General features: G+C 39.7%; 7 protein-coding genes across 12 annotated transcripts in view; 4 read left to right on the top strand and 3 right to left on the bottom strand.

Moving 5' to 3' along the window:
• RB195_003592 (uncharacterized protein) overlaps positions 1 to 16,115 on the bottom strand; it is a gene marked incomplete at both ends in the record, with an annotated part of 21,881 nt that extends 5,766 nt beyond the window's left edge. The window contains 20 exons of one of the 3 annotated variants that reach the window (XM_064201307.1): positions 3,408 to 3,531; positions 4,482 to 4,563; positions 4,638 to 4,696; positions 4,911 to 5,017; positions 6,027 to 6,087; positions 6,148 to 6,390; positions 6,571 to 6,636; positions 6,692 to 6,859; positions 6,939 to 7,043; positions 7,219 to 7,329; positions 7,934 to 8,026; positions 8,489 to 8,590; positions 9,152 to 9,307; positions 9,377 to 9,407; positions 9,553 to 9,602; positions 11,059 to 11,304; positions 12,486 to 12,600; positions 14,393 to 14,491; positions 15,879 to 16,038; positions 16,103 to 16,115. In XM_064201307.1, the coding sequence (XP_064057187.1) occupies positions 3,408 to 3,531; positions 4,482 to 4,563; positions 4,638 to 4,696; positions 4,911 to 5,017; positions 6,027 to 6,087; positions 6,148 to 6,390; positions 6,571 to 6,636; positions 6,692 to 6,859; positions 6,939 to 7,043; positions 7,219 to 7,329; positions 7,934 to 8,026; positions 8,489 to 8,590; positions 9,152 to 9,307; positions 9,377 to 9,407; positions 9,553 to 9,602; positions 11,059 to 11,304; positions 12,486 to 12,600; positions 14,393 to 14,491; positions 15,879 to 16,038; positions 16,103 to 16,115 (2,191 nt within the window). Of the gene's footprint in view, positions 1 to 3,407; positions 3,532 to 4,448; positions 4,564 to 4,637; positions 4,697 to 4,910; positions 5,018 to 6,026; positions 6,088 to 6,147; positions 6,391 to 6,570; positions 6,637 to 6,691; positions 6,860 to 6,938; positions 7,044 to 7,218; positions 7,330 to 7,933; positions 8,027 to 8,488; positions 8,591 to 9,151; positions 9,308 to 9,376; positions 9,408 to 9,552; positions 9,603 to 11,058; positions 11,305 to 12,485; positions 12,601 to 14,392; positions 14,492 to 15,878; positions 16,039 to 16,102 lie in introns of those variants that run through there. The other 2 variants (XM_064201308.1, XM_064201306.1) reach the window with 2 other exon arrangements.
• Positions 1,256 to 2,940, top strand: RB195_003593 (uncharacterized protein; the record flags this gene model as incomplete). The annotated part of the gene is made up of 5 exons (XM_064201309.1): positions 1,256 to 1,300; positions 2,146 to 2,481; positions 2,537 to 2,626; positions 2,702 to 2,762; positions 2,813 to 2,940. The coding sequence occupies 5 exons, from the start codon at positions 1,256 to 1,258 to the stop codon at positions 2,938 to 2,940; spliced, it is 660 nt and encodes a 219-aa protein (XP_064057190.1).
• A 1,298-nt stretch (positions 16,116 to 17,413) lies between the features above and the next one.
• On the bottom strand, positions 17,414 to 18,610 carry RB195_003591 (uncharacterized protein; the record flags this gene model as incomplete). Its single annotated transcript, XM_013437033.2, has 5 exons — positions 17,414 to 17,548; positions 17,657 to 17,728; positions 17,826 to 17,890; positions 18,141 to 18,284; positions 18,601 to 18,610. 5 exons carry the CDS (start codon positions 18,608 to 18,610, stop codon positions 17,414 to 17,416), a joined length of 426 nt encoding a protein of 141 aa, XP_013292487.2.
• Positions 18,611 to 18,791: 181 nt separating this feature from the next.
• Positions 18,792 to 22,310, top strand: RB195_003590 (uncharacterized protein; the record flags this gene model as incomplete). 2 transcript variants are annotated; one of them, XM_064201305.1, is made up of 6 exons in its annotated part: positions 18,792 to 18,797; positions 19,660 to 19,734; positions 21,260 to 21,401; positions 21,555 to 21,619; positions 22,032 to 22,103; positions 22,176 to 22,310. In XM_064201305.1, the coding sequence occupies 6 exons, from the start codon at positions 18,792 to 18,794 to the stop codon at positions 22,308 to 22,310; spliced, it is 495 nt and encodes a 164-aa protein (XP_064057186.1). The 2 variants fall into 2 exon arrangements, with proteins under 2 accessions (XP_064057186.1, XP_013292488.2); XM_013437034.2 differs by lacking the exons at positions 18,792 to 18,797; positions 19,660 to 19,734.
• A 4,796-nt stretch (positions 22,311 to 27,106) lies between these two features.
• Positions 27,107 to 58,566, bottom strand: RB195_003589 (uncharacterized protein; the record flags this gene model as incomplete). Its single annotated transcript, XM_064201304.1, has 85 exons — positions 27,107 to 27,247; positions 27,327 to 27,476; positions 28,711 to 28,821; positions 28,968 to 29,102; positions 29,166 to 29,270; positions 30,465 to 30,592; positions 30,787 to 30,875; positions 31,375 to 31,520; positions 31,574 to 31,696; positions 31,753 to 31,875; positions 32,066 to 32,215; positions 32,297 to 32,437; positions 32,498 to 32,648; positions 32,729 to 32,922; positions 33,333 to 33,434; positions 33,498 to 33,647; positions 33,755 to 33,931; positions 33,988 to 34,098; positions 34,178 to 34,310; positions 34,888 to 35,048; positions 35,131 to 35,244; positions 35,473 to 35,658; positions 35,842 to 35,907; positions 36,560 to 36,663; positions 36,731 to 36,818; positions 36,889 to 36,978; positions 37,314 to 37,409; positions 37,502 to 37,612; positions 38,770 to 38,904; positions 39,206 to 39,307; positions 39,358 to 39,504; positions 39,568 to 39,675; positions 39,736 to 39,917; positions 40,132 to 40,344; positions 40,398 to 40,599; positions 40,703 to 40,783; positions 41,002 to 41,128; positions 41,932 to 42,027; positions 42,255 to 42,460; positions 42,518 to 42,658; positions 42,729 to 42,881; positions 43,463 to 43,610; positions 43,662 to 43,768; positions 43,829 to 43,959; positions 44,070 to 44,121; positions 44,265 to 44,399; positions 44,531 to 44,681; positions 44,741 to 44,925; positions 45,080 to 45,229; positions 45,396 to 45,465; positions 45,530 to 45,651; positions 45,730 to 45,846; positions 45,913 to 46,082; positions 46,604 to 46,766; positions 47,144 to 47,329; positions 47,440 to 47,516; positions 47,638 to 47,719; positions 47,885 to 48,023; positions 48,086 to 48,196; positions 48,252 to 48,415; positions 48,474 to 48,550; positions 49,460 to 49,559; positions 49,626 to 49,701; positions 49,757 to 49,920; positions 51,206 to 51,323; positions 51,397 to 51,485; positions 51,569 to 51,642; positions 51,700 to 51,871; positions 52,772 to 52,891; positions 52,947 to 53,093; positions 53,153 to 53,352; positions 53,525 to 53,621; positions 53,673 to 53,771; positions 53,834 to 53,923; positions 53,983 to 54,132; positions 55,366 to 55,530; positions 55,588 to 55,742; positions 55,819 to 55,900; positions 55,955 to 56,073; positions 56,132 to 56,268; positions 56,718 to 56,867; positions 56,925 to 57,025; positions 57,092 to 57,179; positions 58,295 to 58,407; positions 58,483 to 58,566. 85 exons carry the CDS (start codon positions 58,564 to 58,566, stop codon positions 27,107 to 27,109), a joined length of 10,896 nt encoding a protein of 3,631 aa, XP_064057185.1.
• Positions 58,567 to 60,568: 2,002 nt separating this feature from the next.
• On the top strand, positions 60,569 to 65,976 carry RB195_003588 (uncharacterized protein; the record flags this gene model as incomplete). Of its 3 annotated transcripts, none has more annotated exons than XM_064201302.1 (16): positions 60,569 to 60,654; positions 60,732 to 60,845; positions 61,182 to 61,365; positions 61,866 to 62,006; positions 62,063 to 62,170; positions 62,224 to 62,402; positions 62,461 to 62,550; positions 62,789 to 62,864; positions 62,927 to 63,060; positions 63,136 to 63,219; positions 63,880 to 63,975; positions 64,296 to 64,386; positions 64,589 to 64,704; positions 64,771 to 64,924; positions 65,661 to 65,844; positions 65,969 to 65,976. In XM_064201302.1, 16 exons carry the CDS (start codon positions 60,569 to 60,571, stop codon positions 65,974 to 65,976), a joined length of 1,845 nt encoding a protein of 614 aa, XP_064057182.1. The 3 variants fall into 3 exon arrangements, with proteins under 3 accessions (XP_064057182.1, XP_064057183.1, XP_064057184.1); XM_064201303.1 differs by having other exon boundaries at positions 63,118 to 63,219; XM_064201301.1 differs by lacking the exon at positions 65,969 to 65,976 and having other exon boundaries at positions 63,118 to 63,219; positions 65,661 to 65,858.
• Positions 65,977 to 66,901: 925 nt separating this feature from the next.
• RB195_003587 (uncharacterized protein) lies at positions 66,902 to 68,142 on the top strand (the record flags this gene model as incomplete). Its single annotated transcript, XM_064201300.1, has 4 exons — positions 66,902 to 66,982; positions 67,056 to 67,094; positions 67,544 to 67,624; positions 67,930 to 68,142. 4 exons carry the CDS (start codon positions 66,902 to 66,904, stop codon positions 68,140 to 68,142), a joined length of 414 nt encoding a protein of 137 aa, XP_064057181.1.
• Positions 68,143 to 69,667: the final 1,525 nt, after the last annotated feature.

Genomic DNA, 69,667 nt, shown 5'->3' with positions numbered 1-69,667 from the left:
CCATGAGGCAGTCAGCATGGAAAGCGACTAATGCAACCTTCAACAGCAAGTCTTCAGATAATCAAATATGTTTTCGTGACGGTCCCTCCCATCGTTACCCTACCTACGGAAAAATGCGAACTCGTCCTTTTTCGACCGCTGCTATGCGCTGGTAGAACTCTACGGGCAGCCTGAGAAAAAGTGCACAAAATCTAACAAAAAAACAAAAAACGCCACAGATTCCAAAGGTGGAAGGACCGCACAGAACCCCAAATGAATTTGGTGTTTCTGCCCGTTTTCTGATCTGTCGTCACTTCAAATTCCGGAGAAGGGTTTCCTTCTGTTGGATGAGTTCTTCTAGAGAGAGAGAACTACTGGGAAAAGCTCCTCCACAGTCGCACATGCGATGGATTGACAGCTGTGCTTCTCTCGGAGCGAGGCGTTCACTCACATCGAGTGTCGCGCAACTTTTAATACCATTGAGAGCTGCTCCCACTATTAGTTGAGTATATTTTAAAAAAATAAAGTGTACGGCGTTGATCAATCCCTGAGGAGGTGCTCCTCCGCGGTCGACATCAATCCAGAAATTTTTGAGGTTTTATGAGCGCGTGTGCAAACTTGCAATGGCAATTTCAAGAATAACTGATGAAAACAGAATTTTTAAAATAGGATACAAATTTTTTTATGAGAGTCCCTCTCATGTTTCTTATTCGAACGACTGCGCTATACATGCCCTAAATAAGTACTTTTCCTTTCCTTTTCCTTCTTACTTTTTTCTTAAATAAGATACAAATGTCTAGGCAGTCTTGTGCTTCCTTCTATACACAAATATTCACTTGTGCCCTACCACTCGTTAAAAGAAGAATGAACTGCAGTATGAAACACGTCAATCTTGAACTGTAAACAGTGAAAGAGAAGGTGACCTTATACTATAATGTTTATCAAAAGCAGAGGAAAATCTCTCCTGGCGTCAAAATCCAGTGTGTCTAACCGTCCTAAAATATGAAATGAACTCTTTCATACACTCTACATTGTTGACCAACGAAGTGATTTTTGCCCCAGGATTTTCAACCATGCAGAAACTTTGTTTTCATTCTCATCAATTTTATGCAAAAACCTATCGTAAATCCCGGAAATACAATTGTTTGAAGAATTAACGCAAAACACCACGAGAAACCATTAGCAAACAGAATTTTACTCGGCGATGTTCATAAATTTTTCATCACTATATAAGTCACACGAAATATTATTATAGTATCCAGTTGTCAAACCAAAAATGTTGGCAGCAGTGTTCCTCTCCGTGATTCTTCTCAAATGTCAGGTAAGCATTTAGGAATTAAAAAAAACAAAACGAAAAAAATAAAGGCAAAATAAAAACAAATCACTGCGAATGAAGCATTCCTGGACTTGAGAAGAAGGCAACAATTTCTCAAATGAACCACTTTTAGAATGGATCCTTCGAAATGAACGCAAAAAATCCTTTCCCAGCGGAAAGAAATGTGGACGAGCTCATGCCAGCTTCCATTCTTATCATCATAAGGAAAAAATCACGACAAATAACTTCATTCACGTATACGCATCGATACATTTGTGGATGCAAACCTTTATGCTTTCACTGTGCACAAGCTTTCCGTTTCTTTGGATAACATTTTGTTACAATCTAACAATCAAATCACAAATAGCAAAAAAACCATCGGAAACTAAAAAAATCAACTGTTTGCCGCAATATTCCAAATTATTACGGTAGATGCTGCGTTACGCCACATTTGAAATATCTTAAGAAAACATGTTATTCTAAGGAAATATGAAGGAACTACATCCGAACTGTTGTTCCACAGGGCAACTGTAGGAAGCGCCGGTGAAATTGAACACGCAAACAAAAAAAAAAACACAAGCAAGCGCTTTTCTTACAATAACGGTACAAGCTGCATTACAAGAGGCGCAATTCACGTCTACGGTAGATTGCCAGCAAGATGGTGTTAACTGGTCATTAAAAGAAAGGGAAGAGCCAACGCAAACTTTCTAATGGTCTCAAGCGATCGCGTACCTTCCATAATTTGGGGACAGGAAGATATATATTTAACATCTAGTGTCCCGTAATCTTTTCCAACTCGTTTCTTTTAATAAGTGCGGTTGCCTTAAAAGCTTAGTAAATTATTCTTTCAGCTGCCATCCAACAATGCCTTGCCACCTAGTAATGTTGGCCCCGTTGGTCCTGTTGACCCTGTGGATCCACCCGCCACCAGGGTGCCACCGATTACGATAGGACCACCGGCCACTGTGCGACCAATCACACTTCAACCCCCATGCCTGTGTCCAGTATGTCCACGATGGCCACCCTATCCATGGGACGTCCCATATCCATGGCCTTATCCATGGTGCCCATGGCCGTGTCGGCGCTATTACGTCTACGATGTGTCTGAACTGCTTGACGCCGCCATCTATCGCCTCGATGCCCTCTCCAAACTTCCGCAGTACCGAAATCTCGTACCGATATTTAAGGTGATTTTTTAAAAAGCACTTCTTGCGACAATGTCCAGTAAAACATGATCCTAAGGCCTTAATCGATATGGCAAGTGATCCATCCTTACTTCAAGAAGACGGCGACTATTCTGAGGTGGATGAGATTCCGGATGCAAGGAAATTAGTAAGTCCAGAGTAGTTTCACCTTTACAGTCCAGTTATTTTGTTTTGGCACAAATAAATTCTACTAACATTGCAGTTGTACGCTGCGAAAAACATCGGGAGTTCTCGAAAAGCAACACCATCACCTGATACTTTGAGTAAGTCCTGAATACACATAGTGATCCCAGAAATACTGCACACTTTCCAGAACAAGCAATGGAAGAGGAGAGTTCTTCCACCACTTCACCGGCTCCTGCTGCAGCTCCAAAATGGTATAAGATAGTTAGGTTTCTCAGGATTCTCAAAAGAATACTCGAGATTTTGCTTGGATTGTAATAATACAACATGGGATAAAAACTGCACAGACTTGCTACTCCATTCAGAGAAGAAATCGCATTAATTCGATTCGCATTTGCTCAAAAAATGCTTCACACGCTTTAAAACTCGTCCACAAACATTATAATTTACGTGAGCAGCAAAAATCGTTAGTACTACTACTTCAAATTTAATTACTTTAATGGTATCTAGTTCAAATTAACATTCCTATAAGTAAATAAATAAATAAATAAAAATTAATACTCCTAATAATTAATCCTGAGAACAACATAACACTCAGACCTCAGGAATACATTCTTCTCGATTTTCATCGGTGAAAATTGTCTAATAAGATTGTTATGCTCGTCTACGCGCTATAAAACACAAGCAAGGTGTTTTCCTCTACATCGATTTTTTGTTTTGTAGGATTAAAATTAGTGTTCTCAAAAACCCCACCTATGATAAACAAATGGGGAGAATCTACCTACCTTTCTCTAGCGGCTTCTCCAATTTTTCTGCTTTTCTCAAGAGACTACTCGGCAGTTTGTCCTCCTCATGTATGCTATCCAAATCGAACAATGCAAACAGACAAGCGATGGTTAGTGCAATCTTCTGTAAACTAAGTAAGACAAGTGTAGAAATGGCAGCATAAATATTAATCAACGGAAACAAAAAGAAATGAAATTATGAAATATTTTTGAAAAAATCACGACTATAAAAGATAAGAATCGTGAGAAGTTACACAAACATATGCGACAGTAATTGAATTTTCACAAAAACATATAAGGTCCATTAGGAGCAAAGCAAAAGGTAAATCTATAAGGAAAAGACCACTATGATTATGCAATTCAATCGATGCACCTACGAAAAAGCGAAAACGATATGACTTCTAAAAAAAACATAAAGAAGAAGGGTCCAGGAACTTTTCGCATACTGTAAAGGGAGCTCTGTGCACGATTTCGCGCGTCGCATGTTCCAACGCGTTTTATAGTTGGGTCGAAACAGCATGAAGCACGGTGCAGTTGTGTAAGCGGTTGCGCCAGAAGCGGTGCGGTGGAGCGTAGCGGTCAAGATCGAGTGAGGACCCCTGCTACCACCGTTCACTGCTGCAGTTCACGAAGATCCCACCTCGATTTCAGCCGCTATCTCCAGTGCGCCGCTTCGAGCGCGACCGCTTACGCAACTGTTCGCGCTTCATACCGTTTTGACCCGGCTATACGCCTTTCGCCGTTACTCTGCGTTATCGCTGTCGAGAGTTCTTCACCCACTTCCCATTCCAGGGAACTGCACATGCCCCACTCTTGCTCTACCAACTTTTTTTCTTGAAGAACTATTAAAATGGACATGGTGACTACGGTAACGAACTCGCATGTTACATCAAACAACAACAACATCAACAACGATTAATTTTATTTTCAAAACATTTATTGTCGCCCTATTACAGATTATTCAGCCGAATGATACCAATAGAGCAAACAGAATAAGGTTTCTAAAAGAAAATAGCAGGTCAGTCTAATAATCTTCATGGCTTATTCGTGGATCACGTATAGCGCCTCATTCACCGCTTTTTCGCAATGACGATAAACTTGGAATCTGTATTCGTGTCTACCGGCAGGAAGAGTTATGGATAGGCGAAATACCTTCCTATAAGAAAAGTTTTATAGTATGCTTGGCAAGAAGTTCTCCATGTCAAATTTCCGAAAATCTGCAAAACTTACCCTTCGCGATGCATAGGTAACGACATTTTCCAACCAAAGAAAGATCCAGTGAGTAGAACCTAAATAAATAAATAAGATACTGATAAATTAGTGTTGGTTGGGTTTGCCGAAAAGGTTCTACGCCGCCACCACACATTTCTACTTTAATATAAGCCTGAACCGAATGCTAACGTTCGCTTTTCGTTCTACTGACTAACCCATTGGGGTTTGTAAAGAATTCCACCTTGAGTATTCAAACCCTATTAATTAACCAGGAAATTTTTTGTTATTCACCTTGCTTGCACTTGAATCGGGATAAGTGAACAGCACGTGATGAAAACGGCGAAGTTCCACTGATTGTCTTACACTGTACAAACTAATCGATTTGGCTGTTTTATCGTCTGAAATAAGTTTCATACATGGTAACTGAAGGCCGCAGGTGACTATGGACCCCCATAGTATTAGAATTACGAATAGGGGTTTTATAAAAGCTCATAGATGGAGTAACACTATTGTTGCAGAAATTGGTGAACAAATTTACAAAAAAAAGAGCGAAAACAACTATTAAAAACATTTTTTAATATTACTTTGCTTCATTTCTTTGAATGATATAAAATCAATTTCTATGTTTAAATGTTTAAATTCAAGTTCAATTAAGTTCATGTTAAGTTCAGTTTTCAAAAGAAGTGCTTTCAATTGTTATTCAATGAACACGCACTTACAGTGCTCAACGGGTATTGCGTCAAAGGCACCTTTATTTACTGAAACCAAGTATTAAAATGATGAAACAAACAATGGGATGCATTGAATGTAAGACATAAGATCGAATCTAAATTATACGCACTTTGATCCCAAAACCCCTACTTCGTTATTGATTTTCATGGTGAAACAGTGCTGGTGTGGGCTTTTATGGTCTGCTGTATACAACGGAACAATGTAGCAGTGGTCTAGAAATCATAGTCACGGAGAGTCTCTCAGTTCAGTAACTGATCCAGAGATGAGAACAGAGCTTGGTTTTCATGGTTATCGTCTCTTCTCCGGATAAGATACTGTGAACTGACAGACTTCCCTGGTTAGGGGCAAAACATCTTGCAACATTTCTCAATGACGCTAGTTAATGACGTTCCACATGAACAGCATGTTTTAGCGCACTAAGCTTGAAAAAAGCTTGAAAAACGTGAAAAAATAGAGGCTTCTTTACAACGTTTTAGCACACTACCTTCAAACAACACGTCTACTTGTGATGTCATCAACTGGAAAATGTAAGTAGACATCGCTATCTATACTTCCTTGGATGACCGTTATGAAGTACGATTGGCGCAAGATGGGAGACAGAAGAAATGTAAAATTTCAAGCAGGAAAAAAATGTTTCCTTTCCTTTCAACAAAGTACTAAGAGCGTACGACCTACCACGCTCGAACAATGCTACATCGTCACCCTGCGCCAGAAATGATTCGTGACGTCCATAATCCTAAAAATACCGCTTCTAAAGTCATTGGCTCTTGGGCTGTAAGACGAAATCTTCACCAACCATGGAGTTTGACAACTGAAGCGAGCGCGGTTCTTCCCAGTCGCAGTCCATCAACCCCTCTTTGGTGAGGCCAAGTTCATGGGGAATAAATGTTTCGCTTTCAAGACTTTCGTCTCCTACGTTATTGCCAGCGATTTTGTCCAGACGGGTGCCACCGTCTCCTTCTTCGTGATATTTTGGCGATGAAATTGGTCCAGACTTTGACTTCGGCGATGCTACAGCGTTATGGCCTGGGGACATAGGCTAAAACTGGAGAAAATATGGAACTTATATCAAAATTTTTCATATTGACTCTTTCTTCCGTCAGATTCATCACATTTTAGAAACTGTACTGGAATGATATTATAAAGCTGTGATTTTTTTTTTGATTAATCAGAAAGAATAGCCAGGAAAATGTAGAAAGCCAAGCACGGCACCGCGAACCTGGCTCACCTGTTGCACAGCGGTGGATAATTCTGAAATAACTTGCTCTTCTTCAACACCATGCGCCTAAACTTAAATATTGTTATACGTAGAACAATTCATACATAGTGATTTCCTTCACCTTTATTCTCGATCCCATTGTTTTCAGAATCTCGAGTTGACTATTTTCCTGTCCTTGGACATTGATTCGCTTATATATCTCTTCAGCTTTAGAATACAAAGATTCTAAATCGTCATCACGCGAAAACATTAATAATGGATTGCGAGGTGGAAGCAGTGTAGGAGAGTACTGTAGATAATGATCAAAATTAGCTCTTCTCTGAACAAATAACCAAATAAATAAAAAGAAAAGGGGATATTTTCCCAACCTCTACATTTTCCCACTCGTCCAGTAGTCTATCTGGATCTGCAACATCATCTATGGAAAACTCAGTGCGGAGGCCATCCAGTTGAGCTTCATATTCCAGATAGGCCTTTAACACATCGAACAATTACTCAAACCTATCAGTGTTTCAGCTATTAATTTTTCTGGTGAGATTCATAAAATTATCTTTCAAAGGATAAAATATGCTGGGTAGAGTTTTCTAATTAAGAAAAACGTGAATATTGAAGGAAATTAAAGTTTGCCGATATTTTACAACGACGTACCAGAGCTTTCTCGTGCTCATACGAATCGAATTCATCTCCAGACAAATCATCAGCGTATTCCAGCTTATGGTCTTCATCGTATATATAATCACGAGTTCTTCTTTTGTAACCCTGTCAAGACCATCTGCTATCGACGTGATTTAAAGAGAAGATATTCAAAAAGCATTAGAAGGATAAAGGATAAACGATAGTGTCTGGTGTTAATCGATCTGCTTGGAATGCGCCCCCACGTTCGCTTCAATGCAGGATCGTTTGAAGATTACGAACGTGTGTCTAGCCTATACAGTGACTTGCGGGGGCTAGCCGATGTATCAAGTTAGTGTTTTTATCCTCCCAGACAAGTCTGGCACCAGAAGCGTAAAAGTTCGACATTCCTTCAGTCTTGGCATACTGACTGAAAGTATTCGACTGAGAATGTCAAGTAATAACCAAGATTGTTAACTTCGTGAGAGCCTCAGCCTTAGTGACGAAGGCGACAACGCCGAAACGTTAGCGGTAATAAATGCTGTTAACAATCTCGACTATTGCTTGACATTGTCATTCGAATACTTGCAAGTCTTATAGTTTATAGACAAGGAAGGATGAAAGTAACTAAGGCAGTTTCGAACTTTCGACCGACTCTGGAGTAACAGCGTAGCCTCTTATCGAGTTAAATACACTGACTCAATAAAAAAAAATTGAAGTGTTAATAGAGTGCGAACTAATGTGAACATACCTTCCCAGGAGAGTAATGATAGTACCCTTCAACGCTTGATCTCGTGTCATTGTTGCTTTGGTTGTAATCAGCGAGAAAATCCTCATCGGTAGTCTACAAAATAAACACACAAACACGAAATCACCTTTCATTCTTTCAAATATGTCTAACGATTTCTGACCATTTAAGTAATGAAATCAGATATATGCAGGGATCTATGTTGTTCCGCATTACTGCGACGCACAAAACAGTAATTGAATCTCGCAGACAGTTCTGGTGTGGAGCGAAAAAGGGGAAGTTACAGTGTTAGACATCGCCGTTCCCGGTCCTACCACTATCTCTGACATCTTTGCAAAATTTCAAAAACAGGTTGATTTTGCTCCAATTTATCGAAATGTTCAAAACTTGGCGCATGTTACACTGAATATCATAAACAATGTAATATGACAACGTTCCAAAATAAATGGAAAATGTAACAATATTAGGGATTACAAAGACAGGAGAAATATGAAAGAAATAAGAAAGTTGTCACGTCAGATACAGTATTTCATCCACAGATATCGAAGCACATAATACCTGCGTTTGTTTATCTTCGTTTATCACGAGCCCTCTTCCCGTTATGATAGGGGGATAGGTGGAAAAGTCGCGGTCAAGGTGAAATGTTTGCTCGCTACACGTCTAAAAAACCAAAGGAAAACTGACTTCAACTGCAAAAGTATAAAAATAAGAAGAGAGAATAGCGCAAGAACTAGTTTGTGTACAGTCGGCTCGAAATGACTTGACTTCAAACGTAGATCTGGTAAGCGTTTGATCTCGATAGGATCGTTACTTAGTTTCGGTTGAGGAGAGGTGAGCAAGATCCAAACCGCTTACGCAATCGCGCCTCAGGTCAGATCGTCTTGACTGACTGGAAGAATAAACTAGCGCTCTAACTCGAAAGGAAAAAATTGCTGAAACTAGAGTAGTAGGGTCAAAACAACATGAAGCACGGTCCAGTTGCGTAAGCGACTGGGTTCGAAGAGGTTCGGTGGAGATACCGGTGTGAATCGAGGTAGGACCACCTCGAACTACAAGGAATGGTGTTAACAGAAACCTTAACTAAATTCTAACCGCTACGCTTTGCCACAATGCTCCTGGACCGTGCTTCATGTTGTTTTGATCCTACTATTCTTTTACGGTAGATTCGAAGTAGGGAAATCAAAGGAAAACAGTTAAAAATGTAGTCGGATCTGTACTCACGTCCGCTCTTTTTGATCTCAGGTCAAGAAGTTCGATCCCATTTACGTTGGCGACCGTAATCGGTGACCGCCCAGCAACTTTGCGACTAGACAACGCCTTTGATGTAACGTTGGATTTTGAGGAAACATTCTCCGATGAGCCCGGTGCAGATGAGTTCTAAAATGGAACAACTATGGAAATATGCATCGATGGAAGGAGCGAACGCACGGTACTTTAGAAACTTACCTTTGCCCCCTTTTCTTTGGTGCTTTCCTTTCTGAAAAGAAGATGATAGCATCTATTAGGTACTACAATTCCTAATTAGTAACTGTGACGTATTTCACATACCTACGTCACAGTATGAACAACAGCGTTCGTTGTAAAAATATAAAATGAAAAAACTTTGGAGTATCATTACTTACTTAGTGGGATATATTTCAGCGCTGACTTCACTTTCGGACACCATGCTTTGCTGCAACAATATTCAATGAACGACTATTAAATGAACACTACTTACGAAATGGACTAATAAGAGGGGCGAGACGGTCGTTAAGAAGCCATAGCCGATGAAGTGCAGTGGAACTGTATAGTAGGGTCAGAACGGCATGAAGCATGTCGCAATTGCGTACGCGGCTTCTCTCGAGGCGATGCGGTGGAGCGTAGCAGAACCTTTGTTGGCACCACCCATCGCTGCAGTTTGCGAGGGTCCCAACTCGGTCCCAGCTGCTGCCTCCACTGCGCCGTTTCTACGCGTACGCAGATGCACCGTTCATTTTGTCGTTTTCTCACATATTACGTATATGTCGTTTTGACCCGACATATACGTAATATGTGAGACAAACAAGCGACGATATCTCTCACCCCTAACTCCACCAAAATTCCGGAGCTCTCTCTTGGTCTTGATTTCAATTTGCTAGACAACTTCACCGAGCTTCAATTCGTTTTGACTTCACTATAGATTGTGCCTTTGTAAAAATGATATCTCTTCGAAAGAGAAAATAGGTCTTGTTACGAAGCTAGAAGCGACACATGCATGATGAGACCATCCTTAGCTTAAAGGCATCACCCCACGAATCTGAGGTGATACGGATTTCAGGTGGAGTATTGGTGTACGGGTTCGTAGATTATAGGGAGAAGGGTGATTCCGTCCATTTCTTCCTAATTGCCGTAAAAAACTACCCGGAAGATACGGCCTCGAGCGTCCCGGCGCGCTACTTTCTACGACGAGTTTGGTTGGAGCGCGCCAGCCGTGAGCACACGCCGCATTTTCCGGGACGTTTTTACGTCAATTAGCAAGAAATGGACGGAATCACCCACCTCTCCATAATCTACGATCCCGTGTACGAATACTCCACCAGAAATTCGTACCTGCTTAGACTCGCGGGGTGATGCCTTTAATAGGACGAAAACGGATATGAAATATAGTTGGGTCAAAACGACATGAAGCACGGGCCGTTGCGCAAGCGGCCGCTCTCGGAAGCGGTGCGGTGGAGACAGCGGTTCGAATCGAGGTGGGGCCGTGGCGAACTGCAGAGGTGTGTGGCGGTAGCGTGGATCCTTACACGATCCCAACCGCTATGCTCCATCGCTCCGCTTTCAGCGCAGCCGCTTGCGCAAATGTCCGTGTTTCATGTCGTTTTGACCCGACTATACAGTTGAGAATAAGCCGATTCGCGGGAGAATGGCACAAACACTCGCCAATTGGAGCTAAGCAAGGGTCCCACTACCCTGCAGCTCCGAATGCAGCAGCGTACGCAATTGCGCAACAATCAGCAACAATTCATTCGTTTTGATCCGACTGTATGATATCCATAACGCATAGGAACATCTGCTTCACTCTTTTCATCTGTTTTTATCGCCACACAGTCTACTTCGGTATTCGTAAAAAAAACAGCAGAAAAAATAGTGACTTTAAAACATTGCAGCACCTGTTTAGGTTCTTTAGGTGGAGGGATAGGCGGAGGTGTGATTGTCTCCTTCGATAAACTTGTTCTGAAGCTCTTCGTGAGAATATCCTTCATCGGTATCCCGGTAGAACTCGTAGAACTTTGTGTACTATCTACTCGTGATGCTGTGGCAGAAGGAAGATTTGGAACAATACTTTCTCTTGACATTGACGATCCGCTACTCTTCTTACGTTTCCTTGTTCTTAGAGGTATGATTGGTTGAATACTCTGAAAACAACGAAAATACAAATACATCAACCACAACAGAACAATAATGCGTGTGAAAGTGTCAACATCTGGTGCAAACTGTAGTTGAAAAGGAGGTCGGCACTCATCTACGCTCTTACTTCTGGAAGTAAATAACTAAATTAGTCGGGACCCTAAAATGGTTGCATAAGTTGGCTGCTCCCGGTCGCCTTCCCAATTATGTTTCATTCAATATCTGCATAAACCCGGACGACTGTGAAATCTGTGCTGTAGTTTACCCATTTTCCCCGTATGAGTTATAATCTACCGAGAAGCGGTCAAGAGGCATCCGTATATCCGGAAGGTATAGGCATCCGATGTGTCACCGCATACCCAGAAGGTTAAAGGCAGCATACCACGAATCTGAAGTGGTGCGGATTTCAGGTGGGGTATCCGCATACGGGGTCGTAGTATATGGAGACGGGGTAGTTCCGCTCATCTCTCCCTGGATCACTGTAAACAGCCGCCTCCAGAGTGCTGTTTTGTACGACGCCATCTATTGTAACGCTCCACTCCTTGCGCCGCCTTCGCCCTGTGATTCAATTCGGACTGCCCCGATAGGCAGTAAGCGACGCTACGCGTGCAAGGGTGGCGCGCTGCGATAGAAGGCATCGTACAAAACAGCATTCATGGGTCAGCTGCTTGCAGTGATTCAGGGAGAGATGAGCGGAACCACCCCGGTCTCCATAATCTACGACCCCGTATACGGATACTCCACCTGAAATTCGTACCACCCCAGATTCGTGATATGCCGTATTTAATAACGAGGAGGCAAGTGAGGTTGGTCAGACGATCTGCCCGGGCAGCTCTTGTTGCGCACACGTCCAGTCTTTCTTGAAAAAAGGAATAGAAAAAAAAAAAAAAAAAAAAAAAAAAATAAAAAAAAAAAAAAAAAAAAAAAAAAAAAAAAAAAAAAAAAAAAAAAAAAACAAGCCGCATAGTAACGCTCTGCTCCAAGTCGAACTTGCAACGCGACTCCGTGCGCTGCTACAAATAAGCCGCCTGCACATGCTCTGCAACTAATCCGGGACCAGATCCATAGGCTTGCTGTCTTTCATCAATGACAATATAGTAACGATAATCAAAGGAAAAATATGGATAAATTAAATAACCGATGGAAATGCGGATCGAGTCCGCAGTCTACATTTTTATTTGCTACTCACAGCTAAAGAAGGAGATACATCAGCGGCTCCTAACACGGAAAATCCACCAAAGATTTGCAGAAAGAAGTCAATAAAATAGAATACACAAAATGTTATTATCAATGTTGCCATAATCCTGAAAAAAATACGGTAGTAAGATGAGAGATGCTCAAGAATATCTCACCTAAAATTTACAAAGAGAGTTCATACGGATCAGAAGCGATGCTTAATTTGCAACAGTTTTGCAGCGGCGTTCCCAGGAAATAAAGGAAAGAAATAATAAGGAAACCAAAGTGTTATGAGAAAAGTCATAGGGAACTTTGGTTATTTTCCTACGCACGCTCACTTCCACACATCGGATTAAAAAATCTGCTGATAATATTGCAGTAGTGTCCACAGATGCGATATTTGGAGCCGTCTTGAGCTGCACGCCATGAGCTAGACCCTCTTCACTTGAGGAGGGTTCGGCTCCTCCACATCACAGCTAAGGTAGTGTCTGACTATTAATTCACTGAAGCGCAAAAGTAATGGAAACCGTTAGGAATCCGGAAAGATCCTGGTAGATATTGCTTAAGATGGTTCTTTAGTTGGGAAATTCTACTTTCTTCGATGATATTTGTGCAAATGCACGCTGCGACGTAATTGTCATCGTAAGTGACAATGAAGTGAGTACAATCAGGTGGGCGCGATGCGCCTCGCTTGATTCAACACATTCAGCACCGACTACGCAAGCGTCTGCATAAAACATAAAATAGAAATAGCTAAAAAAATTGCTTCCTTGATACATTTTCTCAAATCAGCTGATATCCAGTCCACTTGTGTTTTTTTTAACTACTGGTACCACAACTCGTCCGATCCGAGCAGCTGCTGAGCCTATCTTATTGGGTCATAAAGTATTATTCCGCATATCTGCTTAATCATTGACTTCCCTAATTTCCATCACCTTTACCAGCCTAGTAAAAAAATTCCAGGATTTCTGAAGAACTTCTTATCCCATAGAAACTTCTCCATAGGGGGAATGAGGATAAGGATGCACTGACATCATTTCTTCCAGTCCCATGTGGTCTAGTGGTTAGGATTCGTGGTTTTCACCCACGCGGCCCGGGTTCGATTCCCGGCATGGGAATATTTTTCTAGATGTACTAAAGGTGGCACACAGCGTCTTCACATTACATAAACTTCTCCCATCGAGGTTATTATTGCTCTGAATAAGCCACTTAATGTGTAATGAGTTTGAACGTTTTTTTTTTCGGCCCAAAATCACATGAAACACGGCGTGACTGCATGAACGGGTGTGCTGAAGTAACTCGGTTTGCCTAGTAATTTTCTAGAATTTTCCAGGAGCCTCCGTCCGAACGATATCGGCTGCACTTTTTTGTTTGTTTTCGTTCTTTTTGCATTTCTTTCCAGTTTTTTTTAATTTGGCTTCACTTTTTTGTATTTTTTTTTTGAAGTTTCCAGAATTTGCTTTCATTATACAGACTTATATTGTGTTAGGCTTGTTTGTCAAAACTAAGTTCCGCCCAGGTCCATGGTACCAGTATGGTACAGATACAATATAGATCTTTATAACAAAAGCAAATACGGCAAACATTACAAAAGTACAAAAAAGAAGCAAAAAAGATGAAAAAATAGAAAGAAAATAAAAAAAGAACGAAAACAAGCTAAAAATTGCAGCCGATATCGAGCGGTCAGCAGCAGCCGGCAAATTTCGGCAAGTTGCCAAGCAAACTGCTCGCAAGCCGCCCGCGAGCGGTCGGAACCTGTGTGTTGTTCCAGCGTCATGAGCACTCATGAACAAGATTCTCATGGGTTACGGCGCACTATTCCCGTACTGTTGACTTCTATATACTTGCACATTACGGATACTTCTCATCTGAACCGGAACTTTTCCGGACCTATGGTGAATCTGCGTGTAATGCACTTACGTGGCTGAATCGAACATAACCGTATCCGTAACAGTATAGAGATCACTCGGTGCAGTAGGATCATGTCCTAGATCGCCGATGATTTTCTCCAGCTGTGTTCTGAAAGCTTCAAAAACCATGAAAAAGGTAAAAATATCTTTAAAATGCTCAATTAGCCAGTTCATTATCACAGGATTATTCCTTTCATATTCCGTATCTCAACCACAGCGCTTCTGCCTATCGTTGCGAACAGCTATGACTAGGGCTCGCGAGCTGCAGGAGAAAAGCGCAGGTGCAGGGTCTGTGCTAACTGCAAAACTGTCAACAACCGTCTGTGCTTCATATCCTTTCGACCCTTCTATAGTTGGGTCAAAACGACATGAAGCAAACACAGTTTCGAAAGCGGCTGCAATCGAAGCGGCGCGGTGGAACGTTGCAGTTGGAATCGTGTAAGAATCCTGGCCACCACCACAGATATCTGCATTTCGCCATGATCCCACCTCGATTCCAGCCGCTGTCTCCGACGCAACGCTTCGAGTGCAGCCGCTTGCGCAACTGCACCGTGCTCCATGTTGTTTTGACCCTACTATGTATACATTACACCGCTCCGACATGACAGCTAGAGTAGGCTCAAAGCGACTTGAAGCACGGTGCAGTTGCGTAAGTGGTTAAGCTCAAAGCGGTGCGGTGGAGCGTAGCGACTACGGTCGAGGGAGAAACACCAGCTTGCTAGCACCAGTGGTTTTCGCTGTGGTTTGCGACGGTCGTTCCCAATTGCTTTCTTCACTGCGCCGCTTCCAGCGCAGCCGCTTTCGCAGCAGCACCGTGCTCCATGTCGTTTTGACCCTACTATACTTTCACTTATCATTAGTCTACTGAAGGTTTTAACTTGTAGAGCTTTGAGTAGCCCATTGTAAGCTACAACCGGTGGTACGGATTTCAGGTGGAATTTTCTTATACGGGATAGTAGATTATGGAGAGGGGAGTGATTCCGTCCATTTCGTCCTAATTGCCGTAAAAAACGGTCCGGAAGATGCGGCGTGTGCACACGGCTGGCGCGCTCCAACCGAACTCGTTGTAAGAAAATAGTGCACCAAAACGCTCGGAGCCGTATCTTTCGGGCCGTTTTTACGGCAATTAGGAAGAAACGCACGGGGGGATGATGCCTTCAATAATATACTGGAGGAGTTAATATGTGCATCGACGGGAACGTTTCTCGACTGCAGAGCTTGAGAGGATATGTTCCCTATGTTCCCTATGAAAAAAGGTCCCTATGTTTCCATACATCTGCAAAGACAAGCGGATGAAAAAACATGTAAGGATCCAAAAAGATCATTATCGTAGGTTATTCCCAATCTAGTTGGTCGGATCATCTGTGCTATCACCACATACCCGTAGCTTACGTAATGGATCTCACTAGCAAGTAAGTTTCTGTACAATTTCGTTCTTCCTTTCACTTATGGACGGGTGAAAACGACTACACTTTCCTCAGAATTCAAACACTTACTGCTCTTTTCGTGCAGCTTCTTCACACACAAGCGACCATCTCAGAAATGACTTTATGGATGACTGAACTATTACACCATATTCATAAGCACGTTCCATAAAATCCCCATCACCCGTTGCATTTCCAGATCCCGTAGATGCGGTGAGAGTTTCTTGTGCGCCTGAAAACCGTTCTTACATTGCCAAGAACTGAATATGATGGGGTGTTAACAAAAGAGCGTTGACCGTTGGTACTCATTGCTTGGAGTGGTATCGAATGAACCTTACCGTATGAAGTAAGTGTTGGTGTTTGTTGCTCATCCAGCTATCATTCACCTATCAACGTCATTTATCTGCCTTTAATCTAGTTTCCAGTTAGATTGTAACGGATTTGGAAAAAAAAGGAACCTGGGAATTAAAGGCATCACACCAAGAATCTGAGGTGATACGAATTTCAGGTGGACTATTCGTATACGGGATCGTAGATGATGGAGAGGTGGGTGATTCCGTCCATTTCTTCCTAATTACCGTAAAAAAACGGTCCGGAAGATGCGGCGTGTGCACGCAGCTGGCGCGCCCCAATCGAACTCGTTGTAGAAAGTAGCGCGCCGGAATGCTCGAAGCCGTATCTTCCGGGCAATTAGGAAGAAATGGACGGAATCACCCCCTCTCCTTAATTTACGATCCCGTATACGAATACTCCACCTGAAATCCGTACCGCTGTAGATCGGTGGGGTAATGCCTTTAAGTAGTCGCTGCTCTCAATGTTCAGCTCGGCCAACGCGACGCATCCGCGTTAAAGTAGGAGACTGATTTTTTTTTCGACGTAACTCCCGGCTGATATCGCTGTTTCCCCACGGAAGAATCGCGTTAACGTGATTGAGGGCGGTATGACCTCAGGCGTATATTCCTGGGCTATGTTTTCAGAATAAACTAATGGTGGTTCTAATAGACTGTCACCTACTACCCACCTTCCTTACTACCGCCTTCCAATAAAACACTTATTCGCGAGTAGTGGACGACCGCAAATGCCACGATTCAGGAAAAAACTGTGTATTCGTCATCAAACTATTTTGCGTCAGCTTTTGTACCACTTGGAAGAATGCGTGTTAATTATTGTGCAAGAAATCTTCAGCGTGATTTCGTATCTCGTCCGCTTCAAGATGGGAAGAAATAAGTAATAAGAACAAGATGTTGGGAAGAAATGTTTATATTCCTCAGTCAATAGCTATTTTATAACAAAAATTCGAGGAAAATCTTAGGATTTTCCTCTTCAAATCTTCCGAAACTTCGCATTCACACTGTGGATGTGTCCGTGCTTCGCAGCAACCTCAGCGCCGGTTTCGTAGGAGGTTGATGGCAAATCAACAAGACAGGATCACCGAAGCCTTTGGATGCCGATGAAACTTCATATTGTCTACTGTATTTATGTTTATTGCATATATATATTATATTGTAAGTTCATGTTTATTGTATATTATTGATTGCACATCTCCGGTGTAGATAAAAAAGATAGTTGATCTCAAATATTTATTCTGGTTAATATGATAATGCTGTTCAGATAAAATCACGTTCCTCCTTGGGGAAAATGGTTTCCAGGTTGAGCACGCCGATGTTAAACATACGTTTTGGTGATGCTCCAGCTGATATGTAAGAGCTGGGAATGCGGAATTTCACTTTTCGTTGACCGGGCTGCATAATAAAAAAAAATGACTATGTGAAAATGAAGAAAAAGATCAAAAAAAGATCAAAAAAAGATCAAAAAATCAAGAAGATCAAAAAAAAAGAAAGAAAAAAAACCTTCAAGCCGTCGTCACAATCGTGATACACTTTAAATACTGGATCAATGTCAGTTGTTTCACGTTCCGAACCCTGCAAGGTGAGTAGATGTAATTATTTAATTACTAGGTTAAAATTTTCGCTCTCAGTATCAATTTTCGACCTTTTTTATTTTTTAATTTTTTCTTACCTTTAGCTTGAAATTCCCCTGGGCATCAGTAACTCCTTGGTCAAGAAGATCATCGGGGTCAGGACCTTTAATAACTAACTATATTAATACCGTTTACTTTTTTTTCTAAGATTTATTTTTTTACTTCTTTATATTTAATTTATGTTTGAAAAATATTGATTAAAGTTAATTAATATCAATTTATTATAAAAGATTTATATTTGACTTTGACTTTTACTTTTATTTAATTTATAATTAAAGATGTTTACTACTTGGTTTGTTTTTGAAATTTTTTTCATTGTTTACTTCAGATAAATTTATTTATATTGAACATACCATCGTCTTCATCCCACAATTTGACTTTCACGCCCGATGCGGGTTTATCTCCACACATGAGTCGACCGGTGACACCAACTGCCTGCTGACGTACTGCTAAGCAACAGACAAGGGTGGCAAACAGGAAAATAATATATTTCATCTCTGGAAGAAGTAGTATTTAAATTAAAAAAAAGGTTATTGATCAACTGAAATAATTTTTACGGATGTAATATACGCTAGTGAGCGGAGCTACACTAGTTTAGTTCTAGACCAACAAATAATTAATTTAAATTTGACCCTATCCAGAAAAAACTAACTATTTGCCACCAAAACCTCCAAATGACAATTATTGGGACTAAACGAAACGCAGCGATGCTACCACTGCCGTCGTTGAACGATGGCGACCGCATTTTGATAGGCATTGATCGGGGGCGTGGCGGTCCCACTGCTCTATTTCCCTTCACCCAAAATAACTAGCCTGTTGACATAGTCGAGTCTAAGCGACAGGAAGTTTGGTGCAGTAAGAGTCTGCGCTCGACGCGGTGGAGATAGTCGTTGGGACCGAGGTGGGACCATCGTGAACTGCGACGACGAATGGTGCTATCCACTCGATCCTAACCGCTACGTGCTCCTCCGCAACGTTTCGAGCGTAGACGCTTACGCAGCTTCATGTCGGTTTGTCCCGACTATAACAGACCAACTCTTCGCAGCAGAGGGAAACTACGAGGCAGCTGAACGGTCTGCATCGAACTATGCAGGCCATGGTGGAATGGAATGAAAGGACGTTGTTTTGTCGGCGCTGGAACACAAACCAGAACTTCGATTATAAAGACATCGTTGTTTGCCCGGAAATAAATATTACGGCTATCTTTTGCAGTAAAAATAGAAATAAGATAGACAGTCATGGGGTAAGTAAGGCAATAATGTTCCTTTTTAGGGCTGAACTGATAAAATGTGTCATTTACTGAGATGATTCATATTATTTGAAAAAAAAATCATGGCTCAGTGATAATCGGCGGGCATAAACTTCGTTCAAAAAAATATTGGACGGAAACATAAGGTGACGTTCAGTTTACAAATGAAGTTTTATTACTTTAATTGTGTTTTTAACAAGTACTTTGAATGAATTAAAAGAGCTAGTTCTTAATAAATGTTTAGTAAATAAAAAATTTTCGTTTACTAAACATAAATAAAAAACAACACCAAAACAAATAACAATATATTAACACATGAAAAAAATGTGCACAAAACAAACAGCATGCCTTTAGCATACATATATAAAATATTTAATGAATGTTCAATTTATAAAGTCAAAGAAATCCTGAATAAAGTAGTAAATCTTGTTTCAAACGAACTAACGCAATTGCTATCCTGGTAAAATAAGGATAGCGTTCGAGGAAATTTATTATATTGTGATCTTTTCAGTAATAAATAGAGTTCGGGAAGCAATTCGGAAGAATCAAGACGAAAACGCGAAATACAGCCTACATACCCAGGAATCAAATTCCTCAAAAACATCAAAAAATTCAAATTAAAGGCATCACCCCAAGAATCTGAGGTGATACGAATTTCTGGTGGACTATTCGTATACGGGATCGTAGATGATGGAGAGGTGGGTGATTCCGTCCATTTCTTCCTAATTACCGTAAAAAAAACGGCCCTGAAGATACCGCTTCGAGCGTTCCGGCGCGCTATTTTCTACAACGAGTTCGATTGGAGCGCGCCAGCCTTGCGTACGCGTCGCATCTTCCGGGTCGTTTTCGGTCGTTAGCACTGGGAAAATTAAGTGAACCGGATTTAACAACACGTGAAAAATTGTTTTATCGGATAACCTTATCCTCATTAATCCACCGTATACCGTTCAGCTTCGTTCATTTTTGTGCTCCTTAAAGCTTCGACCAAACGGAGTGTGTTTCGCATTTTCTCTGCAATTCTGAATCCGTTCCAATCACCGAAAAGAATCCACCATTGACTTCATTTAATTTTCAAATATTTTTTCCTGCTATCCAATAAAAAAAGCTTTACAAGAGCACTTTTCTTGCTAAAATACATTGCAAAGTCACAAATATTTCTTTTTCCTTCATCTGAAATCGTACTCGCTTAAATGTTGATGGAGCTGTCAGCTGAGTAAACCTATGATTCACCACAAAAAAACGCAATTAATCATATTTTCCTTTTTTTACTCATTTAATAAACACGCTGATGTCACATATACAATTTCCGCGACTTCACTATTTCACCCTCTCAAAATTGCAGCCAAAAAACTACCGGAAATCATTTTTGTTGCGTGAAGATAAGATAAAGGTGACAACTATTTACCATACCAAGGAAATTGTTATCATATCGGAGTTTTTCACAAAAAGAAGCAAAAAAACTAACATGACACATGTAATTTTACTGTCTATCTGTTATTTTTCATCAAAAAAAATGTAAATAGGAAATAATTTTTTCTAGATGGATGTCAAACTGTATATAACCACGGTTGTGAGCTGTGTTGTTTCAGTGTCGGCAAAGAAGCCGCATTTTCCAGTTGTTGCTCCATTCATCCTCTCTTAAATCGTAGTTATTTTTCATAGGAAGAAAAAATTAAGAGATTTTAAAAAAATAAAATAGTAGTATTGTAGCTAAGCAAACTAAGTAAAGGATATGGACACCAGATTTAAATAATGTAATATAAAATCACTAAATTTTATCTTCTCCTCAATTTTCAAGACACGTTTGAAAACTTAATTTTCCTAGTAGAATGTTACATAAATTAAAGTCAGAGTAATTTTGTGATTTCATCTCACATTGCCAAGGTTTGGTATTATAAAATGTGCCAAACTAATGTAATTCCATGAACCCACCTTAAATTACAATATTTAAGTAAAATTATATTTTGCTCTACAACATCGGCAGCGTGTAACGACAGCATCGCTGCCTATCCTATCTTCAACTTAACCCACAGCCCCAGTAGTTGTCATTTCCAGGTTATGGTTGCGAATGATTTATTTTTTTCTGGATTGGTTTAAATTTATTGATAATTAAACAATTGTTGTTCGAGAATTAAAATTGTGCAGCTCCACTCATTAACGTATATTACACCCGTAATAATTACTTCAATAACCCTTTTGATTTAAATACTACTTCTTTTAAAGATGCAATATATTGTCTTGCTGTTTGCCACGCTCGTCTGTTGCTTAGCAGTACGTCAACAAGCAGTTGGTGTCACTGGTCGACTCATGTGTGGAGATAAACCCGCCTCGGGTGTTAAAGTCAAATTATGGGAGGAGGATGCTGGTAGGCTCGTTAGAAACGCATTCTTGGTCGGCGCCAAATGTGTTCAACCGGGTGAACGCAATGCATGCCATTCACTCCCGGTTGAATGTGTTTGGAGGCGACTAAACATTGGAACTAATCAGAAACTTCAAAAACAAAGAATTCTCGTTGTAGGCCCAGATCCCGATGACCTTCTCGATCAAGGATTTACCGATGCTAAGGGGAATTTCAACCTCAAGGTACGGAAACTTGGCTCTATAAGTCAGGCTGAGACCAGCACCAATATTTGAAAATTATTATTAATTATTATTAAATATTTGAGATAGTTGAATGAGACCATTTTCCAGAAAGTAATCAAATTTTCAGGAAGTAAATTGATTGCCTAAAATTCTACAAAGCAGCTCTATGATAGTATTTGCTTGCATTTGCTGATTATTTCAGATTATAGGTTAATTTAAAGGACATGAAGGGTTTCGATTATTCCTATACCAAAATATGTAGCTGCCCAGGGGATGGAGTGTGGGGGAAGAGGGGAAGAGGGAAAGAGAGAGAGAGAATTCAGGGATAATGATAATCTACCGATTTCATGAACTATGATATGATCCTACGATCCAGTATTGTTCGGATGCCCGATAGTTTTTTTTCTCACAGGGTTCGGATCGCGAAGCAACTAACATTGATCCTGTATTCAAAGTATACCATGATTGTGATGATGGCGTAAAGGTAATTTTCTCGAAAAAAAATTTCCAAGCTTTTTTTCAGCATCGCATCACCTTTTAATGGTTTGCCTTACAGCCTGGTCAACGAAAACTGAAATTCCGCATCCCTTCCTCCTACATATCAGCTGGAGCATCACCAAAACGTATGTTTAACATCGGTGTGCTCAACCTGGAAACCATTTTCCCTGATGAAGAACGTGATTTGATCTGAACAGCGAATTCTTCTAAACTTTCAAAATGTTTATTGTGTCGCAGGTTTCAATAAAACGGTTTTCGACACCAACTGTTTCCGAGTTTTGCTTTGAAAAACTTCAAAAAAAAACCAACAAGTGTCCAAAAATAACAATATCAAAAGCAAAAGGTTTGCAGGGCATGAAATATTGACGCTTGCACTAATTAGGTGCAAACTTTTAATAATGATGAAGAAAGTTCAGCACAACTACGTTCAACAATTACAAGTTTCTGCCAAAATGCAAAGTTGCGGTTTAGTTCGTTAGACACTAAAAGATAAAAGATTAAAGACATCACTCCACGGATCCGAGATGGTACGGATTTCAGGTAGAGTATTCGTATACGGGGTAGTAGATTATGGAGAAAGGGGTGATTCTATCCATTTCTACCTAACTGCCGTAAAAAACGGCTCGGAGGGTACGGCTTCGGGCGTTCTGGTGCACTTTTTTCTACAAGGAGTTCGACTGGAGCGCGCCAGCCTTGTGCGGCGCCGCATCTTCCGAGCCGTTTTTTATGGCAATTAGAAAGAAATGGACGGAATCACCCCCCTCTCCATAATCTACTATACCGAATACTCCACCTAAAATCCGTACCACCTCATATTCGTGGGGTGATGCCTTTAAAGTGTCTGAAGTTCCTCAATCTGCCTAGGATGCTCCACGGCGTTAACCTTAATTCAGAGTCGCTTGAGGTTTACGAACACGTAACTAGCTTATACGCTGATTTGCGGGGCCAGCGATAAATTGGTACAAGATTTGTCTGAGAAGATAGAAGCTGATCACATCAGCTTTTATCTTCTCAGACAAATCTGGTACCAATTTATCGAACCCGGAGGAATGAAAAGTTTGGATGGCATTAGTGTGGATTCGAACCTCCAAACGACCATCGTGCAGCAACAGCGAAAACTCTTACCAACTGCCTCTGATAGCCACTAATAATCCGAAAATAATAACTAATGAACTCAAGTAAGTTACTTCGAAAAAAAAAAACTGGGTTGGTGTGAACACTTGTCAGAGACCAGCTAAACAAATAAACAAACAAGCACTACCTGTCAACAACTGATTCAAATGAATGTGAAGACTGTAAAAGTAGAGCACGAAATTTAGCTTGCAAAGGTTTCCGTAACTCAATCGATCGAAACCTGACCCAACCCGAACCTGCATCCCGCTCTTTCGAGGGGATTCCAAAAATTATTTAATACTCATAAAGCGATCCCTTGCACGGAAATCTTTAGTAAAAGGCGAAAGATTTTCTCGGTTAAATGCAAAGGATCCAAAGCTACGCAGGACCTCTGAGACAAATGGTGTATGGAGGAAACTTCGTATTTCACACGAATGAACTTTTGCAATGCTCTCTCGTTGAAGAGAGAGCAGACATAGCTGTATACATTGTTTGAAGCGGTTTTGTCTGAGTTTTATTTTGTTAAATTTATTTTTAGCAACGCGGTAAATTTTCTTTGGAACTTTATGCAAAGATCTAAGCCAATCTAAAGCACTTTCTCAAAATTCTGACGCGCAGATAGTAGTACCCTCCACTTCTGGACCTTGCATTTCTTCTTTAGCCATCTTAACTATTCATTAATAAAACATTTCTATCACAGTGAAATGTATCTCAACAGAACAAAGATGTAGATTTTTTTTAGGCGTGAAAAAAATCCTCTGCTAAATAATACATATATACTAGGAACAGAAAACAACCGCTACTGTACAACTGATCAGATTTGTTCAGAGATACCACCCTGGTGTACGCTAATCCCTTTCCTCTTTCGTAACGTGAGTACAAACAACCAAGCTACAACAAAATTTAAAAAAAGTAAATATATTAAAGGCATCACTCCACGAATCTGAGGTGGTACGGATTTCAGGTGAAGTATTTGTATACGGGATGGGAGACTATGGAGAGGGGGATGATTCCGTCCATTTCTTCTTAATTGCCGTAAAAAGCGGCCCGGAAGATACGGCTTCAGGCATTCTGGCGCACTTTTTTCTACAAGGAGTTCGACTGGAGCGCGCCAGCCTTGTGCGCCGCTGCATATTCCGGGCCGTTTTTTTACGGCAACTAGGAAGAAATGGACGGAATCACCCCCCTCTCCATAATCTCCCATCCCGTATACGAATACTCCACCTGAAATCTGCACCACCTCAGATTCGTGGGTTAATGCCTGTAAGTATCATGGTGTAGAATCTGTACTCATGGACCCACCTCCATTCTGACAGATGAGGGAACAATCGATGATGACTCATGTGGACAGTTGTATCTGCAATGAAACTTGTAACACTTCATATTTTAGGAAAATAAAATTGTAATTGTATAGAGTAGAGTGCAGACGTTAATATAAGTGTATCGTCGACTGTTTACTACTCTCTCATCAAAATATGGCCTCGATTCCTTTAAAAAAACTATATAATTCATATCCTCGTTGTTTGTGTAGTAATTATAGTCAGATCAAAACGACATGAATCCTGGTGTAGTTCCGTGGGATAAAGTATAACTGCGGACGGGGCACTCAACACTGCTCTAATCGAACTCTACTTTAGAGCGCAGAAGACGTCTTTAGAACATAAGGAGGCGTTCTTAACTGTCAAGTGCGGATTGCGGGGAATCCACTTCTTAAGCGATCTTCAAAAGCAACTACATGATATGACCTAGCTATTCACTTCAACTCCGTCTGGAGAGTTTGGTGAAGTTAAAGTATTCGTAGTTCCAGCTCTATCTTCCTTTTTTTCTCTTATTAGCCTTAGCTAACATGTGATGGACCCTATTAGTTGTTAGAAGACTTGATCTAATGCTTAGGTTTTAGAGCGCCGACTGACTCTGGTATTCATTTCCAGTAATGACTTTTCGATTGACTAGCCATCGCCTTTTAAAGTGGGGAAACCGTTTGTCAGTTAACGAAGAACCATCTTAAATACAGTTCGATTAGTGCAGTACTGAGTGAAACTAAGGATGATCCCATCTTGATGGTAACTGCAAGTTCTCCCGCGTCGATTAGAGGCAAAATGCGTCAACAGGAAAACAAAGTGAAATACATTCTTTTCACCAGCATTTTGAAAACTTCCTATCTGATTATGATTCGATCAAAATAAATCTTTCCAAGGATGATGTGGTGGATTCTGCTCCCTTTGAAATTCGTTTCACCGTTTTTTTTTTCTTACTGACAGATCCGTCAATCACATGTCTGCCGGTGGGACCTACACTGGCGCTTCACTGCTGCCACTTTGTAGGTCGCGACATCCTTCATCACCAAAAACGAATATGACGAATTCTAGTCTTCTGCTAAGAATTTCCTGAACACTTCTATAACACTCACTTAGAAGTTCCCACGATTTATCTGAGTTTCAACGGTGTGAAAAGACCCATTATCATCCAATGAAGAACTCCATTATGGGTAACATGCACAGGACGGCGGCAAGAGTTGTATCGACTAGCAAGGGAAAAACATGGTCAACACCTGACTCCCAGTGTGGCTCTATCCAATCGATACTCGGCTGGAGAGCACAACTTCCCTCTCGAAGCCCCAAGGTGGACGGTCCAAGAAAGATTCCATTCTGTCTACCTCACATATCTGCTCATGTGAGTAGAGAGGTAAAGAGAGGTCTACGCAAAGCAGGTCTACAGAGGACGCGAGGGTTGGGGAGATACCATTAGCGAACCTCAAGTGCCAACTGGTACGTAATCGTGCGTATGACCGACTCTGTACAACTGCCACGCCTATACGGAAGACAGGGTGATTACACGGCATCAGGAATGGTGTATTATATCACCTGCAGGTTGTGTGTTGACGATTGTATAGGGGAAATGAGACGTACGCTGTGTATTCGGGTCAAGGAGCATCTAGATGAATCCGCAAGATCTAAACTCCTTATCCCACTCGGCGCACACCGCAGAACATGTCATCAAAACTGCGAAATAGAAATGGAAGTCACGATACTATCGAATTCGAGTGCAAGATCATAACGCTCAGAACACTAGAGGTATTTTGAATAACCGCTAAAACTCCAAAAATGAACCGAAAGGATGAGAGCATTGCGATCACAAACGGACCAGTCCGTATCAAGATCTGTGCGGGTTTTGATGTACGGGGCAAGCCGTCAGGTCCTTTAAAAAAAAACTTCGGATTCACATTGTGTGGTACGTGGTGGTCTGTTACGACTCCAACACTGTAAATTCTTCAGTCTACTTCCAGAAATTCCTCGTATGAGCCAGCTTAATTGTGCAGCTCGCTCACTACTTAATGTATAGTGCAACAAATAAAAAAGTTTGCCCAAAACAAACCGTGAAGAGATGCTTTTAGACATTATCAATTAGAAATACATTGTAATGATCACAGACGTTCATTTTAAACGAACACATATACAGACTAAAAGAATCAAGGACAATCATGCCTGACAACAGAATGACCAGCATCATCTATGACTATGCTCGTATATATTTAGTTTAACAAAAACTAGTGTGTAACCGTAGTTGAATTTATATTTCCGTCTCACAGCTAGCCGAGACACCCTGACACAAAGCTCATTTTATAAAGATTTACAATTATAAATCTCTTAAGCAGTTAATTATTTCACAATCAAACAATAAATATTAGTCAATGTATTAGGCCGTATTTTCCCACCTAGTATGTAAACAACAGAATAAACAGCACTCCAAATTCTCTCCTATAGTGAAAATAGCACAATAAAGTTAAATCACAATAATATTCTTTAGAAATAATCTTTGGACAATATGAGAGATTGGAAAGACGTCACGTGGACAGGGAACCTCTTTAAACAACCGTTACTTGTTTCCGCGTTCTTGTGGTTTCGTTCGATCAACAAGACGTAGTAACTCGTACAGGGCTAAGGCTAGTCCTTGATCAAGAGGATCAAGTAAAGCTCTCTGCAACGCTTTTGGAATCGTAGTACGATGGTCGAAAATCTAAAACAATTCATAGATCACCATAAATCTATTTAAACCCACCAATCGTAATCAATAATAATCATGTATATGTTGTTACCTGCAATTTTCTCAATATCTCATCAATTACGGGAGGATTCCAACGGAAACGATCGATAAATCTGATCTTCGGGTCGACTGCCCATTTCTCACACATGTAACGTCGTTTATCGGTTTTCTGCGGTGGCTTCTCCACAGGCAGAGGTGAATCCTTAATAAGCCCTATTTGAATTTACCTTCTCTTTGATTTTAGCCGCTCAAGTTTAAGCTTATCCTATCTATTTCTTGTTTACAATTCAATGCCTTCTGGGACAGAATGATATGGTGGGCCCTTGATGGCTGTTCTCACTTCTGACTTCTTTTCCCTCATACCATTCTATGACGTCCTTTCTGACTTTTTTACTTTTATGCTTCTTTCTTCTCTTTCTTCTGGTTTATGTTGTTCTTCATACATTTACCGCTTATTTTACGTAAGGGTTTTCCTCACGTAACTATTAAATAAACAGCACTGGCGCGAGGAGTTTTATTTATTTATTATTTTTTTTTGTAATGTCAAAGGAGAAGTACACTACGAGTTCTCCTAGCCACTTTTTGCAACAATACAAGCTTTGTTGTGATCGTCAGCGAGTAAAAAAAGCCATTTCCACAGGTTAGCATTGAGATATCAGCGCTTTGCAAAAGCTCCAATATCCTCAAAGGCATCACCCCACGAATCTGAGGTGGTATGGATTTCAAGTGGAATATTCGTATATGGAATAGTAAATCATGGAGAGGAGTACGATTCCGTCCATTTCTTCCTAATTGCCGTAAAAAACAGCCCGAAAGATGCGGCGCGTGCACAAGGCTGGCATGCTCCAATCGAACTCCTCGTAAAAAAATAGTGCGCTGCAACGCTCGAAGTCGTACCTTCCGGGCCGTTTTCTACGGCGATTAGGAAGAAATGAACGGAATCACCCTTCCCTCAATGATCTACGATCCCGTATACGAATACTCCAGCGGATATCCGTACCACTCCAGATTCTTGGAGTGATATTTTTAAGACAGGTGCTTCATATTTCTCGTGTTTTCTAAGTGATACATGGAGGTGAACTAATAAAATTCTACTAATAATATAGTGTAGGATGTCGCTAAAACTACAGTCGGGCCAAAACGACCAGAATCACGAGTATAGTTGTGGTGCATTTGCGTACGCGCTCAGAACGACAAGGTGGAGGCAGCAGTTGGAACCGAGGTGGGACCGTCGCAATTTGCAGCGATAAGTGGAGCCAGCAAAGATTTCACCACGCTCCTAGCCGCTACGCTCCACCGAAGCGCCTCGAAAGAACCCGTGTACGCAATTGCGTACGTGCTTCATGTCGTTTCGGCCCTACTGTGTTCCGTCCCATATATTTGAGAAAGAAAAACAACCAAAGCAGGAAAACCATCCAAATTTAACAAAAGCATACCGAAACTTGTATATAACTCTTCAGTAATTCAGGCAAGAAGCTGACTTGAGCATTGAAATCCGTCTGAACGCATACAGCATCCAGGAAGTCACAAACGAAGGTAGAGTGCACCTGAAGATCATGCATAAATTAAAAGTTTTGTTTTATTTTTAGATTAAATGTAATTAATTAATTGTATTGTAACTAAAAATAAAACAAATGAATGTAGTTCTGCAAAATGTAATTAAATTTAATACTTTATTTAGCGAAATCAGCACCTCTGGTCGTTCATCCTCGTCCAACTCCTCTACATCGCATTCATTCATCTGCTCTGAGATCAAAACTGCTTCCAAAGCTGGAAACTGGAACAGTTCCAACACGCTATGTTGTCCTCTCGTACTTGGAGCAGGAGTCTAAGGTATTACATGGGATAGTGAGTAAATGCACTGCGACAAATCCTCAAAAGGAGTGCTCACATCAGTTTTGACGGCAAGTCCAATCTGTTTCAAAGCGTCACCAATAAGATAGTCCAGACTCGTTGAAATGGATGCATTTTGTCGCATGATGCTGTTACGGTTTTGCTGTAAGTATCAATGTAAGAATTTAGTCTTTAGTCACATACTAACTACTGCCTGAAAACCTCCAAACTCAATTCTGGGGCGAAAACAAAGACTTTTGGGGTTTTTTGTTTCTTGGTTTCACATTCCATGAATGCGTTTAAAATATGTCCTGCTCCTTCTAGGTTTTAATCCATCCTCGTTATTTGTCCTGGGGTTAAATATTGACAACAACAGTTCCAACTACACGAACATTGAGCCATTTCTGGACTACAATTCTGGAAGGCGCCTGTAGTTTATGCTTCCAGCTGCTAAAACCGCACAAGTTACAAATTGAAGGTGTGCCTCTTCTGATCAAGACAACGCGAAGACAGTTGTGCTTTTAAGTGTGGAAATTGTGGCCTCAGGTACAGTTTCCTACTCATAGGATACTGTAGTTGAGCTGCAGAAATCAGTATTCACACATGCCCTCTAGTAGTTATTCCTTGAAAATCTAAAGATACATACAAGTGTTCTTAGAAGCCAATGTTTTTTTTTAACTGAAGCTGCAGCTAAGCGATTAGTTGGGTAGGATAGGAAACAAGCGAAAGAACAACTTCTACCAAAGAGAAATAAAAAAGCGCAAAAAAAAAAAAGATTGTGAACGGGATGAGTGAGGACAGAAAAGAGTGAACACTTTTTTCCGTATTGAATTTAAAAGATAACAAAATATAAGAAGTAAAATACTCCAATCATTATGTAATCAAGCTAAATCTAACCTCTTTTGAAGACTAAACTAGAAAATACCGGATACTTCGGCCAAATTTTACCCGAGATAATTAAGTGAATGAATAAAGGTACAAACTTATTCTCTCTCAATCTCAAAAGCCATGCGAGACTTTATTTCTTGCTTCAAAACTGATTTTTCTGTATAATCCCACTAAGGCTGTAAATATCATTTAAATATATGTTGCTGATCATGGTCGCATGCATCTTAGACACAACATATTTCATCCTCTGCCATGGTAGGAGGCCCCAACCACCTGTTGTGACAGAGGCTGCAAACCCCAAGGATACGCACCCATTTCCAGTATCTAACAATTTAGAACTCGGAAAATTCCTCCATTTCCCCATATTCACTCTAGTTAGTGCCTTATCATTTACCAGCATATCTACAACCAAAAAAGACTTAAAAGAAAAAGAAAACAAAAATGCAAGAACATCTAATTAACGACTAACCTGTACGCGGCAAACAGTTGCCATATTCTCCGCACTAAGATTCGGTACGTCAATCGGATTGTTAGCCGCGGTTCTTTTTGCATCTTGTGGACCAAGACGTATGATGAGCTTCTGTCGCACTGCTACTCCTGAGCGTAGATTTGCTTTCACGGATATCAAAGCACACTAATTTCTGCCATCTAACAGTTATCTCAAAAACGGCTTATTTAAAGGTATATTATGCTACCTCAGATGAAACCAGTGACCAGAACTCCACACCATTTCCTTTTAAGGCATACATTTTGCTAAAGAAAACAAAACAAGTAAGGAAATAACCACAAACCGATCACGTCTTCGTCCCTGTCAATGTAGGAGAACTTTGCTTCAGGTGTAAAAATGATCCCCGGATGACGCATGTGGAACAGAGCCCAACTAAATGATAGACATAATGTTGCCCGTGCTCTGCTTAAAGCCAACATACCTCGAATTTGACGTGGTATATATTTCTCATGGAAAGCTTCTATACAAGGCCGTGGATGCGGAAAACCAGGTGGTTCTGCTTATCTCTCCGTGGCCGCTGCCGCCGTATTTTCTACGACGACTTGCATTGCTTCGGGCCACCCTTGCGCACGCGCTGCATCGACGAGCGATCCTTCGAGGATCAATAAGGTCTACTCACCAGCTTGTTCAAGTGAAACTAATGAATAGACTGCTGAATGGAACGGAACATGGACCCAGAGGCGCGTTTTAACGCACCTCGTAGGAAATAAAGCGATTCCCGTGCCATTTCTTACGGCGATCACGGAGAGATGAGTGGAACCACGTGGTTTTCCGCAATCCCCGATCCCATATAGAATCTTTCCACGAGAAATCCATACCACATCAGATTCATGGTACGCTGTCTTTAAAAGAAAGAAAAAAAAGTACTCACCTATGTGCACTCATCTCACCATGCATGCATGCCAGAGATACCCGACCAGCCTCGAGTCCAACAAATCCGCCCACAACCGTTTCTCCATTTTGTGGAATAGGTAAGATTTTCTGTTTAAATTGTATCTCTGTGACTGAATCCAGCACCTAGAAATAATAATGGTCCAACTATTTAAACAAGTTTGATGTATTGTACCAACCTTCTGCCAGAAATGTGTTGCATACACAAATTGCGGTGCTGAGTCATCTTGCTTGGATTTATTACCCGATGAAGATTTTTCTTGTTGTATACCCCAGACCATTTTTGAGCTTTTCAATTGCTCCTCAAATAGTTTTCAATTTAATACTCACTGTTGAACTCTGGAATTAAAAGGTGTACCTCAAAGAACGTCTTCAGCTTATTGATGATCTTCTGAATATCGTCCACGGTCGCTCTCGTTATCACCACTTGTAGGTCTTCCCACGATCCTTTCACGTTCAAACGTACACATGCTCGAATGTACTGTAGAGAATTACGATTACTTTGAGAACAACACATCCACAATGGGACTGATGTGAAAATTGCGCTTCGGCTTTACATGTTCCTGCCTTTTGATGGACTCAGGGAGCAAAATAAATTTCAGAATGGAATTTGGATTTCACTCAATCAGGAGCTTACAATAATTAAATTATGCTATTTCAATTGCACGTACTTCTCCAGCCTCATTTTTCTCACGAGAAAACTCGTCTCCGAGGGAAATAGCAGGTTTTTCACATCGTCCGATCAAGACCGCTCGGCTCATCCATTCCACTCTAGCTGCCAACCAGCGTAATTGGACTTTAGCTCCGTTACGTGGCGGTTGCTACGATAATCAATTTAGTAAGCAGAGAAAAAAAGAAAAAAAAAAGAAAAGGACCAGCTACGATCCCGGAACGGAACTCACATTGACCAAACGGACATGAGAGACAGAAAGCAAAAGTCGACTGAGCGCAATCTCTCCACTGATAGCCCCACCGTGTGCTGTTAATTCACTCGAATCGAGCTTGAACGTCAGCGTTACGTTGCGCTCCGATCGTGAATTCAGCTAAAAGTTTGCCATGATTGCTTCATCTAGGAAATTACGAATCGATGGATGGGTCAAAACCTTAGCTATGGCTCTGAGGAGCCCACGGCGAGCTTTCCATGATGTGTTCCCCATTGTGTTCGACATTTGAGCGTTCACGTTCAACTCTTTCCACTGTACTGCCAATAATACTGTAGCTGACCATGCTTTATCAGGTCGTATCACAGTCGGTCTAGAACTAACTTTTTGGTACAATATTATCCTCCTATAAGAACTCCTATTGGTGAAAAAAATGTAAAACAACATATTTACCTGGCAGCAACCAAATTATGACTAGCAATGGTGCTCGGCTGGCTGGCTGGTTCTCGGGACATTGCCTGGTCGCCGAAGAACACCCTGCGGGCAATTGCTGCACGGTACCAAGGCTTTGGAAAAGCCATCAATTCACTGAGTCGACGCATGTCGTAGTTGAAGTTTGCCGCTCCAATATTAGACGTGAGAACGAACTAAATTTTGAAAGTAAAATTAAAATAATAAGAAATTCTCAGACACAAGAAAGACAAAACATTGCAGGAGTCTTAGGGTAGCACAACAAATTCTGTAAAGTATCAGTAATCGAACAACAACAGAAGAAACTCTGTGGTGGAGACGTCGCTGTCGAGCTTTTACTTGGCAGAATGCAGGCTGTTAAATAGTAAAAATAAACACAAATAAATAAAAATAGAACTAGTCTTTCAGAAAACCAAACTTTTAGCTTAAAAATGTACAGAGAAACAAATTCAGAATTGTAGAACCAAAGTAACTGAAATTTAACACAAACATTTGAACCAGCCATCAGTAAAAAGTAGGAAAATTGCTCTCCTACCGATAATTTCCTTAATACAATTACACAGGCAAAATGATGAAAGCTACTCACCTTGACTCTGTTGTCGGCTTCTACAGACGAATTTTTACTACGTGAGATCACAAATGACAGATGATCAAGTGTCAACGAGAGAGCATCATGTGCAGTTGATTGCTTGAAAATATGGATGGAAATAAAATTTAAAACAACAACGGAATACTCTCAAAAAACTCTTACCTGATGCGGGCTGTAAATGCTTAGTGAAAATGCACTAAGAGTTGCCGAAACGTCTATGCCACCAACGTAGGTTTCTCCGACTGTACGACGAGTTGATGCCATGAGGGATAAGCATGGCAGTTTAAGTAGGCAATCCGCAGCAGAACTTCGCTGAAGAGTTTATACAAAGTCAGTGGAATCGCCACTAAGAAATTCCAAAAAAAAAAAAAAAGAGAAAGTGCTAAAAAATAGGAAAAGAAGAATTGTGAGATACAAACTTGTTGTTGTCCGTCAAATCTAATTGCGCTACTTTGGACTGTCAGGAAGAATAACACATCAATTGGTAAGGCGCTTGTGTCCATTCCTACTATGTGTGCCACACCTTCTTGAGGTTCTGCCACCGATGGAACCGAGGTTACCGTTGCTCTCGATGACATAGGAAGAGGTTCAAGAACCTAGATGAATAGATAGAGATGGAAAAGAGACTCAACGTCGGAAAAAAATTCAAAACCTGTTCTAAGTAATCGGCTAGATGCGGTGTCACCACAGTTTCTGTTGGCATCGATGCCAAGGCTGCTGATAGGTAGAAACAGCCGCGTTTTCGTTGGAGAGTATTCGTTGACTTGAAAATGCATTTAACATCTCCACAACAAAGACCAATTTTAAATGACTAACAGTTACACAAGAAAATGCGAACTTACAGTTGTAGAAGACAGAATAGATGCGTTTGACATTGACGCACTGTGTTTGAGAGAATCTTTCGTAATTGACGATGCGATTGGTGTTGGGACAGTCCCAGAATCTGCGGAAAGATAGTATCCTTTCATATCCAGGCTAAAATAGAGTAGATAAACAAGGTGGCAGAGGTATAGATTTTGAAAAAAAAGAAGATTTCAAACAGTTATGGAAGAGGTGAAAACGCAAAAACGAAAACAGAACGGAAAAAAAGCAAAAGCAAACTGTCACCGAATGAACAGTATTCAATCAAACATTAACTAAAAAAGAGAGCGAAAGTAAACTACTATTTTCAAATGGAACAGCTAATGATACAAATTGGTGCTAAAATGAAAAGGACGGACGATAACTTCTCTGGAATATCAATCCGCTTGGATGCGCCAACGTGTTTTACTGCAATTTGTAAGAAACATGGAAAACTCAATATCGAAATAGAAAAGGCGGATTGCAAAGCCAAAGAATAATGTTATATTCGAAACTGTGTTAACAAGAGCATACTGTTAAGAATAAAACAAGTAAGAAAGAGTCTGGAATAGGTGGTGACACCTTAGAGTAGCTTGAAAGAAAAACTCATAAGAATTACTTTAAAAAAAACACGGGCAAAAAGGAGAAGAAAAGAACAGAAATCTTACTAATCACTAATTCTTACATGAAATCATTGAAACCACGGCCTCACCTTGGAATACTGAATCTGGTCAAATTCGTTGGTTGCGAAGAAGCAAACGCCTTTGCTTTAAGATCCTTTGTGGACGGTTTCTTCGCCATAATTGGTACAATGGCTGTAGGCTCTTGTTTTGGTGCTGTTCGTAAGGTGCATCTGCCAGATTCGATGCTAACCTGGAAGAGACTGAGCGATTCCATTGTTCCGCCATAAAAATCTCCTGAGAAATGAGCTAAGTTTCGAAAAGTCTTGCCCAACCTGTACATCTATGTGCATTTTCACATTCTCAGTCTGCCCTTTGCTGTCGTCTGACTCAGTCCGCGTTTCTGGAGTTGTCCTCAAAGGCTTCGGTGCATCCTCAGTGGATGGTTTCTATAATATTCACAATATTCAGCAGATAAGCGTTGAAGATATAAGTTTGTTGTTGGAGAATTTGTGCTCTATTGCAGTTTTGCTGCCATAAATTTCAACGTTGCTATCATACCTCATTCTATTCTCACCGAAGCAGCATTTAAATTTCAAATCTTAAGAGCAAAAAAAAAACTAGTGAAACACTACGATTTCGAATAAAAAACAAGAAATCAGAAATCTATGGCTCACTCTGGGTCTCATGCCTCCTTTGTTAGCTGTATTCTTACGACGCCGGATTTTCTCGATCATACTTTTCCGGAACTCTTTGAAACGAATCAATTCGTACTGACGCAATTTCTTCCTCTCCGCCTCAATTCTTTTCTCAGGAGCTTTGCAGGCGACCAAATCCGAGACAAGAGTTGACTGTTCGTGCATCTTAAAAGGCGAGATGTAAAAATGTACATTTAGGAATATCTTAACAAGCCAAACAGTGGGACCTCCAACTCTGCATCGGTTGCGTTCATCGAAAAGATCGAAAAACTCGTTTCAAAATCAAACCTTGAGATCGCTTCGTCAAATAATTTTACACATACCTACAAGTTTCTACGCACAACAAACCTTTCTCTCCATCCAGGGGACTCTTTCTTCCGGTCTTAATCCCTTCAGCTCGTTACCTCCTTCGACCTTAATCAACGATTTTCAATGATAAACAATTGATCTGTGAAGAGTAAAAAAAATGTTTAAAAAAGGAGCTGCTCCTATCTATACAGATTCGTTCAAACTTCTATCGACCTCACTAACGTTTACGTGAGTTCAAAAAAGCTGCTAGCATCCTCATTTCTAATATTTAATTCTTCATTTGACACCTATGGTGAATCAAGGTCGCCAAAAAGGGTGTCCTCCCGCATTTTATGGAAAATATTGTAAGAGGCGTGCAAATACGGGTGCATTACGGTGAAACGAGGTCATCCTGCTACATCCCGTACAAGCATTATTTTGCTTGTTCTCCAAAGAAGGAATAGAATATTTCGAGGAAAACTATCACCATAGATTCTATATCTAGGTGCGCTATCATGTCGCCTACAGTGGAGAAAAAGAGTATCGAAGTCCAGCTTTTTCAGCTCCATCTGCAACGCACCTGTGCGCTTGAACATATCGGAAGCCATGGACTAGCATTTTTAGAAGCCACAAGAGCAAGAAAAATAACAACGGAACTGTGGAAAGTAGAAAAGAGAAACCAATATAACAAAAAAAAAAAACTAAAAATGTTAAAAGCTCCGTGCGACTTCGCAAGAAAAAGAAAACAAGGAAAAACTCGACTAAATGTCTGACAAACCAGATGGTCCTCATCATCTGATATGTGAGATCCTCTGTCATCAATATCTTCTTCGTTGTCTCCAAGTGAAGAAAATGTGTTCACTACCATTTTCGCCAACTTCCCTTTAAAAATAGAAAATTACAAGCTAAATTTCACTAAGATGCCATTTATTTTAACTTATAATCTCACCAATTCTTTGATCAAGGTCAATGACCATTCCACGCATTTGTGATCTCACACTCAACACCCATTTCGCTCCCGCTGCGTCAGCTGATGCCTAGATTAGGAAAGTGACTGGGTTTTTTTTTGTAGAGCTAGTACCGTAGTGTTTCTTATATTTCGCGTACCTGTGAGCACAGCTGATACGTTCCTTGCGGAAAGAAGAAATAGTTTGTTTGAGTTTCTCCAGTAGCCTCCATAACACTTTCCGACAGCGACTAAGATTTTAATTTCAGAGAATAAAGACGGAATCACAATCACAAACGTTTAAAAAGAAATCAAAGTTGGACAGAGTTGTCCGTTTAAGTCCAGAAGACCTAATATCTCCAGGCAGGAGCAAGGTAATTTCCGCAAATCTCACCACCTTCCGAAAAAGAAATATTATGCATGCATAAACACTTTGTTGTTAATATCTCCGGATAAGGAAAGGCTAATTCCCATACACCTCATCATTTAGCTGTCGTTCGAACAAATATACTTATATAAATAATATTATAATGTTTATATAAATACCCTCTAGATCTACAAAATTCAACTAGCAGATACTACTTACCAGCTCATCAAAATTGTCAATGAAGCTGAGTTTGAATCCATGAAATGATGCTTGACATGCCAATTCCTTCATTACACACACTGTCACATCGCTTTTCTAAAAATGTACGTTTTATTGGAAGTAATTTGAAGTAATCTCAATTGCAGAGAGTATAACAGTGAGAAGTACGTGGAACTACAAAATCTCACCTGAAGTGACAACACTAATGCAGGCATTCCATCCGTAAGGTCCTGACTGTACAATGGCATACAAACGTACATTCCATTATGGATAACCAACGAGAGATTCACATCGAAATCCTGCAAACCAAAAGAAAATGACTAGCAACTGGCACTCCAAAGCAACACTCTGTGGCGGCACTGCCTTCGGTTTCATCCGGAGTTTCAACAGTGAACACAAAACGTCAATCTGATCCCCAAATTTTATACCACAAGATATTTTAATGCTTGGTTTCCTTCGAATGGTTGTAGCAGCCAATAATGTAATAAAATGCACTTTTGCTATTCTTGGTGGGAGTTCGTGTTTAGACTAACTACAAAAATATAGTAGGGTCAAAACGACATGAAGCACGTACGCAAGTGCGTATGCGGGTTCTCTCGAGGCGCTTCGGTGGAGCGTACCGGCTCAGAGCGTGGTGAAATCCTTGCTGACACCACCCATCGCTGCAGTTTGCGACGATCCCAACTCGGTTACAGCTGCTGCCCCCACCGCACCGTTTCGAGCGCATACGCAAATGCACAGCAACTACAGTCGTGATTCATGTCGTTTTGACCCAACCATCACCATCTAGTTGAACCAGAAGCGCAAGACGGAGAGCGGAAATGTGGACGGAATTTGCGTTCAATATCAATGGTAGCGTATCACAAAATGTACATAGTGTGGAGATGTCATGGAAAATATAGAGTTCGAGCTGTGGATTACGAATGTAAAGCCCTACTTAGTTTCTCATAATCATCTTAAAGAACTGCGTGGGAAATGACGTTAGTTCACACGAGGTAAGCTGCAACGCGCCACTCTTGCGCACGCACCGCATCTACATGCGAGTGTTTAAAAATGAATGAGGTCTCCTCACCAACCTATTCAAATAAAAACAATGATTTGGGTGCTGAGGGGACCAAAGCGTGTATAAGAGGTGCGTCCGAACGTACCACTTAGGAACAAACGCGACTTCCACGCCATTTTAAGACGATTAGGGAAAACTGAGCGGGGCTAATGCTTGTAATCTGCACACCAAACTCTATATTTTCCAGGAGGTTTCCACACTAGTTCAGTTTTGTAATACCCCGCCTTTAAGTTAGAATAAACACGTCATAACAGCGAAACCTTGTTGTTCATCAGCCAAACGCTGCATACTTACTAAACTTCCAAGTTTTTGTAGAACTCAAAATTCACTGCCTAATTCGCCCACCTTACAAGATTAGTAGAAAATTGCCGTCCGACGGCCGCAGATTCATACCTGACTGGCTTGCTGTGGTGAGAACATCGCGTGCTGAAAACTGTTGCTTCTTTTACTTGCTGCTCGAACTACACGACTCCTCTCGGCTCTCCAATAATCATAAGTGTTTTTGTAATTCAGCCACAGAAGAATCGCCTAAAATAATAGTAAAAATAAAAAAATAGAAAAATAGGAATAAAATATTAGAAATAAAAGTAAAAGTAGTCTAGTTTGACAATTTTAGTAGAAAGAGAACACAAACGTATCTGCAAAGTCATAAGCTGGGTCAACAGAATAGCACATTATTGTTCTTTTTGAATTGGGACAGTGTACAGATGGCTAGAGCATTACTTCTAAGGTCTCTCTATGTTTTATCATGTTTCTTTGTTCTGGGAACAAATTTCTCTTCCCCCCCCCCCCCCACGTCAATTTCAGTACAAACAAGAGGTTAGCTCACCTTATCAATTGCGCTCGACTTGATCAACAGTATGGGGCGGTTCACAGCGATGTGGTACGAGTAAGACTGATGTGAAGAACTTTCCTTATTCTCTACACGGACCTAAATGAATCAATATAGAGATGTCTCTTAGCGTTCTTCAGATTTCGTACCTGTGTCATAAACGTCGCATATTCTTGTAGTTCCGCTTGTAGTTCTTCATACTGTGCTACTTTGACTAGTTGTCCAAGCTTTGCGTTGAACTGTATCGCAGCAGCTCCAAATAATCGTTCCTTAGCTGAGCCTTGCTCCTTCACCACCTAAAAAAACTGCCAGTTTATATTCCTTGGGACTACTACTATGGTTGGTTATCAAAGCCTTACCCAACGATTTGTTAGCTCTGCATCCAAACTCTCAATTGTGAAACGAACCGCAGTAGCGGTAGGAGTGGCAGCTGTCAATTGTAACCAGGGAACTCCTTGTCCTTTCACCTAGGAACTACTAACTTCTCCTTCTGATGAAGCGTTGTTTTACAAAAAAAAAAAACTAACCGTCAAGAAGAAGAGTAACGGTGGTTGCTTGTCCGTTGAAGTAGTCTGCGTTGCAGCCGGTGCCCAACCGAATCGCTCTGCCCTGAGGCGACTTACCAATGCTGAGAGCTCACTACGAAACGATTGTTCGGCAAATAGAATTTGATTTAAAAGATCTGTGGTGAACGAGTGGTTCACTTGACCTGAATAACGATACAAATGGAATTTAAATAACGTTTCAACTAATTTTCAATTGATTAGTTTTCTGCTGCAACTAATTTCTCCCACAGAACACGAGAAAACTCATCCAATATAGATTCTTCGAGATCTTCACAAAAAAAGTAACAACAGCAATACATGCAGTAACCTATCTACTCTCTACTGTAACCACCCTCACGAAGCGACAGTGAAACTCACCTAAAGTGACACTCATCTTCAGATATCCTCCTTCCCTATATAGCAGTGTTTTGTTTGTTGCCGGTGCGGCGTCTCCCTTATCCACTGTGTATTCCCCGTTCACAGCTATTGCTGGCAAAGCTAGTGTGAACGTATCCATGGGTTTTCCGGCTGATGAAACACAGAATTCAGCATGATGGCTGTCAATGCCAGCTGTCCATTTAGCAGCATCACCTGGGAAATACTCACTTAAATAGATTTAAAGTTACTATGCGAGATTTCCTTACCAGTAACTCCGCTACTCGACGCTCTGTTCAGCTTATATCGTGCTAATAAGCTAGGTAATAGTCTTGCTCGTAGTTCAATACTGGACGTTTCAAAATCGAATTTGACTTTTGCCACAGGTGTACGTGGTCGGAGCGCTTTTTTCGGATCTCCTGTTTTCTGGTACCATGGAGTTGGAGCTCCTGATTCTACAACCGGTAGTTCCTGTAACATTCATCCGTTATAGCGGTTCCTATTGAATAGTACAAAAATAACGATCAATACTGATAATGGCAAAGGCAATGGGAATTTTATGCAAAAAGCTCACGGGCAAAGAGACGGCTGGAATCATCGCTGGGTTATTAGGTACAGTTGGTTGAGCGCTAAGACGATTGAACTGCTGCTCAAGCTGAAAAAAAAAAAGTTGAGAGGATAATTTTCCTTCAATTACGCCCAAGTCACCAAAGACGGAAGCAAAAGAAGACATTTTTATAAACGTCGAACGAAACTAACTAGTTCTTTTATGAATAACATTTAAAACACCGATCAAAACGCAATTTATTTCTTTCCTTAATTTCTGGTAATAATAGAGCGCGATTTTGCAAACCTGATGGGATTAAAGCCTACCTGTGGTCCATGTCTCATAACCACATCATGGAGCGAATGAGCAGCAATCGGTAATTCTCCTTCAATAGCCCCAAGCGTAATATTCAATGCTGTTAGTGGCTCCTCAGGATTTGTGCCACAGGAGCGTCTTAAGATCAATAGAATAACATTGAGATAAATTATAAACAAACATTATATTTTATAGCAATTAAACGTTTTACACAAAATGACACCACGAGGTATAAAAATCCCCGAAATGTCAGATCGGTACGTTTGTGATATCGTTACGAGACAATGGCAATGGAGTTTTCTCTGTTTACGGTTTGAGTAAAAAAAATTAACACTTCTCCGTAAGAGAGCATACAATAGAGTGCCTTTGATAACCGTAAAGGTACGACAAGCTCGCAATACTGGTGAACATCATTAGAGCAAAGTGTACTACACAATTCAAAATTAGCGACTCTAACATCGTTAGTAAATTTGTCGTTAAAATATGCCCACTAGCTGAAGATTCACTCAATCCCAATTCACATAGATCCTTTGTTACCATACATGCAGTAGTCTGAGCCAGTGCTGCGACCACGTTAAATATTGGTATAATTATATTATTGTAGCACGTTAAATATTGGTACATATAATCGGGTCAAATCGACTTGAAGCTCGGTGAAGTCACGTACGCGACTGCGCTTGCGGCATTGGAGCGTGGTTAGGAACTAAGGAGGATCCTTCCTGGGAAGACTCACCGCCACAGTTCGCGATGGTCGCAATTCGATCACAATCGTTATCTCAACCGTACCGCTTCGAGCGCAGCCGCTTACGTATCTGCACCGTCGTTTTGAACCGACTATACTGCAGTGAGCATTCACCACAAAAACAAAGCTGACAACAATAAAAAAATAAGTGCGCTTTTATGCAGTATTTGAAATTTGACAGAACACGACGCAATCTTACCTTGTCAGCTTCGCAGTGCTTCCGTGCAGTGTACAATTGAGAATGTGGGCATTTTGCTTAGAATTATCCGATTCCATGAGCGCGAGGCCAGCCTTTCTTGAAAAATGAATAGTAATAGCCAATATATTCATATTATAGGGCGATTACTGATGAGAAATGGAGTAAGGACAGTAATTTTTCTACAACAAAGTAATGAGAAATCTGGTAATTAAAACTCGAAACAACAACTTCAAAACAAAACAACAAAAAGACAACAAACAGAAACGCTTGTAACTAAACTGACACCAAAAGGAAATATTCCTGAACATGATTCAAGAAATCACCTCAATTTCATATCGATCACATCCGCTGGAAGTGTTCCTTTTTGAGATGTCTGTGACTGTGATAACTTTTGAGCATGTTCAAAAGCTGGGTTGTGCTGTTGAGTAATCTCGATTAACTGCACCATTAACGAAACGTATAGATCAGTTAGGATTGATTCCAGGCGAACGGAATCTATCTCTAGTTCACCAAAAATCTTCATTAACACCTTAAGAGAGATAAATCATATTTTAGCTCTGAGCTAACTAAAAGTAAAAATACTCACATCTCCCCGCTTCTTTCTTGAGCTACGATTACGATTCTTTTCAAAATCACGCATCATATCCAAAACTCGTTCGTCCCATGACTGTGATGAGCGTGATTTACCTGTTGGATTAGACTGATGAGAAGTTGGTGAACGGCTTACCTGAATTCACGATGAAAAATAAACTATGAATTTTTTTCTCTAGGATGTCAAACATCTTCTATACACTTACAAGTGACGGTGGAGCACTTGGACGCTTTTTTAGCTCGTTTGGCGAATCAACGCATGTTTTTATCACCAGCATAATCTCCTTAATTAGACAAACGGAACAGAGCGCAACAACGAAACGCACGTTCTCGATGTTGCCACTATAGGTGAGGTCGCACTAGAAAAAATCGAGTTAAAAGTAGACGAAACGAGTTTACAGCGAAAGCGTAACGTGGATTATACTTTCATTCTAAACTGGTATGCACTCGCTCGCTCTCCCATCATATCTCCAAGTCATTTCAATAATTTTTAAGGGAAATTCATGAGCGTACGACGATAAGATCTTATTCGATACTAACCTCTGCATTACGTATTCTATTTTTTTTTAAATTTGAGGATCACAAAGCAATAAGTGGAAATTTGCATGAACAATTTGTCCATATACCATAAAAAAAGACAAAGCCCCTCACATTAGACATGGAGGGTTGTGGTGGAGCTAGATTAGTAAGGAAACAGCGCATTATTTGATTGAAACCAATTCAGTTATGCAAAAATTCTTCACAAACATCTTCGCTTAGTTGACTGTGGATATTTGTCGCACTTCAACGCCTTGTAGCTCGCCATGCTGTCTGATGTTTTAATTTTTTATCTAGCTATCTAAAAAATCGAGCTACGAATGCAATCCTCATCGCCATGACTTTTGCCTGCTCGATTTAGCCCAAAATAGATCCCCGTAGCAAGAAAAAAACCATAACGTACCCATCCTCTCACAGGTAACAATCCTTTCTCATCCATTTCGATACGCCAGGATAGTTTTCCATCAACTGCTACTTTTTTTATATGCATAAGTTGATGTAGATGTGGTGTAATGAACTTTCGCGATGTATCAGCAGCCGATGCGACAACACTTAACCAATCTACAGTAATTATGCTCCAGAATAGGTGTCTCTAGACTAACCGCTGTTCAACCATTGCCATAACAACATTATTGATTATAACGTTGTAGGTAAGCGATAACTGATCAAGTGGCAAATCATCGAGTTGGGTCCAATCCAATCGTCGACTCTGTATTTTTGATAAAATTGATATATTCCTATAAACAGGATCGACATAATCATAACCTACATGGTAAAAGCTGTAGAAAAATGCTTGTGGCATGATTTCCATAGGATTGATGTAGTCCTTGCCAGCCAGATCTGCTGGTTTTCGATCCTTTCTTTCACGATGAACGGAAAGAAGCCAATGGTAAAGATCAACTGAAACTTGTTCGCTATAAGACTTTAAAAATAACATGGTTTGAAAAATGTCGCAATGGAATTGTTTCATATCTTTAAAAAAATTAAAGTTATTACTGAAAATAGAGTACCTTTCTGATCCTGTCTTTGCTGACCGGTCAGAGCTCCATTAGTTGCAAGATTCTGCAATGTTCATAAGTTTGATACATTCCAGAAGATATACGTTCTCAAATAAAAATTCTACAAAGAAATATTAGATCTCTTAATCTTACTGTAGCCTCTCGAAGAACAATCCCAAGAGCACATTGGAACAACTTGAAACTCACCCTACTCGCTGTGCTTGCATTTCTGCGGTGTTTGATCTCTGGATTTTTCTCCAAATCTTCTAAAGGTATACGAACTTCACGAGCGAGGCTGCCTGGATCAGCACGATATTTGCGGGCTTCGACATTCGAGGCAAGCTAAAATTAAGGGTAACAGTTCTACGAGATCTATGACAAAAACTCACTTATTCGAGTTTCACAGCAAAAAAAAAGAAATATAAAAATACATACACAATCAATTACCAATTCAACACTTTCCAAAATCATACCTTAACCTGCTGACAAATATCCGTGTGCCAGTGACTCAATAACGCCATCAAAGCCGTCTTCCTGTTCGATTTATCCGAAAACTGTGGGTTAATGCCTAACGATACTGGAGTAGTCGAAATTTTCTCTGCTGATGAAGGTAGGGCACACCATCTGAAATCATTTTTCCCATAGATACTTCTTTTCTACAACATAGATACTGTACTACTTACCTTAGTACTGTATGTAAGAGTAAGCACGAAGGGCAGCCAGCTTGATGTGGCCCTAGCTGCTTCACTTTCAGCATCACACTTTTACTAATACCAGTATTGAAAATACGATCATCAGTACAATCTAAAGCCATCTTCAGCACTTGAGCAAATGTCATGTCCACCATAGCACTCCAACTATCAGAAAACTAAAAATAATTGAGTTTTGAACAACAGAATTATCCATAAATACACACAATCAATTACCAATCAATATTGTTACTCAATTCGAGGTAATCATTAAATGCAAAATGCAAAATCCAAAATCAAGAAAATTCTCAACTGTAAATAAGTTCGAACTACCTCATTGACACTATTTACAAGCTTCTCTGATACATGTAACCATGTAGTTAGACACGGTGACAGAACATCGTAGAGTGGGAATTCGTTCTTTCCTGTCATCTCTAACGGGCGCGGCATTACAACTAACGTATTCACTGCACCAATCTCCACCTAAAGTTTTTTTTCACTGGAAGAATCCAAAAAAGAAAAATATAAGTAAAGCTAGTGAGGAATAACTAATAAATGGATGTGGTAGCCTTTGAAAAATTTTTAAAAAAGTTCAAGAAGTTTCAGAATGTGTTAACGGAAGAAAAAAGGAAAAAATTATGTGACAAACCTTTGCTTTGTTTACATGTAGAGTTTTCACCGGTGGAAGAGACGCCGATGCCGATTTTTCCTTCGCTTCACTAAAATGCAAATTCAAAATTCAAAATCCGAAATCAAGGAAATTCTCAACCATAAATAAGTTACATTTTCTTGCGTGATTCACGTCGCTCAATCTTTACTTCAAGATCCGGTATCTGAAAATCAACGACAACCCTTGGTTCGATCTCAAGTAAGCGGGATGCTAATGATGATTTCTCCCAATTCACCTGAACAAAAAAAAATATTTCAAGAAGTAAATTTAAAAGCCGTTGTAACAACCAACGGCGCTATAAAAATATACGTACAGATGCATTGAAGGAAACTCTATTGCCAGCAAAATCCGTTACTAATCTTGGTGTGAAATGTAGCAACTGAGCAGAGAGAACTGAGGAATGTGCAGAAAACGATGTTCCCTTTTCAGTCTGCAATACAATAATTTCGTTCGTTGATCCCAAAAAGAATGTATGGATAAAAACAATGCTACTTACAAAATCCTTAATGGTTCCAGAGGTAACTGAGGCTTTTTGTAAGAGCACGACTGCCATATTGGCTGCGCTTTTCACTTCACCAAATGCACGACCAGTAAGACTACATTCGAACATTGAAATATGTATACGTGGTAGATCAACTGAGACACTGAGGATAGGTTCTGATTCTGCTGAAAATATAAATAGATTTATTCAAGAATATTTTCTTCCCTTTCATGCTGCTGCAGCTGTAAAATGGTAGAAAAAATGTGTGATAGAATCGGTTAGTTTCCCCATCGATTTCACGTACAAAACAATATTCACCTTTCCCGTCACAAAAATATGCGATCGCATCTTTTCATCCGCACTGTGAATTTTTTCTTCCCATTCTTCTCCCCTTCACACCTTAATTTTTCACTTGTAATGACACCTGTACGAAATAGCTGACGTCTCTTCGTGCTTTAGCTTATGGCAAAGATGGCTTTTCTTGAATTTGTCTCCTTTAGTTAGACTGTTTCACACCTTAGAAGTTTTCTCGCGCTGCTTCCTCTATCAAGGCTCTTAGGTCTCCTCTTTTCTAATTCTAACAATTTTTCTACTTTCGTTATCTTACAGTTCCTTCCTGTCGCGCTTACCCTGCATCTTTTACTGGCATACTTCACTTCTTGTATGAAAAGTAAAAATGACATAAAATTTAGATCAAAATACATACTCGTCGCGAACAGTGATTCTGTAAGTGGCTGGCGATGTTGTCTTCCCACACATTCTCTGTAACACATCTGCACAAGCATCGAAGGATGTATTAACGAAGCACATTGGGAAAAATCCGATATAAAACGATCCAGTAATTCGATTGCAAGCGGCGTGAAGAAGATCTGAAATCTACTTCAGCCAGTGACGATTTTCAACGACGCACTGCAAAGCAACTATGGTAAAAAAAATAAGTGAAAATAATATAAAAATAGTAAATTACATCAAATGTGGATTCTGACTTTTCTCTATTCTTTTTGATTTATTTTATTTCTGGAGATTGGAGGGACTCCTTTTCTTCCCTCCAAATGGTAAAGCCGGGAAAAGCGAACGAGTCGTAACAAGAAATAAGTGATGCCTTGCAAATTTTATTGCAGTTCAAAAGAAATTCGAACATTTAAACTAACAAACAGTCTAAGCAATTAAAGGATAAACACATTGATCGAAAAAAAAATCGATTAAGAACGGCTCAAATTTGAGTATAATAAATGAGCATAACTACCTCCATTGTGGTGGCCATGCATCCGTTTATGGCTAAGCTCCGATCAAGCGACTTTTTCGGCAATTCTGCGATTTGCTGTTCGTCGAGTACTTCACATGATAATTCTGCTGACATTGGCGGAACTTTCGATGTTCCTTTATCAGCTTGTTCTACCTTCAGATGAAGTTCGGATAATCCTTTCTCAGCCTAAACAATTAATTAGAGGGCCTTTTCGGATGTAATTGGTGGAACCGTTTTTGAACACAATGATCAACCGTTCCTCAACTCCAGACTCTAACAAACTTTTATGCGCACACCTCAAAGAACTTGAAAGATCGCGATGTTATCCAATTGGCAATATCTCCAGGCGTACCAAACTGTGGAGCTTCTAACTCTAAAATATGAGAAGAACTATAGTATACGATACATCTCTATAATAAGTAAAAAAAAAGAAAACCTCTGCAGACGTTGATGTCCCACTAACTGTAATTTTAGTGAAGAAAAATGCAACTAACTTGTTCTTGACACTTCAAATTGATCGAGGTAGCTAGCGTAAGCCTCTACAAGTGGTCGAGCGGACAGCAAAGATTTCTCCATCTAGAACACATTTCATTGAAATAAGAAAAAATATATCTCTGAATGGAGAAATATATGCTTCACTCCGTAGCTCGGTACAGAATAGCGCCATCTTGAATAATTCATTTCCAGCCTCTTCAGTTTCTAAAAAAAAAAAAGAGGCAATTTTATGAAGTTTGTACTCACTGGAATGGTCTTGGACATCGCAGAATGGAATGAAGCAGTTTCTGCCGAAGGTGCTTCACTTGTTGCTGCTGTTGTTCTGGACTCAATACTTGATTTACGCGAAACAGTGAAATATTGACGAAATTCTTCACGGAACAATCTAAACATACATTTACTACTTCATTCTACTTACATAGAACTTATAGTGATCGTGTAACTTACTTCTTTTCCGGATTTAAAATATTCTGAAATACGCCAGGCTGGCCTTTCTTATCCAGATTCATAGAGTGCACACACAACTGCCGACCAAGATGAGTCAAAAAGAATTGTCCACTTGAAACTCAGTCTATATTTGTGAATTTTCCTAATAAGAACTCAGGAACCCTACAGTTTATCCTCCTTTGCCATGAATGCTGTTCCTCCGTAACACGCACAACCCCAGACGGTAGTTCTATCCCAGAGAAACTGCAAACGCTTCGTAACTCTGTCATGCTTAAAAAGGAATGATTGGCGTAGAACTTCTAGATGGCTGGATTCTGCTGGGAACGGAAGCTGAAAACCCAATTTCAAACAAAAATAGCCGCAATGTTGTTAACAATTAACGAATCACCTCAACATCTAATGATATCCCAGCAATGCTTGCTCGACCACATTCAATCCATGTAGGTTTCTCAGGTGGGTGAAATACTGGAAAATCAAATAACACGCTGATTTTTTCGACAGTTATCAAAGTTTTTATTAATTTAGCAGGAAGAGAAGTGGTCATAGCAACAGAAAACATCATATTTCCAAGGAGATTAACGTAATAATAAGATAATAATATCGAGAACGGATTCAATTAATTTATATCTACGCTATGTGGAAGTTAACTAAGACGTAAGGGTGGTTTGACGATTGACTCAATAAAGCGAACGTTTTCCGTCCTAACTAAAACATCGGATATTATGGCACGGTAAATTACTTATATGGCGCAAACACGCCGGATGAAATCATTAAGAAGATAAAGGATAAAGTCTTAGGCGTGTTAATCCACTTGGGATTGCACCAACGCGTTTTACTACCATTCATAAATTCATAATCGTTGAGGTTTTGGAACGAGTGTTGGTCTATACAATGACTTGCGGGGGTCAGCCGATGTGTCAAGTCAGTGTTTTCATCCCTCCCAGACAAGGGTATCGATCCCATAGGGATGAAGGGCTTGGTTGGCACCAGGGCGGACCCGAACCATCAATTATGCGGCTACAGCGGATCTCTTGGACTGCGTTACACCGACAAAAACTAATTTGTTTTAGTTTTTTTTTCATTTGAGGTTACATAAAGATGAATGAATAAAGATGAAATATGGATGGGGTACAGAATAATAAATATATGACAATGCCTAAGCTGTTTTTTTTCTCCACAACACATGGACCTCAAAGCCAAACAGTCAACAGTTATCTCAAAAACGAGGTCTGCCAAACACCGCTTCCAGAAATCCTGGATAGAAGTTTTTCTGCCCAGAAATTTAAGCGCAAGATTCAGAGGAAATTAAGAGCATCGTTGCTGGGCCAGTGAACACGGAAGTATAACCTTGCAAAGGGCTGGTGTCGTACTTACGTTGTCTCAATTTTATGTTTGGTATCCGAAGACATATATGCTCCGTAAATCTCTTTTCATGAGCGTTGCAAAGAGTGAATCGTAGCGGATCAAGAACAAGCTAAAAAAAATCATTAGAATCTGTTCAAAAGAAAAAAACCAAAAAAAAAATATGATGGAGACTCACAGTTAAAGCCGAGCTCTCTTCGGCCAACGCTAAACGTACACCGTCCACAGAAAGTCTCATTTGTCGATATTTCAATCTGATATGGTAACTCTTTATTTCTAAACCGGAAAGCCCGAGAACAACGATCGTACCGTTCTTCTGACTCGCAAGGACGACCTGGTTGCGATCCTACAGAGCATATTTCAGCCGTCTGTCCATGTTGACAAAACTTGAACCTTTCAGGGACAATTTTCTCCTCATCTTTTGCAATCACTAACAGCAACAATGTATCGAGGAAATTTGCAAGCGAGATTATCTAAATGGATTCTCATTAGCCAAATTTTTCACGAGCAAACCATACCCAAAGAAATTTTATCTTAAGATTTTCTTCTGTCTTTAAACTATCATGCTATCCAATAACGCGCTTAGTCCGTGTGTGTGTGTGTGTTTGTCTGTGTGTCACGAAAATACTTCATAACGATGCAAAATTCTGCACCGGTTGGGTGCCGAACCATGGCCATGCAGCTGATAGGTGAGCGCTCTACCTTTTCACCATCGTCCAAACCTACGTGGGCATGTATGTTGGTTTTGATAAGGCAAGTTAGTTTCTCTCATATGTTAGTGAGAGTAAATAGACTTTTATGTGAATGTATACTCCCAAAATTGCAAACTATCATGCTGTACAATAACGGGCTTATTCTGCCATGTGTTTGCATCTGTGTATGCGTGTGTCTCAGTCAAGAAATTCCTCAGAGAGAGACAAATACTATGGCGTCGGTTTGGTGCGCTGGAACCTCAACGCGATAAAATTGGGTGAGTACTACGACGTCGAATTCGTGCCCCGGAGCCAGAGAGCTGTAAAATGGGTTGGGGTGGGTCCCACGGGGTTGAAATGGTGCGCTGTTGCCAGAAAGCTAGAGGGGGAGAGACGGGTTCCATTGCGTCGGAGTGCGCGGGAGCCCCAAGGCAGTAGAACTGTTTTCCATGGTTCCTTCGCATATCTATTTCCCAGCATGTCCCTTAACGCTGTTGTCATCCTTTTTAAAAAGGAGGTAACACACGTGCAAACGACTGCTTAAATGCAATAAGTAGTAACCAACAATTTACGCGATCTGACGTAGAACGTTATTTTTATCACTACAATAGTGATCTTCACGTCATTCGGTGAAAGCACATCATCATTACTAATAGCTGAGAACGGAGCAGACTCATATTTCGAATGATGTTTCAAATTGTGGAGGTTTGAGGGAAACATAGACGTGAAATCAAGCTGGATTGCTCTCCAAATGTAGAACTGAGAGTTTAAGGAAAAACTATAAAATCATTCATCTATACTTAAGTTTTTGGGTTAAAAAAATGGATAAAACATTGATAAAAAAAACAATTCTAATTTCTCAAAAATGTCGCTACTGCTATTTCTTATTGATCGGTGAAAATGAACGGAGCGAACACCAAAATAAGCCTGAAGTCCGGCTTTAGCCAGACGTTCAGGTCGGTTAATTAAATAATTTAAGAACAGAACTATTAAGAACTATAGTTGAACATTCAAAGCGCAGAACAAAAGTTGTGATCTGACAAAAGAAAGCGTTTTGAAGACCCACCTGTGAAGGGCTACCCAAGCAACCACCAACTTCTCCTATGAGAATCTCCATAAGCCATCCATATTCCACGACGGCCATGTCCCACGGACAGTCTTCCGGTGAAAACATTGCATGTCCTCTGAAAAATATTTCCTGGGGATTATTTGCTTCATCAGCAGTTAATGGAATCGTAAGAAAGGATGCCATACTACCTAAATTGTAATCCAGACAAGGTCAGGTACCCATCACTGCGTGTTGCCGACGCTCTTTCAAAGTATGCAACACATGCTCCCACACCTACCTGAACATCGATTCAAAAATGAAATGCGATTAACGCCACTTCTAATCTTAAATGAAGTCAATCCGAACTACAAGAGTACAAACCTGAATCAACGTTTCGCTATATCCTTTCTTGATGAGAACAGCTATTTCTTCTGTGTACAGCACAGGACACAACTCTACAAGAAATAATAAAAATAAATAAATTAGGGAGAATCTCAAAACCAAAAACATACCTCTCTCTTCCGAGCAAGGCGCAAATGTGAGACAGTGTGCTCTGATGTTGAAAACCCTCATATCGAAAGTCACTTCCATTGGTCTGTAGGATTCAACCGAAGCGTTCCGCGGAACACGACCGTATATGGATCGTTTCATTAGTGGGTCCTCTGGTTGAGTAACGTCAGTCATCTAAATATCTTAGCTGAGAAAAAACAAAAAATGTTTCTCATATTTGGCATTTATTCATCACAGCTTCGAAAAAGTCCTCGTTTCAGTAGAAAAATCTGAAAAAGTTGAAGAATGCTAATCATAGAAATATATGAACTATGTGGAAATCATAGTCAAGTAATTCAACAAGTAATAAAAACGCTCATGAAAGATGAGAATTTTAAGAAATTAAGAAACGAGGAAAAAAATTCCGCGACAAGGCGGCCAAGTTGTCAGGTAAGGATCTATTACTTGAAATACCACTGAAAGCCAACTAAAAAAAAAGGGGGGGAGGGAGGTATAAATAAACTAACCATAGATCCGTACGATCCCTCACAAAGAGGCAGAGGTAATTAACAATGTCGACCCGTCCGATCAAAAGGAAATTCATCCAAATTACTTCCAGAAAAATTAAAGTATAAAACTTAAATGGTCTGGAGTATCAATCTGCTTATGAAGCGCCAACTTTGAACCACCAACGCGTTTGACTGTAATCCAAAATCGTTGGGGTTTTATGAACGCATGTTGACCTGTACAAAGACATCCAGAGCCAATCCCATGGGTCAAGTCAGTGTTTTTATCCTCCCAAACGAGTCTGGTACCAATTTATGAACCCCAGAGAGATGAAAAGCTTGGTAGGCTCTACGGCAGTTTCAAGCCATTGGTCGATCGTGCAGTCACAGCTGAATCTCTTACCGACTGCATTACACCCACCTCTTCCAGAGAAATACGAGGATATAACTCTTATAAACTCTTGGTGTTTATGATGAACTAAGGAAAGTCAATGCAGTAAGCGCCACGATGGCTGGTTGAATATAAACATTTTTCTAAACTGTAAAACTCTAAAAAGAAAAATAAAAATGGACCAGTAGAGCCACTGACCGAGTCATACAACCCAAAATAGTTGTTCTTCAGTTCGATGACAAATTTGATCAAGGATCCAGTGAACTGTACTTCAGACCCGCCTATTTCTAGTGTCACGTTCATCTTGTCAGGTGGTAGCTAAAAGAAGAGAAGTCTTAGAAACTGTAGAAATATGCTACATCCAAGAACTTACATCCTTCGGATGTTCAACAGGTTTAGGAAGAAATTCTTGCAACACATGCAGAGGTAAATCGGAAGCAATGTTGGGAACAAGCGGATGATATGTGAATTCAATGGTGCTAACAACACTTTCGGTGCGCCAAACCTCATGCCATTCATCCTAAAATTATAATAACAGAACATATTCTACGCTTATTTGAAAGATATCATTTATTATACATTGTTCATTGAATGTCTGCCGTACGGTGATGGTGTACTGTACATCTGTGTATGGGCTCCACGTGAAAGTGCTGCTACCACAGATGCTGTTGCACTACCTGGTGGATACCGCATTCGGAGTGCTAGACCATTCTCCATTCGAATTGAATATGTGGTTGAAACTAGTTCAGGCAGAAAATCTTCGAAAGGTAGCGTAAAAGCTGCAATGATTTACATTTGTAACGCAACTAAGATACTTTGTTTTCAGGATTTCTCTAGATTTTTCTCAGCAGCAATCACTTTTGACCCTCCTTTTGACCCGCATAAAACAAAAATATATTGTTTGACAACTATATTGTATAACAAGTACAATAAAAACTTCGAAAACCATACATATATTGAAGTGACTTCCAACAACTGCTGCCTCTACGTTCTCAGGATTTTTCTCCGAAGGATCCACCCAATTTGACTCGTTCAAAAGAATAATGCCCTGAAACTGGAGCCTTGTCGAACTCATAGGTCTACCAACAAAGCAGCTCACCTCAAAACTATCAGTTACATCAAAGTCAATCGCGACAGTATATGGTATAAACGTAACGAGGTCAGAGGTGCTTTCGCCCAGGAACTCATTTATAAGATCCTTAAAATGTAAAATTACACAGAAACTGTTATGAAAGGTAGTCTTTAAGAATCTTTACTCACAGATACAAACCGCTGATGATCCCACACCAACCAACAGCAACATTTTGTTAAACGAAACTTGAAGTCCCATGTTTGTTTGGCATTAAACACCTGAAATAGGTTTTAGCGTTTTAGGATTTTGCAACGTCCGGGTTGGACCAACAACATACTCTTGGGTAGTGAAATTCGGCATTGACAGTGAACGTTTCTGCCTCCAGCAGTTTGCGATACGGTAGTGATGATGTACTTTCAAATCGTAACAGGGACGTATGAATGCTCCAACTAAATCCATCCTCCTTAGTGATCCACCAGATAGACATCTGTAACACGAATTCAAATACAAAGCTACGTGAATATTTAAAACTTTCTGAAACAATCATAGTTCATAAGTAAACCAGATGTCAAGATGTTTTAGAAGACAGAATTAGGAACAACTGGTACAGTTAAAAAGGGCTGCAAAAATAGCAAGATGCATGATGAGAAGAGGTTTGGGACCCTTTCTATCATTCCTCATTGGCAGGATCGGACGGGATGGCTTATTTTCAAGGTGACGTTGCTGTAAGCGTTTGATTTTCCCCAAAGTTCCGCAGATAAATATTTAGGAGTTCAAATTAACTTTGTCAGTGACTTCTTCATGCGATCCAAAAAAAAAGCTTACGCGACCTTGGATACCGTAAAATGTTAAAACATGTATAGTTAAAGCACCACCTATAGAACCATTCAACCGTCAAATTTCATGAAAGTAAGCTTCAAATACCGTATTCATCGAAGGAGCGCGCTTTCTATGCTCTAATCTCTATTTTCGTATTTCCTAACTTACCTAAATTGAATATCGGACTTCTCATTAACAGTCTCCTACAGACAAAAAGGAGCTGACGTTAACTTGTAGGTTTTTCTCAGAGTTAGTAGAATGGGACTACAAAAAGAAGTCACAAAAGGCACGGTCACTATTCCTGGAACAAAAGCCGAAAGTGCAAACACTAAGCCCGATGCGGGGCTCGAACCCGCGACAGCCAGATTAAGAGTCTGGTGCTCTACCGACTGAGCTAACCGGGCTGTGACCACACGCTGTGAAAAGGTCCCCTCGTGTCTTCATGCCTGGTAATCATCAATTCCACCCCACACGAAGTACGAATTGAGAATTCTTTGCGGCATTACATTGATTTGTAGGTCAAAAAATAATTCGATTGGAATATAAGAACACATGTTCTATTTCATCCAAGATAACCACATATAAATGATCCAATCCCTGTGAGTCTCGATTAGGAAAAGAAATAAGACAAACGGATAAATCTTATGCATCTTCCTACCTTATTTCGCAGCGAAATGACAGAACTGCAGTCAGAGAAGTCCGGAAAGTGTATGTTATAAGTATGGACAGGACGGAGACATGGATGACAGTGTCATATTAAATACGACACAAAATCCCACAGAAACTCATAATAGAAATGAAAGCTGCAGGGCAGCAAGGATAACGTAACTATACCCATTTAAAAAAGAGGAAGAATTAAAAAAATACATTTTAAAACTAACGTTAGCATTGTAAAACTCACGTCAATAGTGCTTCCTGGTTGACATCGACTATGAACACTTTCCAACTGATCCCCTCGCATGAACCACAAGTCAACTGCTGTCTCTTTCAGTAATGAAATCCTAACATCATGCATAATGTGAATTCTTCTCTTTCCACGTTTTGGTAACTCATCTGGGACAACTGTCTAAAAAAATGTTATTATCAATCAGGATACGAATTTTGAAGAATTTAGAGGATATACCTGATAGTCAGATGGGAAGAAGAAACCGTACAACAGTGCTCTTTGATGTTCAGCCCAGGGCCCATAAGAAATCACAGTGTTATGGTCAAAACGCCAAATAGACTCCCAAATTGGACGTTGGGCTGCTAAGGACTGCTCATCCGCGGTGACGTAGCCTTGAAATGCATCCAGATAGAGAAGGATCTTCATCTCAGAAAGGATACAAGAAAAAAATTCCAGCAGTCAACAGACCCAGTATATCCTGGTGGTAGAAGAAGTGCAAAAGAGCGCTCTGGAGTATCGCGAACCCATCACCCATAGTACGAGGTGGGTCCTAAACGACCAGGTTGGTTACAAAAATATTTCAACGTTTAATTGAATACAAAACCTTATAAGGAGATCCTTCATAGTCCGGATGCTTCAGGAACGCAGCACGTACGCTCTCCGCTTGACCCTCAACCGAGAGCAATGCACGATCAGCCGCTGATTCACGAAGGCGAACTTTGCCTAAAAAAGAGTCTTTGCGTTCAGATCTATGGAATATGAGCTACTATCGTTTTCTTACTGTTCATGTTTTCTAATGAAATGACAAGCATGTAAGGCAACAATCGATTTCCGACCACAATCCGACCAGACCAAATATCCAATTTTATCACTCCAACTAGTGACCATATACGGTCCCAGTAGGCAGATGGAGCAGCGCTGAAATGATGCAGTTAGAGCAGTCACTAAAGAAGTTAGTTTCCTCATCTCTTCTTCAAACCTAGCACAGATAAAATGTCGTACGATCAGAACAATTGCAAACATACAGAAAAATTACATATTCTATGACTTTCACAGTCGTATCGAAAATAGAAAAAACATGGACTGTTGGGATTCTAACCTTGTACTAAATCATAGCAAAAATTCAAATATATGATTAACAAAAGCTGTAAGAAGGTAACCATAGGAAAACGTCTATGGTTGAAATGACTATTGGTATTTCAATACGTCAATACTTACGATTTTTTACGATCGCACTATACCAAACACAGATTTGTATCCCCAGCATTAAGCTATGAGCATTCGAAATAAATTTGACTATTTGAATTCCAAAAAAAGCAGAGCATATTTGCGGAATTATTTGATAAACGCAGAAAAGTAGTACATACTTGTCGATTGGGAGCTGTTTCTTCACTTCTACGTCGTCTCCAAAGATTTTCTCCATTCGAAATAGCTTCGCTATCTCTTTATAGCGTTGCACTCGGTTATACACATGAATTTGTAGTCCATTTAAGGAAAGATGTAGTCGAGACGCATTACTAAAAAAGTTGGTTCCTGGAGTGAATCTGATAATGGAGAGATCGGAATTTTCCTACCTTTTGAAGCAAACCTTTCGGCCCGGTACGTATCTCCAATATGAAAATATTATCCAAGCATCATTAATTCGAATTGAATAATCGTCGTTTGCGAAGAGAAACTTTAGAAAGAACTGCTTTTTCCACGAAAGGAAACGAGTAATACGGTAAGATTTTTGAAAACTTACATCTTTGAACATAAGCTTTCCACCGAGCAAACTTAAGGAGAAACTTGTCAGTTTGATATGACCCGGGGTCTTTGTAAAGCGAAGATATCTGGAGAAAAAAGTAGAGGTTGAGAATCAAGGTTCGAAAAGAGTAAAAACAGTCTTTACAGACCGCAAAAAGGATCTTCCAAAGGGACCCTTTTCCGATAAACTGCCTTTACAAGAAAAACTTTCTACAAACAGTTCACAGGGCTACAGTATACCACCGAATACCGAGATTTCCTCGAAGACCTGTTTTATGATATGCGTATTATCTTAGAACTGAGGGACAAGCAACCCAAATATTGGATGAACTAAGTTTTTGAAGCTACGCCACAGTACATTAAGCATAAAAAATTGCCTGTACAATAACTTTAGCATGACTAAAGCAAAGTTTCAGTTTTCTTCGACTACTTCTCAAGGAAATATAGGGCAAGCTGTTCCTTCCTACGCTACCACTGATTGGCATTGGAACTGGCAACCTACAGTCCACACACTGTGCGTGAGTCATGAGCGAACTGAATCATCACCTTTTTCCATTATCGAAAGTAAAATCTAAAGTGGAAGAGGAGGAAGTGAAACGTACATATAATCTATTCAACCCTTATCCATAAACTACTTCTAAGTAGATGAACAGAGTAATGAGGATTCAAAATACATAACAAAAATAAAGGCAGTGACTAAAATAAAAAAGTTGTATCGTTTGGCATCTATCTAGGCAATTCCGGTAAAATGTAGTTGGATGGGGCTCAGTGGCCCCTTTATTTTTGGAAGAAAATAACTAAATCAGTAGGTGCCCTAAGACCTAAGCATTGGTCTTAGAGGATCTATGACATGTAAACTAAAGTTACTAACAGAAAACCTCCCTCTCCCTTCCAAGTACATTTTTCCAGGCGATCCACTTTTAGATCAGGCTCCCTTAAAGCTCCTCCAGCAGAGAAGGGGGATTCAAAATGGGAAAAAAAACAAAAAAGTAGTAGTGGTATGTGTTAGTAAACAAGATAGAAATTTGTGAACAATAAATAATAACAACTAGGAAGTTTCCCAAATAGGGCAAAGATTCTAATGTTTAAGATTTGAAATCAACCGCTGTATTTAACATCTGTAAAGCTGGCAATAAACGACATTGCTCAACGGTTAATTTGGAAGGATCTCACAAACAAAATAAATAAAGAAACAACTTACCTGTTCAATATAAATGATACTACCGGTCCAGCTATTCTGGATAAATAATAGGTGAGGAAGACTATCCATACTACAAAAAGCACCAACGAAGATAGCAAAACCCAGAATGACCTCTGAAATTCAGCATTAAAGTGCATAAGCGTTCAATGCTAAACTAATTGGTGATGATGACGAAAAAAAAAACTCACCTTTTCCGGATCGATGGTTCCGTCATCAAGTTTGAATTTGATCTTATCGAAGAGATGATCATGCGTTCCCTGACTAACATTCATAATCGTCACCTGAGCCACCACGCAGCCGGATCATAGACCTATAGAACAGCGAGTGATATCAGAAACTCGAAAGGGAAACTCTGCCTCAGCATTAAACTAGTTAAGCAAGTAAAAACTCGAGAGAAACCCGTATGTAAACAATAACGACGTCCACAAAACATCCCAACGACGCAGCAAACGACAAAGCAGAGCCGCACGTTTCAGTGGAGTGAACTGTGTCGCGTACAGTTCAGAACAACTCAGAATATTTTCTCGGAAAAGTACCCAGAAAAAGTTTTTCTCTTTCTTTTCTCTTTCGATGACCAGAGCTTTTGGGTGTCGGTTCTAAAATTTTCTATTGTATCTCATTTACTTGCTATATTTGGTCTATGTTGTCATTTTAGAGTTATTTCTCTCCTTTTCAGAAATATCGTCTTTTGTTTGTTTGTTCCCAGTTTTCCGGATCTATTTGCCACTCATATGTCGTATTTTGGGGGATTTTTAGGATTTCTGACCTATACATGAATAGAGGTTACTGAAACCGAAGGCGACGCACTTCCCCATTACTGTATGACTCATGCAGCTCGTTTTTGTTCTGTTTGTAAAGTGTCTTCACAAAAGTGTTCTTTGTTGTCTTCGCTAGCGATGAGTCGTTTCATTCTGTGAAAACGTTTCAAATACTTATCTCTTACTGTTTTTTGGTCGCTACAAACCGGACTCTTTTACAGAGTCACGTTTGCTGTTCTATTTCGTTGATTAGCATTCTCATTAAATGCCGAAAATCCAGATAAAGAAATCTTTCCAGTTTTTCTCCTCTTCTTTCTTTGCTCGATCAATTCCCTTAACAGACTTTAGAAATGCGAGACATCGAATAGAACGTTAGAAGAAGAAAACATTGTTTATTTTTGCTACCATTGTCGCTTTTTGTGATCGTTACCGATAACGTCATCGATTTTTTTCACTGGCGTTTCAGTTCACGTTAGTTCTTCTAGCGAATAATTTTGCATGTATTTTGTATTTCGAGGGAAATGTGACTCGATTTCCAAATATTTTAAACAAAAGCAGCCCTTGCGAGCTATTTAATTAGCTATAGTCGATTGTCAACTGATTGTGTTAGTCTAATCTAATACATTTTCTTTTCTGAGACACAGTTTTATTTTTTTTCCAATCCTAGATGGGATGGAAAAATTTGAAATTTACTTACTTAAAGGGCAACTCATCGATTTATCAAAGGCATCAGACCATGAATCCTACGTGGTAAGAGAATCCGCGGGAAAAGCTAGACATGAGCTGTGGATTGCGGGATCCGATGTGGTTCCGCCCATCTCTCCTCTCAAAAATTCTAAAAAAAAAAATTCTAAAAAACGTTAAAAAAAAACTCGTGGAAGATGCCGGTTTTCCCAACGATTTCAGTAGGAACGTGCCACTCTTGTACACGTGTCGTATCCAAATGCGAGTGGTCGAAAATCAATGAGGTCTCTTCACCACTCTATTTAAGTAAAACCAGTGAATAAACTGCTGAGTGGACCAGAACGTGTGTGCATAGAGGAGCGTTCCTACGTACCTCGTAGGAACTAAAAGCTTCCCACGCCGTCTACAACCCCATCTCTAGCTTTTTTTGCGGATTCTCTCACCACATCAGAATCGTCGTATGCTGCTTTTATCTTGTTCCAAGACGCAGGATGGCATCAATTACGCGTTGCACTTCCCGTAATCTTCTGCACTATTAATGCACTGCATTTGATCGATTGCGCATGGCATGAACTAGAGCAATGTATGTTTTCTTCGAAAAAAATGTTGACTTATTCACAATGTCCCCGTAGATTCCTATTATGTGTTCGACCATTGTTAATTTCCTCTGTGGCAGCGATAGATTTGATAGCATTTTATACCGATTTTTGTGTATATTATCCCAGAGCATTCGTCTCAACATCATTCTCTTCCGTTACAGTAACCACCGTGACGATGTAGTCGTCTTTCTCTGTCTCTCTTTTTAAGAGTATTATAGATCACGCTTGCATGGATGGAACGACGATTATTGCGAAAACAGGTATCGGATGATGAAAATAATGATGACATGGTTGAAGTGGACAAGATCTCTTTTACAAGGTTTCCATAGTTATAGTTTTTTCTTCTTCATCATAATTGAAAATTAATTAAAAGCTCGATTTAATTGCTTGGTTCAGCTTTGGAAGTTCCGATGATGGTGATCTGCGTATGTCTGTTCGAGAAAGTCCTGTATTTTCAAATTATTCAGACTTTAAATCAACGTCTGAGCTTTCGCTTCACTGCCGAGTTAGGTTCGTTTTTTTTTTGTTGGTAGATTTAATGCGTGTGGTTTTTCTTGGATTGTGGCATCTAGATTCTTTTCGATGGTGATGCTATTCCTTCATTGAAGGATGTATAATAGACGTGAGACCCAGTTTTTATTGATATTGACTAATTGTTTACGTTGAAAACGGCTTGTCTCAGTAATTCTTTAGTAGGTTTTTGGACTATCGTTCAAAAAGCTTTTCATTACAAGTTCGCAAAGACTCTACTTGTTCACTCTGCATGACTACTCGTTTTTCTCTCTCATCGAACACTGTAGTTCAGTGGTTTTTCTTTGTGATTTGCGATCTGATAGCATATTTTAGATCAGTCTCTGGGAACGAGTCGTCTTCACGTGTCCCGTCTTCCTCTAACCTTGGTGATTTTTCCTGTGATAGCCCAAAAATAGTCACAACTTTGGAATCTGAAGATACTGAAGCTACTGTATCCGCGGAACCAGAAGTTGCTAGTGAACCTGCTGAAGGATCACCAACTTCAAACGTTTTCCATGTGAGTTGTTTTAGTTTGGAGGTTTCACTTCTTTCGTAATTTTTTTGGAAGTTGACTGAGATCACAACGTTGTTTTTGCTTCTGCTTCCTGCTGTTTTCTACGACCTCATAATTCTTTTTCTAATTCTATCTATTTTCTTCATAAGTGATCCATGTTCGTAAAAAGTAGGATGGAACGGCCATGATCATTTGAGGTTTTTTTTGAAGGGTCAGTGAAAGTAGCTTCTCCATTCATTTAAGTGAGTTCTATTATACTGTTTTTCTTGAGGTAGCATCATTTTTTGAAAATCATAAACGGAGTACAGAAGTTTTTTTTTTCTTCTCAGTTTCGAGGTTTGCCCACGTTGTAGAGGTTTTATTGTGCCTTTCTACTTTCCTCCTCATTTTCTAAGCTTTTTTTCCATCTTCTGCTCTTCCAAATTATTTTCTGGTTTTGTGATTGCATTGTTCTTTAGTTCAAAATTCTTTACTTTCAATAATAAAAGCGTCTCCATTTGTAGACTGACTGGTTGGATAACTTATATTCCAACTCACTGGGTCCCTTGCCAGAAATTGTTCAAGAACCCTACTGGAAGACAATGGAGAAAGAGTTAACAGATTTGCGGCAACGCGATGCAAGCATCTCCAAGGATTTAGAGGAGGTCGCCACATTTTACTTAGTTGTATCTTTTGTCATTTACTGAGAGCTGGATTTTAGTCCAATTCCTATATGTATTCCTTACAATTGTCGCTTTGTGCTATGGAAGAGGCGAGGTGGTTGAATGAGATTTCGAAAGATCCTGAGCTGTCAATGCTTATCCATGAGGTCAGACAAGAATTTTACCGAAATAATGGAAAATAAAACTAATAATTTTCTAGATTGATCCAAAGTTCCCTTTGGCCGTCAATCGTATGCCCTATAGTCGTGATGGTTGCGGGCCGTCCACCTCTGAGGATCCAGGTGCAAGTCAGGATCAACCTCTACAAACATTTGAACCCTATTTCGATGCTGCTGAACAACTCGATGCGAAGCCTGTCTTTTTCGTGAACAAAAGAAGGTATTTTTAAAGATTCATTCCTAGATTTAACTTTCTTTTAGATATGGATCATTTTTAGATCTGTTCGTCGTCACAGAGGTGGGAATGGTAGTCCATCTAAAAAGCATGAGCCAACATGGAACGAGCTGTCCAAGACGGCTTTGGAAAGGTGAAGCATTTTTTTTTTCTTATTTTCGCATCCTGTTATACGCATGTTACAAATTTACACTGTTTTTACGCCTTACTTATTACTTATTTCTTGTCGATGAATTAGTAGTTGCAAATTGGGAAGGTCATTATTAAATATACTTAGTTATGATGAGTTCAGTGGGCGTAAAATAGTGTTCAACAGAGGGACAAAATTTTCTTGCAAAGTTCTCTTTCATTCCTGCTATAAACACATTTAGTTTTGTCGAAAAGGAAACCATTAGAGATCCTCGGATCGCAAAATGGATGGATGATTTGATTCAACACACCGACGACGTGAGCGAATTTGTCAGTACAAAGTTTTTCATACATAAATAATTATACTGATGAATTTTCAGCTCATGTCTCTTCCTAGCACATCACATGATAATAAACCAGAGACCAGTGGTGGAATTATCACAGAATCTGATAAAAGCTCAGAGTGGACTCCACTTTGTGAGGATTGGATATTTACGTTGTGGAAGCAGGACAGGTTCAAATTCTTTATGCAGTTGCTATTTTGCAACTATATTCCTGTGCTTGTTTACAGTATCCGGATGTTTTGCAGCATCAAGACAATTCTTGAAGCACAAAATAATCGTTGTTCCGGTTGCGGTATTCGAATAGAGAAGGAATATATGAAACGGGTCAAGTGAGTTTCCTGTTTTTTCTTCCTTCTTCAAGTGTGTATTTCTCCTTTTTCGTTTTTCAAGCCATTTTCAATTCTCTCTCTTATAAGCTTTTTGTCTTCTTTCTTTAAACAAAGACTTTTTGTTGTTCTAGCATTTTTTTACCCGTTCTGTTTCAAATCACATATTTTTTTTGCTGTTTTTGACATCCATCCCACAAGTTCTTGTGAAATTCATTTCCAACAAATCTCTTATATGTGTAAAATGTATTTTGAAAATGAGTTTGGACATCATTTTAACCACGCAACCTCTTCAAGAATGTGCTAGTGTTTTTCATAACAAAATAGCCACATTATCTACTTAAATTTAATATGTCATTTATGTCTTTGAGACTACAACTGCATAATTATTTATATAAGATATAATTAGCAGTGGGTTGCTCGCAATCTCAAGAATAATTCCATCGAAAATTATTGCGGATTGTTCCAAGAAAAGGCGCAATTTCTTTTAATTTCTTCGCAAATGTGCTGATGTTTTCTATTACAGTATAGTGACATTGTCTCCTTAAATTTAATATTTTACGTTTCTGAGACCACGAATACAAGTTCCATTTAGAGTATTTCTTTTCTATTTTTGTAGTGTTTGGTAGGTCTCGAACAAAGCTAACGTATTATTCATTGTAGATACTGTGATTATTATGGAAAAGTATTTTGCCAGTGTTGCCATCAAGGGTCGAAATCTATTATTCCGGCCAGGATATTGCACACATGGAATTTCAAGTACGTATTTTATGAGTATTTTTTTTATTTCTTAGATTTTGGGAACCTAACGTATGTGCTTGTTTTACTAATTAGAACTGACAAGCTGTAAACCTGACATTTCTTTAACTTGCTATCGGAAGAAATCATAATTGATGCATTTGTTCTTCTTTTCTTTGCCGCTTGAAACTTCCTGCTTTTGTGAAGTTTGTGTGGCTACAAGTACCTGTAGGCTAGTTTCGTTATGGTCCGCTAGTAATTCTCAGAGTTTTGGCATAGTCGCAGGTCAGCGAAGATGGAACCAGTTTGGTTTGATATTCATTATCGATTGTTGATTTCAGCGAATTCCCTGTATGTGATCTTGCCTTTCACTTCTTAACCGACATTCGCGATGTGCCTGCAATCAATGTGTGCTCAGTAGCTCCACATATTGTAAGCTTTTATGGTTTATTTTTTAATTTTGCTCTGTGATTGCTAAGTAGAAAACAAGGATGAGTACTTGCATGCAGTTTTCCATGTCTAAAAAATTCCAAACTATATTCCAAAACACCCTGTGTTCTATTCTTCTATTAAAATACTAAGCTAACAATAAAAAACTATTGACAAGTTGCTAAGTCTACTTTTTGACTTTCAGGTAGAAAAAATACGGGTCCTAAAACATGTGATTGTCTTGCGGGAAAAATTAGCCTACATGTGGGATTATGTGAAGGAGTGCCCGGATGCGGAAGAAACAATAACAAAATACGGGAAGTGAGTTTGCAGTTCGTATGCTCAGTGTTATACTCGGAAACTAGAAATCTTTCTCATTGATTTCAGTCTTCGCACACTGTTTACATCAATGGAGCAACACCTGCTTCATTCACTGGATTTATTTTCTCTATCTGATCTTGTTCGTGTACATAATAAGGATATGAGCACCTTATTAGAACCAATAGTATATTTCGCGAAATGTCATATAGAAGTTTGTGAGGTACGATTTATTTTTTAGACATTCGAGATGGTGAGCAAAACGAACTTCCTGCACATAGAAACAAGATATTTCAATTCTTCTTCAATATTGGGACCTTTGCTCCAACTCTTTTTTCCTGGGATTCACGGATTTTTTTCGTTGATTGATTTTCTTCTTATCATATGCTCTTTGTACAAGAGACACATTTACAGTTGTTTTTGGTGTACTGAAGGAGCTATTTGTTTCCAGATTCTTCTTTTTTTTCTCTGGAACTACTTGTCATGTCGATTATGACTACCAACCCTATTTTTTAAACGAAAGCTGCATTTTTCTAGAAGTGGGCTTGTTTAGTATTACTGGGCGTGCTTACTTTTGAACTTTGATGAATTCCTCAGTTGTGATCACAAAGTGAAACAAATCCTGCCGGCAAATTCTGAGGTTCTCAGAATGCAGTTCCCATAAGATGTTTAAAATAATGTTTACTTTTTTGTTTTTTTTTCTCTTGAGACTGTTGAAAAGTTCCTAACCAAAAGTGAGGTTAAATGTCCGAAAACAAATATTTGAAAATAACACCTAGCAAGTGAAAGGGAGCAAATAATACTAGAGGTTTTGAAGGACTTACTAACTTCTAACGAAATTCCTTCAACTCGATTTTTTGGGGCATTTCTACATACGAAAAAAGTTCGCTGCATCCAAATGTTCTGTATCTAATTCCCTTCCAAAATTGCTCTTGACAATTTGAAAGAAAGAATTTCAGCACTGCAAAAAATATGCGGCCACGTGTGCATACTGTGAGAACGCTCAAGAACTACTTTTTCCATTTCAACTGGAGAAAGTGTACAAATGTGGCACATGCGGATCGCTCTCACACTTGAAGTGCCAGACGAAGTTTAGGAGAAAAATGTCAGTTGACAAAGGTTGCAAAAAGTGTTTTAAAACAGGTAAGGATAGGTAGTAAAGTTCAAATTTAATTTTTTTCTTAAATATTATGTTATCTTCTCATTGTAATGGCCTTTTGATGTGATAATTTGCAATATTTCTTTCTAATGGTGCTCTTTTTCACAGTCCGTTGATTTTACAAATGTCTTCCACGATGGTCCAGATTGTCGTTTAATAGCGTGTTTAGTTACAACATTTTCGTTTCGTTATCGTTTCTAGTCAAGGGTATCGCCCTGAGTTTCGCTAGATACATGTAAGCCAGACGTTATCAAGGGATTTGTAAATTTGTTCCTTGAAAGTATCATTGTACCTCTTCATTTCACTTTTATATACGACCCTTCCAGCCTTGTGATTTTGGATACATAGTGACTAACGTTGAAATGTTTGTATTATACATAACATTGAATAAATTTTCACGAAACCTTCCACCTTGATTCGGTATTACACATCAAATCCAAGATTTTTTGGAGCCATGGATCGTTTGAGGATTGAAATCAGAGACTTATTAGGGCTTTGAACAGTTATTCTGAAGTATATCACCAAACAGATGCTAGTAACGCTATCATTGTGCGGTTTTCGGAGAGGATCGATGTAAAGAAAGAACAAGCACGAAGATGTTGACAGGTTGTTGTTGTGTTGTTGACGAACGTTTTTTTTTCTCTAATAATAGAAGAATAGAATAGAACAGAATAGGCCTTTGAATGTATTCGATCCTTCACAAAGCTCGGATAACGTTTTATCACAATCGATTTCATGTTTATTTTTGCATACCCTTAGAGTAGGCAACAGTCTTTATACAGTTCTATCGGTGGTAAGTCACTCTATCTTCGTGTAGATGTAGCTGAGTGTTAGCGTTGTACGTTCTGGAACCTTCCTCTCGTCTACGATCCGCTTCAAGTTCTACCTTATAACCATCAATAACTTAGCATAGCTTTCTTTCTAACCGAAAGCAAGTAGTTTTCGGGTGGTTTTTTTTTGCGAAGATTCTTGAATTTTACCTTCACATTCATTTTTTTACTAGGTTTTTAATACTACAAGTGGTGATAATATTACTGTAAGATGAGTGCACAATCACAAGCGTCCAGCACTTCAACCGTTAATTCAGACAAGGATAGATCATCATCATCATCTGGATTTCAAGTAATCTTTATAGAAATTACAGTAGACATGGTTTACGGTGAAGCAAAAAAAAGAAGTTGTTTTGTTGTTTAAGGAGTTGCAAGTTGTTAAGAAAAAAGTCAAATCAGGACAGGTAAGTTCTGTTTTCGGTTTCAGTGCCTATAAAGAGATCATGCTTAAGTATATTGACTTATGTTTGGATACATTGTTGACGAAAATACTGCGCTATTAGCGGTGGCAATCCATTTTGACGGCATAGTTGCTCTGGGGCATCCACCTGTTGGATTTATCTACAGTGACTTGGGAGATTTTGACATATGTTGGAATTTTTCTACGGGAAAGTCATTTAAAGTGTGTTGAAGTTAAAATTGACCTCAGCCTACAGCAATGCATGTTTCAGCATTTTTTTCCAGAATGTACTAAAGTGCTAAAATGTTTAGGAAAACGTGCAATCTACGAAGAAATGACGCGAAAATTTGAATTTCAAATCAACACAATAAAAATTTGATAATTTATTAAAATTTTTAATTTAAATCAATACATCGAATCATTTCCGATCAGAAGTGAGACGTTTTTCTTCAGTCGGTTCCAACAAGTGAAAATGTGAACGTGGATGAACTCATGAAAGCGTTAAAAGTTGTAAGGAAGGCAAAGGAGAGGAATGTTAGTTGCTATTCGTTCCGAATCTTTCTTTTTCGAAGTGCGAGAACTGGTCCCTGTCTAGGTTTGGTCAGTTGACCCTGGTTTTCCAAATTCTTTAAAATGCGTGATTATACCAAAATCACTCGCATTACTGCGGCTATTGTGTCTGAATGTTTTTTCGAAGTGCGAGAACTCGTCCCCCACAGATTTTGTCAATGGATCCTGATTCTTCAGCGACTACTTAAAAATGTGTCAAAATACCAGAAACTTCCTGGGACCAGTTCTCGCATATTTCAATCTCCTCAATCCCAGGGTTTCTCATTCAGATCGACCTAACCACATCCATGGAATCGTTAGCGATGCGAAGCTTGAAAACTCGTCATAAACGTCGTCAACGTCGTAAGACTTCGTTATGGGAACGTTGGCGATGGTCGATCTATGTGACATTATGGATTACCGCTTTTGTATACTTCTTAGCGTTATTGAATCGAAATACTGTCTGTCCATACATCACGGATCCAAAAACTACCGAGTTCTGAAGGAAGAGCGATATGTCGAAGGATTGTGGATTTACTAAAGCTTTGATAAAATGTTTAACTGTTTCCTACGTTTAATTTTTATGCTTTCACGGTTTGTCCCACCGTAGCGCACAACGATAATCGACATGGACGTTGATCGTTTCGTTTTTGATAGATATTGATCGATAGGTATATGTATTCTCTCTACGTATCGGTATTTCTTACACTTATGTGTGGCTTAAGTAAAACAACACTCATATATCACGACAATGTTATAATTTTTTGCTTATTTTACTTTACAATTACTAAATGAGACAATAATGAACCTACATTAAAAATAGTTTTCTCTATTCTGTTGAAAAAATATTTAAATAAAAAAAGAAATTGATATTTTTGAGAAGCTATACCGGAGATTATTGAAAGGATTTTGAATAACAGCTAAAAACCGAAAAAACGAAGATTAAGCGAAAGAAAGAAAAAAAGAAAAATTTCAAAAAAATAAGGGATCACCGTGACCACTTAGCTTCGTTACGCTCCAAGATCGTGTGAGGTTTTGATCTACAAAATCAAAGACGGCTGCCCTGCCACCCACGGCTCATTTTTTTTTCTTCGCCGGATCAATTTGATCAATCGACCTGCGCTGCTTAGGTTGCCTACACCGCTACCAGAGTAAATCTTGATTTTTTTTTTCATTTTTTTAGTTTTTTTTTCTTAAATTCCAAGTTTTCTCACTGAGTTGTTATCATATGTACCAGTCTGAACATCCGGATAAGGCCGGGCTTGAGACTTTTTGTGCTGTTCGCTTCGCCCGTCATCACTGATCAATAAAAATTAATAGTATTGGAATTTTCTGTATAGGTAGAGTTGTGTTTTTCTCCAACCGTGTTTTCTTAGTATTTTTCCTCGTAGTTTTCTTTCTAAATGCGTCAGTTTTACATTTTGAGAACATTGAAGGCTGATTTTTCAAATACACTCTTTCGATTTCAATATAATATGGACACAGTTCGAAACCATTACCCTAGGTATGGATTTTCTTCCTGTTTTCCCGAAATAGTTATCACAGAATGATGTTTTAACGTAAAATGAGGTGAACAACATTATCGTACTGGTAAAGGTAGCATTCTACATCAGATCATATAAATTGTTCGCTACTATTCAAACAACCGGTTTCATTCGTGTTTCCACTTTCTGAGGAAGGCATGTTATCAACCTGAGGCAAACAGGCAAGGAGATAGACGCCCGAAGAAGTCACAGAGGTGGAAAGCAACGCACGCGCAGTGGCCACGGGTATGAAACTGTTACAACGTCCAATTCAGCTTTTGCGACATGCACACGAAGTTATTGTGCGATACTATTGCACCACAACACACGAATTCCACGCCGTTTGACCTGTGCCACACCATTTTACCTCATTTCAGTACCGGCGCACCAATTCAACTCAATGAGACCTGTCCCACACCTTTTACCGATCTTCGACGCCAACGCAGTGGCACCCGTTCCACTCCTTACCACTTTGCTCCTTCAGCGCAGCAATCCGACGCAGTGG

The sequence above is a fragment of the Necator americanus genome, chromosome IV, assembly GCF_031761385.1.
Source record: "Necator americanus strain Aroian chromosome IV, whole genome shotgun sequence".
Lineage (NCBI taxonomy): Eukaryota > Metazoa > Nematoda > Chromadorea > Rhabditida > Ancylostomatidae > Necator > Necator americanus.
Note: the sequence above shows the minus strand (reverse complement) of the source record. Positions and strands in the feature narration are given on the sequence as shown.